Source organism: Neomonachus schauinslandi, chromosome 4, assembly GCF_002201575.2.
Source record: "Neomonachus schauinslandi chromosome 4, ASM220157v2, whole genome shotgun sequence".
Lineage (NCBI taxonomy): Eukaryota > Metazoa > Chordata > Mammalia > Carnivora > Phocidae > Neomonachus > Neomonachus schauinslandi.
The window spans coordinates 68,729,292-68,799,254 of NC_058406.1; the positions used below are offsets into that span (position 1 = coordinate 68,729,292).

At 39.5% G+C, this 69,963-nt stretch overlaps 2 pseudogenes; both read right to left on the reverse strand.

Annotated features, from left to right (window-relative positions):
* Positions 1-8,870: 8,870 nt before the first annotated feature.
* Positions 8,871-58,764, reverse strand: LOC110580651 (annotated as a pseudogene).
* LOC123324601 lies at positions 11,145-11,251 on the reverse strand (annotated as a pseudogene).
* Positions 58,765-69,963: the final 11,199 nt, after the last annotated feature.

The following is a 69,963-nucleotide window of genomic DNA, read 5'->3' on the forward strand; positions in this document are numbered from 1 at the left end:
AGGTATCTTTCAATAGCTGTAAATAGAATCATAAAACTAAAATGTGGGCCAGTGCATGGATCCAGTGAAAAAATGAAAACCCTAAACGATGTGAAAATTTAAAATCAAACATCACCAGAAGTCGCTGACTTTGTATTTTTAAAGAGGTGAGAAAGCGTCTGATTAGAAACCAGATCATTTAAAGCTTCTATGGTATATTTCAGCGAGAGAGGGAGAAGGACAGAGCGCGAGAGCAACATTTGGGAGTGAGGCTGTCGATTCTTTGCCAACTACAATTTTATTATTTAGCCTCTGTGGATTTTTTCCTGTGTCGTACAGATGATAGACTTGACTTAGACATAAATTTTTTATCTTGGTAAAAATTAAATAAGCCTTGAGCAATACCAAAATTCAACTAATGTTTTTTAAAAATATTTTCTCAGGAGTTTCTACAAGTTTACGTCTGAATTATTCGGCCGCAATTTGGACTTTCTGTTATGAAATATCTGCTTTTCCTTGTATTAAAACAATAATCCATGATATTCCCATGCATCATGTGTCATAATTTTTTTAATTGTATATGATTTAAGCAACAGTGGTGTAGAAGCCAAAATGAAGAGAAGGACAAAACACTTATCTAGACGGCTTTAATTCTATGAGCCTCACGTGGACAAAAGCAGGGTCCCAAGCACTATTTTCTCCTTGACCGGATAACGGTCATTAACATCCGGGGAGAGTACATACAAGGGGTGTTTTGAACAGACTGCGATCAGTTTAAGTCCTAATGAACTGAACAATGCAGAAATTGATGAATTCCACACTGGGCTTTTCCACATATTCATCCATATTGTGATTGGAAAACACAAGATGTAATTACAACGTTGGCTGAGCTTAGCTCTCACTATTTCTATCCTGAGTTACCAACCACTTCCACTCCTGGCTACACAGGCCCCCCCCCCAGCCCCCAAAAGGAGGGTATCTTTTCCTAGTTCTAATTTTAACTTGAAAAATCACATCGCAGGAAACCCAATATCCTTTTTAAGAGTAAGAACAATCAAAAAATGTATAATATATTCAGTTCATAGCAGAGTGAATCATTGGGGCAACTTCCAAGATATGAAAATGTATCTGTTAAAGCTTAGACTTGGCTTTGTCGGAAAAGCAGTATTAAAAATAGCAAGGTGATTATATAACTGTGGGAGGGAAAAGTAAGGCATTAGCAAACAATGAATGAAGGAAAAAATAAATCTAAATACCATCTTTATGAAGGAATCAAGAAATGAATTGTCCCAGAACAAGAGTATAAGTTTCCAGCCAATGAGTAATCCATGCAAGAAGACAGATGTATTTTCTTTGGAACTAATGCAGCACAAGTTACTGATAAATACTTGGAATCGCCTTGTACCTTCTCTCAAAGTATGACCCTAGGCTATTTTCTTTCTTGTCATGACTGTGGATTTAGAACAGGTGTCCTTAGCACCATTTTGCAGAGTGACAAAGCTGTGGCCTACATTGAATTCTCCTAATTTTCGTAACATCAACTCAGACCTCTTATCTTTTTCCTTTCTTTTTAAATACCCTAAACCCCATCTAACATAAAAGACACATAAGTGTTTTCTAAGTGTCTATTGAATGAGGAAGCAATTGAATAACTAACTCTGTAGGCAAGGATGTACAAAAAGAAAAAAATATTCTCAAAGCGCAATTCCAAATTTCTGTCTCAATTACTTTTATTACGGACGCTACCTACAGCCAGAAGACATCCCAGATTGGCCACTGCATTCATTTATTCAAGAAATATTAATCAACCACCACTGTGTGACAGGTGCACAGATACAAAGATGAATATAACATGGTTTGTGCTCTCAAGAACCCCAAAGGACTGCGAGACAATGTCCCTATAGTTATAAAATGATATGATAAGTATAATAATAGAGACAGCCACAGGATACTACCATAGTTCCAAGGAAGAATACAAAACACAAAGGAAAGGTGTGGGAGAGATTTGGAAGCAGCTTATCCAGCTAAAGAGGGAAAGGGACGGGCATGGGCAGGGATTTCAAGCAGAAGGGTTGCACTGGGGTCCCCAAGGCTACCCTCAGGTTTTATGGTTCTCTAGGAGGACATATGGACTCAGCATATACTCACAGCTATGATTTCTTACAATGAAAGGATACAAAGAGAAATTGGCAAGGGGAAAATGTGCATGGCGGTCCAGGAGAAACCACAAATAAGCTTCCAAGAGTCTTCTCCCAACCGAGTCACACGGGATCCACTTCATTCTCCCAGCAGAGTTGTGACAACATGTGAGAAATATTGCCAACCAGGGAAGCTTGTTGGAGACATAGAACCCAGGATTTTTACTGGGGGATAGTCATGGAGGCATCCTTTATCTAGAACGTACCAACGTTCCAGACTCTCAGAAGGAAAACAGGTGTTCAGCACAAACCATATTATTTGCATAGTTATGAGCTCCCGGAATGGTTGGAACCCTCCTGAAATCCACATTTCCAGATGCAAGCCAGGGACATCCTTGTCACCAGGCCTTTCAAATGAGAGCCACTAGGCCTCCTGGGTCAACTCTTTTTTACAAAGGGGTTAACATGAATAACTTCAGATAAGCAAAAACTAGCTAAAGGCTTTTGAGTAAAAGGAAGATCAATTAAATGTTAGGCTAGGATGAGAAATGCGCTGGGTATGGACACATGAAGCAATAGTTCTGTGTGGCTAGAGAGAATGAGTCAGGCAAGAGTTGGCTGAGGCTAGATCAGGGAAGGCTTTGAATTTTCAGAAGTTTAGGTTTTATCCATGGGTGGTGGTGAACTAATGAAGACTTCTCAGTAGGAGAGGGACAAGGCCATAGTTGCCTGGAAACTCTAATATTTTTAATTGATGAGAATCACAAAAGAGAAACTGCTCCTCCCTTTCCCTCATGTACCAAGGCAATATAATGTGTGGTGAAGAGCGTAGACCTAAGCCCCACACTCCGACGCTCTAATCCCAATCTGCCACCTACTAGCTGTGACCTTGAACAAGTTAACGCCCCGAGCTTCAATTTACTCACCTCTAAAAATGGATAATAATAGTTGGTCACTTCATGGGCATTTGTGTAGGAATTAAATGAGCTACCTAAAATTTCATCAATTGGAGTCACCATCCACTGTAAGACACATCAGACAAAAGAAAATACTACCAATTAAACCATGGCTCACTGCTTTTTTATCACTTAAAATTTTGTTTTAGTTACAAGTTAGACATAGCTTTTCTCCAATATTACTATTATGCATACATAAAAGGGAAAATACAATGAAATGAATTGGTTGTTGCTTTACAGGAAAATGTCCAAATTATGAGCAGTCCTCCTACAATATTTGCTTCGCTAACACTACATTTTACTGGCTTTTCCTGCTTTTCTGAACACACGCTATCTTTTGGTTTCAGCGCTGAATCATAACGTAATCATTTTTACAGTGTTCACCGCTGAAACTCAACATAGGTACCAAAACTGCATACAGCTCAGCCGAAATGATGACGGTGCGAAACGCCAGCCATCCCCAAAGTCATCACACACATAGGCAACAATGACTGTGCTGTGACTTCTGCCTGGATGACAGCAGTCACAAGGTGCCTCAGCTTATAACACATATTCCATTGCCACAGATGTTAAAACGTGGGGGGTGGGGGTGGGGATGTGCATCTCAAAATAAATGAAAGGCAGTAAAAGAAGAGGTGGATTATTATGAGCCTCAGGAAGCTTCAGCTTCTCAATCATAGGCCCTTTCCAAAGCCCCACAGAGAGCCCTAGGAACGTATTCACACGGTCACATTGTTTTGAAAATTTTGTTTATCTATTAAAAAATTTAAAAATAGTTAAAAATCAGTGATCTAAGCATCTAGTTAAAGAAGCTAGAAAAAGAAGATCATATTAAACCAAAAGTAAATTAAAAAAAAAAACAAAAATGAAAGTAAAGAGAAAACAATACAATAAGTTAGGAAACCAGTGAACAAGAAAACAGGTAAAACCTAGAGAAAAATCAACAAAGTCAAAAGTTGGTTCCTTGGAAGGATTTATAATATTGATAAACCCTTTGTAAGAGTGATCAAGAAAAGAAATGAGAGAAAATGCAGATAGTTAATAGCAGAATAAAAACAGTATATCACTTGACAAATATTTAAAAAGATAGGAGGATATTATGAGTAACCCTATGCCAATAAATTTGACAGTTTAGATGGAATGAAAAATTGCTTGAAAAACACAACTTAACAAAACTGATAGAGGAATAAATGGAAAATCTGAAACGGCCCCATATGTAGTGGGCAGATTCTAATAATTCCCTAACAATTGTCCCCACCTCCTAGTATTCATGCCCTTGTGTAATTCCCTTCCCTTCAGAGTGGGTGGGACCTGACTTGCTTCTAATAATAATGTAAGGCAAAGTAGGGGGGATGTCACTTCCATGATTATGTTACATAAGACCGTGACTCCTATTGTGCTAGCGGACTCTCTACGGACATTCTCCTTTCCTGGCTTAGTGAAATTGCCAGGTAGAGAGGTTCACATGACAAGAAACGGAGAGGAGCCTCCAACCAACAGCCTGTAGGGAATTGAGGCCCCGATTTCGTGAAACGAACTAAATCCCATCAACACCCAGATAAGCTTGGAAGCAGATCTTTCTCCACTTGAGCCACAGATGAGACCTCAGTCCTATCCAACCCCTCAATTGCACCCTTGTGAGAAACTCTGAGGGAGAGAACTCAGCTAAGCCATGCCTACCTCTCTGGCTCTCACAAAGTGTGAGGTAATAAATATCTGATGTTTTTAAGCTGCTAAGTTTGTGGTAATTAGTTATACCCAGAGGACAGGCCTTGATGAGAATAGGGGACATTGTTCCCGAGCTTCCTCATACCTGTCACACCTGCCACCTTTACCCACCTGTCCCTGTTCATTTTATTTATTTATTTATTTATTTATTTATTTTTAAAGATTTATTTATTTCAGAGAGAGAGAAAGAGCAGGAGGGGCAGAGGGAGAGGGAGAGAGGATCTCAAGCAGACGCCATGCTGAGTGCAAAGCCCAACATGGGGCTCGATCTCACAATCCTGAGATGACCACCTGAGCCGAAACCAAGAGTCCCCAGTGCTTAACCGACTGAGCCACCCAGGCGCCCCTCACCTGTCCCTGTTCTAACAGTGAAAACTGTCCTTTCTTAGTGTGATCAATCCATTTCCTCAGGCCACAGGGTGACTTCTCCAGTATGGAGGGGGATGAAAACAGTTCATGAGGGGGACGGGGGTCAGTCAGAGTCAGGGTACCTGGGGGATGTAGGGGGTGTTAAAATTCTCCCTGGAGGCAGCACAGGGCAGGGGAAGCAGAGACATGCCCAGTATGTCCTGTTCCATCCCTTAGAAAGCCATCCCTGCAATAGATAAATACAAAACTCATTTTTTATTGAATGTGCAATAATGTTCTCACTTCAAAATTTCAGGCCCAGAAGACTTCAGTGGTGAATCCTATCAAACAACTAAGGAAGAAATAATACTAATCCTACAGAAACGTATTTCAGCATACAGAAGAGGATTTTACTAGGCCAGTATAACCTTGAAATCAAGATCTAACAAAGTTTTTACAAGAGAAGAAAATTACAGACAAATACATTTCCTAAAGATGGATATAAAAATCTTTAACAAAATTTAAGCAAATTAAATCCAGAAATATATAAAAGAGAAAACAAACCATGACCAAATGAGTTTATTCCAGGAATGGGGACGGCATGGGCAGGGTCAACATTTGAAAATCAATCAATGTAATTCACAGCAGAGGAAATGGGGGGGGAGGGGGAAGATCATCTAAATAGAAGCAGGAAAAAAAAATTGGCAATGCCCATCTATGATAAAAACTCTCAGCAAGCTAAGAATAAAAGGGAATTTCCTCACCCTGATAAAGATATGTAAGAAAAACCTGTAGCTAACGTCATTATTTAATGGTTGAATGTTAAGATTGAAGACAAGGGAAATATGACTGTTCTCACTATTTCTTTTTAACAGTACATTAGAAGCTCTAACTAGTGCAATAAAGGAAGACAAATACATAAAAGATGTAACTATTGAAAAAAATAGTAAAACTGGAATTAGTCATAGACAATATGATCGTGTACATATAGAACCCCATGGAATCCACAAAAAATGACAACTGATAAGTGAATTTAGTAAGGTTACAGAATACAAGGTCAATATTAAAAATCAATGTCATTTCTATATACTAGCAATGAACAATTGGAGCATGAAATTTTAAAAAATGCCATATACAATACTACCAAAAAATATCAAATACCTAGGAAAAAATTTAATGAAAATGTGCAAAAATGCTATACCAAATACTATAAAACAGAGCTGAGAAAAGTTAATAAAGATGTACATAGAGGGAGAGATACATCATATTCATGGATTGGAGGACTCAATAGTGTTTCTATGTCCATTCTTCCCATGTTTACCTATATCGTCTACCCAATGCAATCCCTATCAAAATTCCAGCAAGCTTTTTTGAAGCAATTGACAAGTTAATTCTAAACCTTAGATGGAATATGATAGATCTAGAATAGCAAAATGTATCTTGAAGAATAAGCTAGAGGACCTGTACTACCCGAGTCCAAGAATTATTATGAACCACAATAATCAAGACACTGTGCTACTCACATAGGATATTAAATCAATGGAAAAATCAGTCAAGAAATAGACCCTCATATAGGTCAATCAAGGGGTGCCTGGGTGGCTCAGTTGGATAAGCGACTGCCTTCGGCTCAGGTCATGATCTTGGAGTCCCGGGATCAAGTCCCGCGTCGGGCTCCGTGCTCGGCGGGGAGTCTGCTTCTCCCTCTAACCCTACCCCTTCTTGTGCTCTCTCTCTCTCTCTAAAAATAATTTTTTTTAAAGATTTTATTTATTTATTTGAGAGAGAGAGACAGAGAGAGAGCATGAGAGGGGGGAGGGTCGGGAGGGTCAGAGGGAGAAGCAGACTCCCCGCGGAGCAGGGAGCCCGATGCGGGACTCGATCCAGGGACTCCAGGATCATGACCTGAGCCCAAGGCAGTCGCTTAACCAACTGAGCCACCCAGGCGCCCTCTCTAAAAATAAATTAAAAAAAAAAAAAAAAAGAAGGTCAATCGATTTTTCACCACAGTACCAAGTTAATGGGGAAAAGAAATTTTTTTAGAAAATGGTGCTGGAACAACCAGATAGCTATGTGACAAACTAATAACAAACCTGAGTCCCCATTTCACTCCACACACACAAGTTATTTCTAAATGGATCATAGACCTAAATAACCAAACAAAAAAACCCAGAACCATGAAGCTTCTAAAAGAAAACATAGACACAAGAACATGTTTTTGCAACCTTGAGCTAGGCAAAGAAATCTTGGACAGGACACAAAAAGCAATAACCAAAAAAGAAAAATTTGATAAATTCGACTTCATCAAAATGACGTTTTTCTGCCTATCAAAAGACACCATCAAGCAAAAGAATAGGCAAACCACAAACTGGGTAAAAAATCTTTAAAACATGTATGTATATTGTATGTATATTTAAAGGCCATGTAAATATATACATATATAAAGCATACATAAACAAGTCTTACAAATCAAGAATAAAAAGACAATTAAATTTGAGCACCTGGGTGGCTCAGTCGGTTAAGCATCTGCCTTCGGTTCAGGTCATGATCCCAGGGTCCTGAGATCGAGTCCCCTGTTGGGCTCCCTGCTCAGTAGGGAGCCTGCTTCTCCCTCTCCTCCCTGCTCGTGCTCTCTCTCTCACTATCTGTCTCTCTCTCTCAAATAAATAAATAAAATTTTTAAGAAAAAAGACTACTAAATTTTAAAAGAGCAAAAGACTGGGACACTTTACAAAAGAATATAAACAAATGGTCAAAAGCACCATTCAGTGTTCAATATCACGAAAATGCAAATTAAATCCACAATACGCTACCACTTCACACCCACCATAATGAAGAACATTTAAAATATTAAAAATGCCAAATATGGGTGAGGATGTGGAGCAACTGGAACTCTCACAATGGTGGACATGTATAATGGCATAACCACTTTGAAGAATAGTGTGGCAATTTCCTGTAAAGTTAAATATACATTCATCCTACAAACCTGGAATTCCATCCTAGGTTCTTGCCAAGAGGAAATAAAAATTATCCACACAAACCATTGTACTAGGCTGTCAAAATGTCAAAACCTGGAAACATCTGTTTACTACCCATCAGTAAAACAATGGGTAAACAAATTGCATTATATTCCTAGAACGGAATGCTACTCAGTAATAAAATAGTGAAGTACAAATTCAAGCAACAACACGAATGAATCTCAAAAACATTAAGATGAGGAAAACAATCCCGATGCAGAAATATACTGCATGTTTTCGTTGGTCTGAATTCTAATAATTGGCAATGGAAGTAGGAAGTGGTTGAATTCAAACATGGGCTGGGACTTGATGAAGAGACCTGAGCAAACTTTCAGGGTGGTGAAAATGTTCTGTCTGGGGGGGGAGCAGCGCTTATAGGTTCAGAAGAATTGTCAGAACTCATCAAATGCATAACTGAGATGTGTGCACTTCATTGTATTTTTTTTTTTTTTTTTAAGAAAAGAGTGGAATTGAATCTTTATTTACAGGACACTGCAAGGGAAGAGATTCCACATAGAAATAAGAAACGCACTGAGAGGAGGCGCTTCATACAGGTTGTACAGCTTGGAACTGGTCAAGTAGAGTTTCACTGTAAAAAGTGCTACAATAACAAAACACATTTAAAAAGAGTTCTTAGTAGAGAAACAGTAAGACAAACTTCTACCAAACAGTACACAACCAACAACTTTCTGCCTCAGCTGTACAATCTAAAAGTTAAAGGTCCCGGGAGTGCCATCCTGAACTTGGAACATATAGCCTTCAGAGGTAGCTTCTGGCACAACATTCTGATCTTCCTCTTCCTCTACAGAGAAATACTTCTCAATCAAGTTTAATGAAGCTTTGTACACAGACTCATTTTCATGGTTTTGTAGAGCTTCAATTTTGTCCAAACCTCCACATTCTTCAATCATCATACTAAGTTTCTCAGTTTCACCTAGTTTCTCAGCAGCCTGAAAGATGTTTGAAATGGCATCCAGAATAAACAGAATAATTTTGGTATCTTTTGCAGTTAAGAGGTTCATCAATGGTTCTATTATGCCACAATGAATGAGGTATACAATCTGTTCAACTGTCCCACCACGTGTATAGTTGGTCACAGCCCAGACAGCTTCCTTTTGTGTCTTAAAGTCTGCCTTAGAGAGAACACCAACGAGGAATGGGACTAATCCATGATTCACAACTTGCTGTATCTGGTCCTGGCGACCAGCTGTGATGTTTGACATTGTCCACATAGCTTCCTTCTGAATATTAGTTTTGGGGTTCGTTAGGAGGCTGGGAAAAGCAGCAAGTGCTTCTGCATCTATTACAACCTGAGTCTGTTCATCTGTCCCAGTGACAATATTTCCTATGGCTCTTAGCGCAGGAGTCACAACTGGCAATTCAATAGCTCCTAGAAGCTTCACAAGCTGGGGCGCAACTCCTGTTTTCACAACCATTTCAATCCGTTCATTTGGACCATCAGTGAGGTAGGAAATGGCCCAGCAGGTATATGCCAATACTTCTGGATCATCATGATGCAGGAGACGGACTAAGGTAGGAAGAATCTGCTCAACAGCATCTAATGGGGGTGCAGGATTCTTGTTGCGACAAAGGTTTGAAAGTGTCCAAGTAAGGTTACGTAAGTAACCACATGCTAAAGATGACATATGAGGAACTGCAAGGAGAGCCAATAGCGAGTCAACTGCACCATACTTGATAACCAAGTCTCGAAAAACTGAACCATCACCTGCAATGTTTCCTAGAGCCCATACAGCTTGTTCACTGATGTGAGCATGGGAAGATGCCAAAAGAGAAATGAATGCTGGGATAGCACCTCCATCTACCACAGCCTTGGTCTGTTCTGATGTCCCAGAAGCAATGTTAGTGAGAGCCCAAGCAGATTCAAACTGAATGGGGCTACAATCAGTTCTGCCCAAGAAGGACACAAATTTTGGAATCAAACCAGCCCGGATTTTGTTGTCTATGGGGGGCTGTTTTTCCCTAGAAAGCAGTTTCCTAGCAGCTTGAGTAGCCTGGAGCTGGTTTTCCAAATTGTTGCTATTTATGCCTTTGACAATGTCATCAACAGACCAATTTACAGTGTCCTGGTTGTTACGGTTTCCTGTAGTGGAGAGGTAGCATCATCAGGAAACGAGCTCACATTTCTCCTTTTCAGCATCTGGTCATCCTTCTTAGCTTTCCTCAGCTCCACATTAACTTCTGTTCGGCGCTGCCTCATTTCTGTACTGTCTTTCCCTTTGTTCTTGAATCTGTTAAGGTGGGCAGCTGGTGAATTAGCATTCTCGTTGGTGGACACGGTTATGAGACAAAGGGAGAAAGATCCACAGCCAGCTCAGGCTTCCACAGGAGGCGGTCCGGGGCATGCAGGCTGCGGGTCAGCTGCCCTCAAAACGTCCAACACGGATCACCCCAAAGACGGTGTGGACTTCATTGTATGTTAATTATATGCCAATTAAAATTTTTAAATTCCAAATCAGTAAGCATATATTGAACACCTACTCTTTAGAAAACACTATTGTACTGTGAAAATGGCACATTTTCTGAAATTGAGAGGAAGGTAGATAGATCCACACCCTTAGCCAGGTAGTCCTATCTCAGCCAGCTGGTTAGTTAACAAAAGTTTTATCAAACCTGTATATTCACACCTAATGCACATTTAGGAAATGCTTTTGTTCTTAAAACTCAGAAGAAAAAACAATTAAACTTACTCCTCCAGACTAAATGGAAAAACACCTGCCAAGAAATGAGTTTCCTTGAAATGAAAAATCCAGGGCATTCAGACAGGTAGAAAACATCAGAAGTAAATAAAAGGTCAGCAGGAGAGGGAGGATAAGGTTGATCACCCAAAGGCCCTTTGGCTAAGATACCATGACCTCTCCTAGTCATAAAGTGACTGGCTCTATCATTGTTATCACTCATGGCTCCCACCAAGTTTCTCATCACAAAGACCAAGGCCTTATCCAATTAGCACTCACTTTGCAAGCAAGATGGTGGGAAAACCCATTCCACTTGCTTTCAGGTATTCCACATGTTCAGAGAAACTCCTCTAGTAACAAACTATAGAAATGACCCCTGAAAGTATAGTCTTTCCACTTGCTTTCAAAATGCTGCACTAGGTAATTTCATTTGATTTTTAGTGACTTAGTTATTGCAATAACGGGGTAAGGGGGACTCTTTATGGAAGGATTTGAACTTAAGGTACCCTGATCAGTTTTTATTTGTATTTTTGTGAGTTTTTTTGCTGCTGCTTAACTGAAATATTTTGTTTTAAAATGAAATAAACTAATTTAAATATTTTCTGGGATCAAGCCTTAGAATGATCTACGTTTGCATTTGATTAAACATCTTTGCCACCATTTCTTCATCCTTCTGGAGGCTTTCTGTGGTTGAAGAAATATTGTGCACTATTTTATAAGCCACATAAAAGCCATGGGGACATACCACATGGTACATAATACATAGGTGCCTGATAAATATTTGTTGCCTGAATAAATGAACAAATGTCATGGTCATAACCAACATTTCATAATGCCCTACCCAAATTCAGAACCGAACATGGTTCAAAATACTGTTCGGATTATGGGCTTTGGGGTCAGTCTCCAAAATCTTGATTCCCAGGTTGCAAAATTATGAGATTATGAGATTATGGGTAAGTGTCTTAATTTTTTTTAGTCTCAATTTTATCCTGTGTAAATGGGGATTAAAAACTATTCTCACCTGGGGTGCCTGGGTGGATTAGTCGGCTGAGCATCCGACTTGGATGCTCTTGGTCTCAACTCAAAGACTCAACGGTCATGAGTTCGAGCCCCATGATGGGTGTGGAGCCTACTTTAAAAAAAAAAAAAAAAACTATTCACACTTAATATCATATAATGCTTACAAAGCATTTTATAGCTGGCTTGTAAAAATCTCTCAACAAGTACTTGTTGCTATTATTTTTAAGTTGTTCTCCATCACTGTTTTGTATTATTTTGTTATAGTCTAATAGCAATGGCACAAACTCTGGAGCTCACCCTCTCTGGTCATTAGTTTCCCCATCTATAAAATCACCAGTAATGGTGATGGTACCTACTGCATAGCGTTGTAAGGAGGATCAAGTAAGTTAACAAGTGACATGCCTAGAATTGTAAAAACATCAGTAGAGGTAGTTGTTCCTGTTGGTGGCATTAGTGATATGTCCACCTGGGTAAGTGTGCTTTCAGTGTCACCTAGGTTTGAATCCCAGCTCTTCCCATTACTTTGCTATGTGTTCTTGAGCAAGTTAATTAACCATCCTGTGCCTCATTTTCCTCGTGCACAAAGAGAACATAATAACAGTACCCACCACACGAAATTACAGTTAGGATCAACTGAGAGAATACACGTAAAGCACTTAGATGAGGGCCCCGAGGAAAACAAGCAAGTAACTAGTATTTGCTGGTATTGTGAGGGAGTAGCGATCATCATCCCTGCCAAAGGAATCCACACTTACAGTTGAAAACATCAACAGATAAGAGCTCTGTCTAGAAAGAATGCATAGGCAAGATTCTCATGTAGCATTTCTTTCATACCCAAACCTAACAGTTCATGGTTTAAAGGTCCTAAATCTCTGAGCTGTTTTTTTCATTTTCCTACCCATCTAAATAGTTCAAAACCTCCCACCAACAAAGGCAACCCTTCCACATTAGCTTTGGAGGCCATTTTCACATGAATTCTGTTATTTCTTTAAAACTAAAAATATAATAACTGCAAATCCTGCCCCATAAAAATCAAGACTTGTGAATTCTGTGCCCAAAATTGCCACTAAATTAAATGTCCTTGGCTTACTCATCAGTTCTCTGAGTTGTGTACATTCTTCCTCAGTAAATATGTCCACAAACTAACCTATAAACTTAGGTACACCCAAGGCTGCCTGCGAAAAATAAACCAACTCAGGACACCAAACAAATACTCTACATTGGTTGTAATTACCATCATTAAAATTCCAAGGAACTGCACCAGGGATGTGGTTGTAGTTGACCTTCAGTATTACTGGCCAAAGCTGGCTATTGTAAACCAGCCATGCCTCCTTAACTCTGTCCAGTGGGCAAGCATTATTCAACAGCTACCAGAAAAAAAAAGAAAGAAAGAAAGAAAGAATTAAAAGACCCCAAAGCTGAGCGGGAAGAGCTATTAGAGACCAATCTGCGTAAGGAGAAAATGATAGTAAAAGATATTAAGAAACTTGACCAACACTATAAATTATTTGGGGTAAACTTAGAAGTCAATTACTAGTGATGGTAATAAGAATATCTTATTCAGAAAGCCCTTTACAGTTTTCAGAGCACTTTTAGACTATTGTATTTGATCCTCATGGCAACTTGATGAGGTAGAAAAAATAAAAGAAGTATTATTATCTACATTTTACAGCTACAGAAACAGGCTAAGAGTGGTGACATGATTTAACCAAAGTAACCCAGCAAGTGCATAGCAGAGCAGAGATCAGAAGTCAGTGCACCTGGATTCCTGTCTCCTGCTTTTATCTACTGTCTTAGACTATAGTATCAAGTCATCTAATAAAAGAAAAGCTATACATTATTATGGTCTGACTGTGTACCCTCAAAACTCATGTGTCAAAATCCTAACTCCCAAAGATGATGGTGTTAGGAAGTAGAAGCTTTGGGAAGTACTCAGGTGATACAGGTGAAGCCTTCAGGAATGGGACTGGTGCTTTATAAAAGAGGCTCCGGAGAGAACCCCAGCTCCTCCACCAGGTGAGGACATAGCAGGAAGGCATTGGCTATGAGCTAGGAAGAAGGTCTTGCAGAACATGATCATGTTGGTGCCTTGACCTTAGAGTTCCCAGAACAGTGAGAAATAAATGTCTATTGTTTATAAGCTACCCAGTCTGTAGTATTTTGTTATAGCAGCCTGTAAGATTAAGACTTTATGTTTCAAGTGTGTGGCTTCACTATTTGTTTTGTGGTAGGAAGAATGCAGAATATTTCTTATGTATTTTCCTCATATTGCAGAGACAGAAGGATCTCTGAGACTTTGTTTTATCCTTCTGTATCAAAGCAGGATTTCATACAGGTCATATCTGGCAGACCAGGCATCTATTTGAAGATAACGTGTTTTTCAAAATCCTCAGGGAATGTAGTCTCAAACAACTTCATCCACAATATATTTTTACAAAATAATTTGACCAAATTGGTCTTTTATGCTTTACCTAATATTTTACGGAATTCGTAGAAAACTAAGATTTCTTTTGTATTCTAATTCAGAATAATTCAACTATTCTAAAAGTGAAGAGTACATTTGAGCATCAATATAAAATAGCAAAAATAATTGGTGATTTAAATACTCATAAAGGCCCCGATTAACCGAATCTTACCAGTGAAACGCATCTCTCGGGCTATTGTGATTGGTTCAGTGATGGGCACATAACCCAGTCTGGACCAATGAGTCAACAGAAGATATTTCCTAAGGCTTCTGGGAAAGGAGCGATATTTTCACTTCCTGCTGGATGTGGAAGAAAAGGCCCAGTACCTCAGGAGCTGTTCAAAGCACTTTGATTCAGCAGCCTTGGGCGAAAGCCAACACTGGAAGTTTGGAAAACAGCAACAACAAAACCAGGAGTTTGGTGAAATGGTTGATGCACAATATACAGCCTTGTTTAAAACATATCCTATTTATTCACTTTAAGTGACTTGAGCCACTAAATGCCCTTAACTCTTTAGTCATTCTGATACCAAGTTCCCAGTTCAAATGCAGTGTATGCAGTGTGTGTGTGTGTGTGTGTGTGTGTGTGTGTGTGTGTGTGTGTGCGCGCGCAGCAGGCCGCAGATGCTGGTCCTTCCATGAGGCAGAGGAAACAGAGAGAGGGAAGAGGCCTTTCTCTGGCCACACAGACAAGTGACATGTGGCATTACTAAGCAATGTATCTTGCGGCCTGGCCAGCAGGAGATAGCCGATGATACACTGGCAGGACCCCAGGGGGATGGAAATGCTACCCACTTCCCCGGGGAGTCTTCTTCACTTGCCCAGTGGTCCAGGAACCTAAAAGATGTAGACAACACAAGCTTTGATATCAAGGCCTTTAGGAGCTAGTACATCAGGCTACCAAAAGCTAAATGCTCTAGGAGCTAGTAGATCAGCCATCATGACCTAGAGACAGAAAAACTTTGCTACTCAGTCATACCCCCAACTATTGATGCCTAAGGATAAGAGGTGCCTCCAGGTGAAGCGGCTGATGGGGGAGTGTCCGTCATTTTTTGAGCACTTTTCCTTTTTCATTTCACAAGTATCAGATACCTCAAAATAGTGGATAAAAGCCCTACATCAGAAACAAGATTACAAGAGAAATTTCATCTCCACCAACCTGCTACTTCCACCCTTACTTAATGGAGAGACTGCCAGCTTCTGTGGCCTGTCGTGCTACAGAAAATTCAACTGCAGCTCTTAGAAGTTCTCAAAGCTCGTAAGAGGACTGTTTAAAATTGTCCAAGTTTTAATGGACCCATCCTAAGACTAACAATCAATTATTATAAGTTGGATCCTTGAAGAATAACTCTGCTGCCCACTTCCTGAAGACAGCAAACCCAGCCACATCCTTGGCTTATAGAACTCACCACACTCCTCAAACCACAACACTCCCTTTAATAGTAACTATAGCTTATAGTCGTATGACCCCGCCCTTTCCCCAAATTACATACAGTAGGAAATAACATGTCCTTAGAATGACCCTTAGGAAATCCTTGGGTAAGCCGAGGAATGGGATCATCATTTATCAGAAGTTCTTGGATAGGATGTTTCATGGGAGATAATCTGGCTTTTCCCTAAACCCATACGCACCACTAAGCCACAGAAAGAAGCTGAGGAGGGATATATGTGGTTTTTCATTAATGCTTTTGGTCTTCCAAGCACAATTTCTTTTTTGCTGGACATCCCCCCTCATATTCTGCTTACCATATTCTACTTAATAACAGGAGTACTCAGGAAGGAAGTGCTAGTGTCTTAGTCCATTCAGGCAGCTATAACAAAGCACTAGAGACTGGCTGGTTGATAGACAGTAGAAATTTATGTCTTATAGTTCTGGAGGCTGGAAGTCTGAGATCAGGATGCCAGCATGGTCAAGTTCTAGTGAGAGCCCTCTGTGGGTCACAGACTGCTGACTTCTCATGGTATCCTCACACAGCAGAGAGCAGAGGAATGCAAGATTTCGTGATTGTTATAAAGGCATTAATTCCAATCAGGGAGCTCCACCCTCATGATTTTATCTAATCCTAATTACCTCTCAAAGGTCCCACCTTCAAATACCATCACATACTGTGTGTGTGCGGGGGGTGGGGAGGAAGGGGGTTCAACATATAGATTTGGGGGACACAAACATTCAGTCTATAATACCAAGATACACTGAGATATCTTGGCCAGCTTAAATACTTGATCCTTTGGAAAGTGTGTAGCCCAGATTGCCAGTTGCAGGAATATGACTCCTACTTCATACCTTTTTTCATCAGATGTTAACTCTGAGTAAATCAGGAAAACCCCAGCCCATTTTTACCTTCAAACTAGTCCAGTACTCCCAACAGCTATAATATTTTGCCTCCTGTTTGCCCTAAACATGTCTTATCTTATTTCTATAATATATAAAAGATAGTTTCACCTGTTTTCAATGTGTTCCCTAACACTGAAAATGTAGTCCCAATCTAATTTTTAAGTATACTCACTAGAGTTATGTATTTCATAACTGATAGTGTCTAGTTTAAAAGGTAACTTTCTCTCTATAGGGAACATTTTCTTGATTTGGGGCTTCAGTCAGTCTATCCCTTACCAGTTTGTAAGATCCATGACTCTTTTTCTGGAAAGTAGGTAGACTCTCAGAAGAGCAGAATGAATATCAGACATTGACACATTAATGAAAGGTATATAAATAATTGTATTAATATGTGAACAACAACTTTGAGTGAGTCATAAATTCTTTCTATCACTTAAGCCCAGAACAGACTGGCACTAGGGAAAAAAATCAGAGACTCTTCTTTCCCTTCTTCCTGTAATTTTCTTGCAAAGAGCATATTCACTGATGTTTTTGGAGAGCTCAGTTACTGAAATCTTAGGAGAAGTAGGCTATAAGATTAAAATATCAATTGATAGTTACCATATTTCCTGCAAGAAATAACCTCTTTCTCATGTTCAAAAAAAAAAAAAAAAAAACCTAGAATATCTTCAGATAACCAAATTCAAATAGTTACTAGACAATTATGTATGGCATTTTGTAGGCTATGAAAAGAAGCAACATATCATTTCTGATCTTAAAAGCACACAAACTTGGTCAGAAAGATAGTAAAGATTTATAAATGCTAGGATATAGTAATTTTTCTTTAAAATAGAGAGCCACATTTTTTGAGACCAACAAAAAAGCTTTATGTAGATGAAAACTTCAAATCAGGTCTTGAGAAATTAGGTAAGATTCCAGAAGGAGCACTCTGGGAAAGATTGAAGTAAGTCGGTGAGGAAATAAGTAAACTCATTGATTAATTAAGTTATGTGTTAACAACGGAACTAAGAAGCTCCCAAATGAGAGCATAATAAATTGTTGCATATAATAAATAAGTAAATAGTATATGCACGAGTAATAAATACATGAAACTTTTCAGCTGTTTCATTTGGAAGGATGTGGCCCTCAACAAGAACACTTGATATTACCCTCTGGCAAGATACAGCTGGAACTGTGAAGTTGAGTGCCAGTGGTTTAAATTAAGAAACAGCTTGTGATATTAAAATTAAGACACTTTTGAATAAAGCAACAAGACATATCACAAAATTCACAGAGCTATAGAGCCTTTCATATGGTTCAGCAAATACAGGAGCAGGATTCTCTTTATTTATTAATTTGATATGCATTCATTAGGTACCAATTGTCTACCCCATATTGCACTAATTACTAGGAAGATGTAAAAGAAAGCATGGAAAGAGTCCTCTCCCAACAGGTTGCCTAATATCTAAGAGGTGAAATAAAATGTGTTAAAATAAAGTGGGAGGAAATTTCTAGACAAAATATGAGAAATTGAGAAATGCAAATGCTACCTACAGTTTTTCTCTCTCCCAGGGGGCTCACAGTACATCATAATTACCTGGCAGAGAGTATCATTCTCATAAGCATTTTGCAATGTGATTGGCAGGGATGCAGAGAATCTAAGCGATCTGCATAAAAACCTTGTGAGCTGAGTGGGAGAACTAGAAATTAGTTTTCTATATGGTGTATTGCCAGGAATACTGGTAGGTCCAGGGTCAGAATTCCTCAAGGTTATTTTTCACTCCACTTTTGAGGCATCAGGTGATTCCAGAAAAGTTATTTCATATCTCTGAAATAAGGTTTCTCCATCTGGGGATGATATCCTGGGATATCTACTTTGCTTACCTCACAGGGGTCCTGTGTGAATTGAATGAGTTGAGCGAGGGGGTAGGGAATTTTAAAGAGCTTCATAATCCACAAAACATTTTGTAAGTATATGGTAAAATATCATTATTGATTGATTGATTGTGAGCTTTACACAATGTAGGTGAAAGGGGAAGGATGTGTTCTGTAAAGACTGACCATCTGGAGAAGTCTGCTATTCCAGTTGGTAAGCATGCCAGTAGGCACAGTGTTAAACTTTGGGTGGCAGAAGAAGTGAGAAGAAGAGCTGAAAAATAGATAAAAAAGCCTCAGGTGCCCAGGCTCAAAACTAGAGGATAATAGAGGCAGCTGTGGAAGCATCTAGATTGCAGAGGATCTGGGCAGCCCCACTGCATCTCTCTCAACTCTGAAAAAAAGCACTGAAGTCTTTTCAATCCCACAAGATAGGTTCATAAATTAACTGAAAAAGAGAGAAAGCCAGCTGGCCCAAATGTGACTCCCTGGTTGTCACAGAGAAGTACCACAAGAGAAAGCAGTAAAGACCATAAAATTGGGGACAGTATAGAAACACGGGGATCTGGCTGCTCGGTGAGCACCAGCGTGGAACAATGATCATTCCTGGAGACCTGCTCCAGCACAGACAGACACCACTGAATGGCCGATTAATTTCTAGATGATGCCATCCAGCTATGTCATTCCCTCGGAATGTTGATGCCAGGAAAAGTAAGGTGAAAAGTAAAGACTGGCAAAATCATGACCAATTGAGTTTCAATGTGAAATGACTAAGAAAAACATGAAGTGACTGGGGTCATCTAGAATGAACTAGAAACATTTTCCACCATGAGAGAGTATAGAAAACCTGACATAGAAGTGAGGTATGGAAAAATTTGAAGCAGAAGATCTATGTACCATAAAGAAAGGAGTGGGAAGATGTTGACAGAAGCAAGTGGATGGCGGGAGCACACTATAGGGCAGCCCCTAGTAGTCTAGCTCTGTGATCCTTAAATTGTAATGTGCACACAAATCACCTAGGGGGCTTGTTAAAATGCAAATTCGGATTTTTACTGGTCTTGAGGGTGTCACTGAACTCTCAGTTTCCAGCAAACGCCAGGTGAGGCTGAGGTTCCAGTCCATGGAGCATGTTTTGAGTAGCAAGGGTCTAGGTGACAGGTGACCTAAACCTGAACGAGGCAGTGACAAGGGAAACGCAGAAGACATGGCTGAGAAGCAATCAGGAAGTAGAAATGACAAGACTCAGTGACTGATTAGGGAAAGAGGAAACATTCATGATGACTCCAAGATTTTTAGGCCTGGACAATAGGGCGGTTCATAGTGCTATTAACAGAGTCCTTGGTAAATAAAGGTTTGTGCGGAAACACCGCAAGACCTTTCCACATGTGTGTTTTACGCATACTTATTTCTACCAAGTTACTGAGACACACTCCTACTGTGTGAGGTTGTTTTTGGAGTCGTTTGAGATTGGGATCCATCTCTCTTTGCTTAGTGGGTTTGGGCTACTTTGTTTTCATTGCGCATTGTTCATGGCTTGCCCCTGAATAAACTGAAAATAAACCATTAGGGAGACTGGCAGACATGGAATGTAGAAGTACTCTATGGCAGCATGAGAGCTATAAAGGGAGTCCTTCCTAAGTAAAGAGGAAAACATGGAGAACAGGTGCTTTAAGATTTTCCAAGTAATAGTCCAGAGAGGGCCCTGGACACCAGCAGCCATCTTCACTTGCTTGTGACTTTAGCTATGTGTCCGAGAGAATGATAAAGAGATCAGGAGAGACCTCAGCTTCTGCTGATGCTCAAGAGTCATTATGGGCGCAGCAGAGAGTTAAGAGTGGTCCACGTGGTTGCCAAAAAGCATTCACAGAGATGAATTTTTGGACATGGTCGTGAGATTCTAGTTCTTGTTTCAGATTCTTAGTGAATTCAGAGCAGATTAGACTCAAGCCCCAATCTGTGCTCTGTGTGCGTGCTAGGAGGGAGGGGGGCCCGAGGGACAGAATGACAAGGGGGGCGGGAAGGGTGGTGTTGTGCTTCTGTGGACTGGTTTCCTTAATGCATGGAGGTAGCACTTACAGCAGTTCATGGCTTCCCCAGGAAACCATTCTAAGTGGGCCACGTGCCCAATGGTTTCTATCCCAGTTAAGTAAATAAATGAAATATGCTAATTAGCACCCTATTAGCTCACAGCAGGGAGTAATCCATGGCATTTTGATTGGAAAGAATTCTGTCATCCAAAGACTGGTCTGTAACAGAATGCAAACCGGCCCAATTTCCTCCCTCCCTTCCCCGTGGCAGTTGTCCAAATGTCTGAGAAGCAGACCTCACAAATGTGTGCAATTCCAAGGGTGTCGCGGGGCTCTGTGAGAGCACCTCCTGGCCTCCGCGGAATCTGGCGCTGCGCTGCGCTCTGAGAACAGATTGATACAATCCAGAAATGTGGGCCAGAGCTCAGAAACATCGAGCAGGTTTGGGAGGATCTTTAGGGGGCAGCTCTTATTTCTTTCGTTATGAGAATATCCCCACTTTTATTCTCTGGCCCTCCCTGACTCCAATCCAGAATGCATTTCCTTGACTCAGGTAGGCAGGCATGTGGCCACGGTGCAGTTCCGTGGAAGGAGGCCTTCTTATTAAAATGGTAGAGCTGCAGGGTTTCAGTTGGGGACAGGGCAAGCTTGGGTAGGTTCATATTTTTATTGTTTCGGCTGCAGGGAAATTCCACCTAGTTCCTGTTCTCCTAGCCCTATTTAAATGCTTGGATTCACATCTTGCCTATCTCCTACCAGTTTGCAGAAGGAGGGATTTAGGGGCAGCATGGACCCTGAAGGAAAAAGCTCAGGACAAAGACATGTGTTTTCCAATTTGCTCTTTTAAAACATCCACTTTCCAAGAGCTCTGGGTGTTTACAGGGATTGGACATCATGACACATGTGTCAGGTTGCCTCAGAATCTATCAGAAATCCCCATCAGAGTGGGACTTTGGCAATGAAGCTTACTTATATCACAGTGAGGCTTTGAATACTTTTTCTGTTCTTGATACCAAACATTACAGGGATCACCTTGTATTTGCTGACGGCTGCTTAATAAAAGGGGTGGGGTGGGGAGATAGGGTTTTTAATCATCTGAATGTTATAGAGGTAAGTTGCCAGTATTTTTTTTTTCTTAAGTTTGGTCCTTTGTATGATGACCTACGAGAGCCAAATAGATTATTGAATGCCTATGACAAGCCACATGAAAACACTTTTCTCTGCACGCTCTTGTATCTCCTCCCTGATAAAAAAGTGATGATACTTAAAGTTTAAAACTGTTAATGGAATGTATTGGTTACAAGTACATCACTCTTTTTTCTCCCCCACCCCATAGTAGTTTTTCTTTTACCTAGGAAGAGAATCTATTTATCTTGATTAGATATAAATTCAAATCGAATGCTGAATACCAGCTGTTTTATCAGCAGCACTTTAAAATTCAACTTTAAATGAAATCTTTAAGAAAGCAAGTCCAAGAAAAATCTTATAGTAAAATTTGTGTCTCACTCACTAACATTACTGCACTACATTGATTGCAGTACCTGAAGAAATCGTTAGGCACCATATGACAGTGATGTCTGTTTAGAATGTTTTTTTTTTTTAATCCTGTATTGGAAAATGAAGCACATTACCTAAATGATTCAAATGGCAAAAAAAAAAAAAAAAAAAAAAAGTCATTCCTAAAAGCCATCTGTGAATTAGCATATGGGCTTCTGGAACCCAACATCTTGGTTCTGTATGTGAGTCAGAAGAAAAAAAAAGAAGGAAGAAGGAAAGGAAGAAAATGGCATCCTGTCTTTAAATATGAAACATGGAATGATTTTCTCCAATCAAGGGGACTTCAAAGAGGGAAGACATTTATGACAATGAAGCAGTCAGCTGGACCTCACAGCAGCTTGCGCCAAGACTGGTCCCAAGAGCAGTCACAAAACTCTTAAGTGAGCCAAGACCAGACTCTGCTAATGGAAAAATGTGTTCCTGAACCGGGGCTCTATAAATCTAGGCACGTTCTGTATGGAGTATAGGCTTTGTTGCTTTGGCAAATCTGTCTTGAACTGGAAAGCAGTTGAGTAAGGAATTAAGCGAGAATGGGTGGGTATGAGTTAAAAACAAGAAGCCTAGCAGTGGTAGCAGCCACTGAGATTACTAGGCCAGTGTTAGTGAGCATTAAAAGACCCACATCGGCACCACTCCCTGCCCCCAACCCAGTTGTCAAAGTGTAACTTTTCTGCTTGGTAAAAAGCTGAATGTTCCTCTTGCATTTATCAGACACTGTGTATCTGGCTTGAATATGTAAGTTGTTATAACCTAGCCAAGTCATGCAGATAGAGGGATGACGCCTACATGCTTTTACATATTTTGGGTTTCTGGGGAAAATTTTTCCTTGAAATTCACATGTTCCAAATATCTGTCTTACTTTGAGCCTGAATTCAAAATGGAGAACTCACAACCTGGGAGTGAGAACAAAAGACAGAAAGAAACTCTCTGTTGACACTTTAGACGTGGTTGCGAGGCCACTCAAGATGACAACCACCCCCACCGCAGTCCCAACTGACAGATTACAAGCAAACATGCCCGCTACCTGGTAATTCTACCTGCTAATTACTTGGAAAGATTCAGATACTCAACAACTGACCTGAATGTTTTCGTGAGTTTGAGGACCAATGAGGGAGGGGTGGGGGATGACTATAAAAACCGCACAGTGAAGTTGACCCTCAGTCAAGAGCTGTTAAAATTCTATCAAAAATATTCTTGCAGCATAATGAAGCTTTTCAGGCAGTCAATTTCCCCAGACTTTTGCCTTTGCCAACAGTTACAACAATAAGGAAAACTTTATTAGTGGATATGAGTTAAAAACAAGAAGCCTAGCAGTGGTAGCAGCCACTGAGATTACTAGGCCAGTGTTAGTGAGCATTAAAAGACAATTGTGTGTGTGTGTGCTGACTACAGAAACATCCACTGAGCTGTTCGCAGGCTCTGCCAAGTGGCAAGTGCACAGTGAATTTCAGATAAGAGAAGACTTTGGATTCCAGCCCTAGAGTGATACTTGGGAGGTGCATGTGTGTCTTTCTGCATGGAGGAGAGCAGACAGGTGTGTGTGTGTGTGTGTTAGGGAAGCAAGAAGGATGAAAAGAAGCAGATGAAGAAATGCAGAGACAAGTGGACACTCCTCCTTTTGCTTGTTTTTCTCCTACTTTTTCTCAGTCCTCTCAGTGGGATAGCGTCCAGTGAAATCCTGGGACCTCTCCCATGGTGATGGCCAACATTAGTGCTGTGGCTGGCTCTGGCTGTGAAAAGAACAAACCCCTGAAGGGATTCCTGGCCATGGAGCACTTACTGAGGCAGAGCTGAGAAATTCAGATGGTGAATGATTTGGCAAGGTCACACAAGTTGCCATTCAAGGTAAGAGTAATTAGTTCATTCATTCAGTGGACATTTCCTAAGTGCCCATTATGTGCTAGATGGTAGAAATACATGGTCCCTATGTGTAATTTAAGCACAATCATAGCTGCTATGGAACTCATTTACTAAAAGGAGAAAAAAGCACAGTTCCCTACCTCTAGGAAGCTCATAGTTCTAGAAATAATAACTATCCTTATATCTTTACTTTGTACTGTGACAAAAGCTATTTTATTGTATCCTCACTATACCCCTTATAAGGTAAAGAGTATTATCTCATAAATTTATAATTGAGGAAAATGAGCCTTGACCTTGCTCAACGTCACACAGCTAGGAAGCAGCAGCACCAGAACTTGAACTCAGGTGTCTTGATTCCTGTGTCTGGGACCACCATCCCTGCTGTCTGGACCTTGGCACACTTGTGAGTTTTGATGTAGCAAAACTCAATTGAAATTCATACCTGAGATCTCCAAGCCCCACTGGAAGCTGTCCACACTCAGACCACATGCCAGACTGTTATTACAAAGATGCAAGAAGAGACACAAAAAAGACAAGAAAGATTTCAAATCAATAACTTAAATTTACAACTTAAGGAATTAGAAAAAGAAGAAGAAACTAAACCCAAAGCCAGTGGAAGGAAAGAAATTATGACGATTAGAACAGAGATAAATTAAATAGAAAACCAACAGAGAAAATTAACAAAACCAAAAGTAGGTTCTTCAAAAAGATCAACAAAATTGACAAAACTTTAGCTAGGTGAGCTAGGAAAAAAGAATACTCAAATTATTAAGATCAAAAATGAAAGTGTGAACATTTCTGCTGATTTTACAGAAACAAGAAGGATGATAAGAGAGTGCAATGAGCAACTACATACCAGTAAACTGAATGACCTAGATGAAATGGAAAAGTTCCTGGAAACACAAAACCTACCAAGACTCAACCACAAAACAAATAGAAAATCTGAATAGACTTCTAGCTAGTAGAGAGATTTAACCAGTAGTCAAAAATCTCCCAACAATAACAACAAAAAGCCCTGAGCTGATGACTTCACTGGTGAATTCTACCAACAATTTTAAGAAGAACTAACATCAGACCTTCTCAAATTTTTTTCAAAAAATTGAAGATGAGGGGCCACTCCATAATTCATTTTATGAGACCAGCATTACCCTAATACCAATGGCAGACAAAGGTACTACAAGAAAAGAAAACTATAGATCAATATCCCTTATGAACACTGGTGCAAAAATGCTCGACAAAATATCAGCAAACCAAATTCAGCAGCATATTAAAGGGATTACTACACCAAGAGCAAGTGGAATTTATTCCTGGGTTGCAAGGATTGTTCAACATAGGAAAATTGACCAATATAAAACACCACATTAACAGAATGAAGGAAAAAAAACCCATATGATCGTTTCAATTGATAAAATAATTCAACACCCTTTCATGATAAAAGCATTCAGAAAACCAGTAAGAGAAGGAAACTACCTCAACATAATAAAAGCAATATGTGGAAAAAAAACAGCAAATATATCCAATGATGTAAGACTAGAAGCTTCTCTTCTTAGATCGGGAACAAAGCAAGATGCCTGCTTTCATCACTTCCATTCAACATAGTACTGGAGGTCCTAGCCAGAGTAATTAGGCAGAAAAAGAAGTAAAAGGCATCTAAATTGGAAAAGAAGTAAAATGATTCTCCTCACAGATGACTGATCTTACATATAGAAAATTAAAGATTCCACACACACACACACAAAAAAAAAACCCTGTTGGAACTAAATAACAAATTCAGCAAAGAAGCAGGATACATAGTTGACACAAAAATCAATTGCATTTTTATACACTAGCAATGAACAATCTAGAAAACGAAGTTAAGAAAATAATTTTACTTATAAAAGCATCAAAAAGAATAATACTTAGGAATTAACTTAACCAAGGAGGTGAAAGACTTGCACAATGACAACTATAAAGCATTTCTAAGAGAAATTAAAGAAGACAATTAAATGGAAAGATATCCCACGTTCATGGATTGGGAGACTTAACATTGTTAAGATTTTGATGCTACCCAAAGCAATCTCCAGACATAATGTAATCCTTACCAAGTCCCAGTGATGTTTTTTGTAGAAATAGAAAAATTCATCCTAAAATTCATATGGTATCTCATCATCCTAGAAAGGAAGAAGCTAGAGAACTCACACTTCCTAATTTCAAAACTTACTATAAAGCTACAGCAATCAAAATAGGATGATACTTGCACAAAGACACACATGCAGACCAAAGGAATAGAACAGTCCAGAAATGCACCCTCATATATACGGTCAAATGATGTTCAGGGGCACCTGGGTGGCTCAGTTGGTTAAGTATCTGACCCTTGATTTTGGCTTGGGGTCATGATCTCAGGGCCATGAGAAAGAGCCCCATGACAGGCTCCACGCTCAGCCGGGAGTCCGCTTGAGATTCTTTCCCTCTGTCCCTCTCCCCACTCACGCATGCTCTCTCTCTCTAAAATAAGTAAATAAAATCTTTAAAAAAAATGATGTTCAACAAGGATACCCCAACCATTCAATGGTGAAAAGACAGTCTTTTCAACAAATGGTGCTGGGAAAACTGGCTATCCACATGTAAAAGAATGAAGTTAGACTCTTATATTACACCATACACAAAAAGTGACTCAAACGGGCCATTTGAGTTGGTCCCCAAATGACCTGAAACATAAAATTCTTAGGAGAAAATACAGGGCAAAGGCTTCATGAAATTGGATTTGACAATGATTTTTTGGATATTACCAAAGACAAAAGTAACAAAAGAAAAAATAAACAAATTGGACTTTATGAAAATTAAAAACTGTGCATAAAAAAAACACTAATAAACAGAGTAAAAATACAAATCACCCAGGTCACAGTCAAGCTGTCAGCTAGTACTGCAGCTATCTGAAAGCTTGACTGAGATTCAAGGATCTGCCAAAAAGATTCAATCACATGGCTGGTGGTGGGCGGCCTCAGTTCCTTTTTGTCTCTTGGCAGGAACTGTCAATTCTTCACCATGTGGACCTCTCCATAGGGCTCCCTGAATGTCCTTTCAAAATGGCAGCTGTCTTCCCCCAGAGTAAATGGTTCAAGAGCAAGGAGGAAGCCACATGCTTCCTATGGCCAAGGCTTGGAAGCCCCACATTATTACCACATTCTGTTTGTTAGAATCAAGTCACTAAGTCCAGCCCTCACCTAAAGGGAAGAATTAGCTTATATCTTTTGAAAGGAGGATTATCAAAGAATTTATGGATATATTTTAAAATCACCACAGTAATCATATTAAGGTTATAAGAGTGTCAGTAAGTTTTTCTTTATTAACCAATTTTCTGTATTGTGTTTTTACAGTAAAAAAACTTGAAAAGATAAACTTGTCTTTCATTATAAACATTATCTCTGTATTTCAATGCACTCAGCAAAATTTCGTTCAAAAAAAGATACCTCCAAAGGTCAAATTCAACTCTGTCAATTACTCCTTTGGTCTTTATCACACCCCCTGAAATTAATACACAGACAGTTCATCCTCAAACGGCCACCATACTCCGAGAGGAAGGAAGATTTGGGGAAGCAAACCTAAAGCACAGGCCTCACACCTCTCTACTCCCTGAGGCATTTTTGTGTCTATCCCTCAGTCCAGGCTGACCTCCACATCAGCCTAGCTGCCCTTAGAATTGTCTTAAGTTGTACGAAAGCCCTGTGCCTTTAACTTTTCTCGGTTCTTACAAGAAATAGCCATCTGAAACCTGTTAGTAAAAATTTGGTAAATCTGTTTTCAAGGACACTAAATACTATGCCTCTCAGTACCATTTATAAAAGATCCCATTGGAGAGATCTCTTTTAGAAGGGTCTGCCAGGAAAAAAATTGCTCCCCTGAAGAATAAGTGCGCTTAGACATCTTTTGAGTTATAAAGCTTGACGTTTTCTTTCTTTGTTCTGGCTACAAGGAAACTCACAGTAATGTACTGTCTTTTGCAATCAACATAGGTCTCTTCTTTTACATTATGTTGATTTTACAATACTGTAACCTTATTTTACATCAGCCCTTTATTCAAAGCCATGAAAAGTTTTTTGGTTTTTTTTTAGAAAAAAAGCAGGTAGGAACAACCACTAATATTTTATGCTTATTATATGTTAACCACTAGCTAGATCTGTATATGTGTAGTGAGGTCTGCAGTAAAGGAGGAACTTTTATTTTCTTTTCAAGCAATAGAAGTTCAATGTGGGAGTGGTTTACAGTTTTCCGTTCTCCAGATAGAGACCTTTGGAATATCCTATTGGGAGTAGGAGGTTGAGATTATTACCAGGAAAATGTACTGTTAATAATGCAAAGCAAGTTCCTATCCATAGTTTTTTTGGGAGAAAAAAAACTGGACGTCGCCATAAATTTTAATGATCATGAAACTAAGATAGTGAATGTCTTGTTTATTTCTACAATATAAACTAGATTGAGCTTTAACTATGCTATATCTTGGCAGATGTTGAGAAATGTGTTTCCAAAACATAGATTTAGACTGAATTTAGAGCCCACACATAACATTGCTTAAGTTGGAAAAAGCCTACTTTTTGAACAATATACTCTCAGCTTTTTAGCTTGATTGTCTTGTCAGGACAATGGTGTTCAGAACATACATCTGGGTGGGGTTAGGAGCTTCCCTGAAGGAAATACAAATTTCCACTGTCAGGTGGGAAACAACATGGCCTTGGACAGAGGGAGGGGAGGTGTTTACACCCCAATCTCATGCTGAGGACTGAGACAGGTGGGGGGTCTGAAGTGAAAAGCACTGTGATCTCTAGACAGTCTCATGATGAGTGGGACCTCTCCTGCATGGAAGCCAGTGGGGAGCAAAGCAAAGACCTTCAAATGGGGGTCAGAGCCTATAAACCTCAAAAGTAATTACCATTGGCAGTAGTGTATATCATAATTTTTACGCCTTCACTGAACATTTATTGAGGACTTTCTCTTAATCAAGTAGTGTGATTTTTATATATACTTCTAACCGACTTAATGTTATTGGCCACAATACTGGCTTATATTTGTTTTACTCTAAAATGTTTTCCTCAGGGGCGCCTGGGTGGCTCAGTTGGTTAAGTGTCTGCCTTCAGCTCAGGTCATGATCCCAGGGTCCTGGAATCGAGCCCCACGTCAGGCTCCCTGCTCAGCGGAGAGCGTGCTTCTCCCTCTCCCTCTGCCTGCCGCTCTGCCTACTTGTGCTCTCTCAATCTCTCTGTCAAATAAATAAATAAATAATCTTAAAAGAATTAAATTAAATATTTTCCTCAAAATAAAAAAATTTAGAACATAAGAATTTAATGGGCCATCCACTATAGTCCACATACTTTCGTATGGATAATACATGAGAGCTGGGGGTGCCAAGGAACAAGAGTAGAGCACATTCTGTAATCTTCACTCCTCTGTTGTTTCTCTTCCTGCCATTTATTTTTGGCAAATAGTTTTGATGCATAATAGCTAACAAAGGTAAGCAAATGAAGTGTTCAATTTGCCACAAAGAATGAGAATTATACTCAATCACTCAAATGCAAGTTTTCCCGCCAGTCAAGGATACAGTAGAGCAAACCAAGGGTAAAGATCAGCAAGTAGTAGGGCTTGGTGGGTCTTTTGACATTAAGAAGGACTTCATAAATATCACTGCAGAATGGAAGGGTATGCCAACATTCTTATAAACGGTATCTGTGAGAAACTAACTGCCAGAGGCAGGTCATAGCCTGTCTGCTCTTATATCCCTTAGAATGTTAATTCATATCAACCCTATTTTTTTGCAGATTAGGAAACCAGAATCCCAGAAAGTTTTGGGAAAAGCTACTGAATGTTTCCAGCTAAGAATTATTATACAGCCAGTGTTTGGACACAAGCAATCTGACTCTAGAACCCACTTAATGGGTCACTTTAACTGCCTTCAGCTCTCTGTAGTATTATTTTCTTATTCTTCTCTGTATTCAGTTAGACTTCATCAAATAAGACTCAATGGTTTTGAGCTGGTAGATGGGGTAATGGTAAGGGAGTGACTGGGTCCATGTTTAGAGCGAAGTAGAACTGGGAGAAAAACCTAGTGAGAAATTACCAGTTGCCTACCTCCAACATCCATTTTCCCCTCCTCCTCAATAATAGAATCACCAAATAACCATGTACCCAGTTAATAAGTTACCATTTCTGTTTCCTTTTCAGACACGTGTGTCATATTATTTTTTCGTCAATAAGATTTATGCAAAATGATCCTTATAAGCACATGGGCATGCCCACTTCATCCCCTCCTCCTTCCTACCACTTAGGACTTGGATAAAATAGTGTGAGCTCCACAGCGATCATGGGCCATCAGATGACCCTGACGATGGAAGCCATATACTGAAGATAGTGGAACAGAAAAACAGGAACCTAGTGCTCTCATGACACTACCAAGTGGTCAAATCAGTCCTAGAAGTTCTACTTCATTTGCATGAGCAGGAAATAAGCTATTATTTTGTTTAAGCTAGTATTACTTCGGGATTTTCCATTACATGTAGCGAGGGATTGCCCTGTTGGTCATGGTTGTATTGAGTTTTTTATTGCCCAAAAGTATCTGACAGAATAAGAGGGATGGGGCCTGAAATCCAGCCTGAACCCCTCAACAAACCATAATCTTGAGATGAAGCTGAGTGCATTTGGATAAAGAGGATACCATTTTCTCACTCATCCAAAGGACTAATCTTCTCCTGGAGGCCATGACCCTATCTAGTGGGGACACCTTTTGCACTATATGGGCTAGCTGAGGTTTCATTTTAACTGATTCAAGTTCAGAGAAGTGAGGTATGCAATGGCATGGGGTTATAGGGGGGTATCTGGAGCAGACATCTTTCAGAGAAATAATAACTACCAGGATTAATTTGCAGGACTTGTATTTTTTCTGGTATTCCCAGAAATAACTTGGGGAAAGGGGATCCAATGGAAAACCGGCCTTCCTACAATCACTAAGATGAGGGCCGAGGGTTCATTTTTGGAAGGGAATGTGACTTTACTTTTTAATCATGGGCTATTGTGCATTCATTACCTCATTTAATCCTCAAAACTACTTTAAAGTTGCCATTCTCCCAGTTTTACAGAAGAGAAAACAAACTGAGAGTAAAGAAGTTGTCCAAGAACACAGCTTAATAAAAGGCAAAGCCAGGACTCTAAGCTCGATCTGTCTGCCTCCCAGACCTCTGCACGTAGCCACCACTCTATATGTCAGCCTGGCTGCACCTACGTTGTCGCGTGTCCGAATCAGTGAAGTACTAAATTTGGTTGAGCTTAAGCTTGGTGGAAACGTAAAAACACTTTATGACGGGCCCCGCTGATGTGTGAGAATCCTGTTGTTTAGAAAAAAGAGGTTACCTCCCTTCTGAAGTTATTTCTGTCTCTGAGAAGACGAACACCCCACAGATGTGTGAGGCAGCCAGGATTCCCACTCAGCATGACACAGCCCACCCAGCATGGAGAAGCCAGGCCCGGAACCCTCTGTGGAAAAGGGCGAGTCCTCTTGAATGAAATTTCTCCTCTGGAGCTGCAGCTTCCTTCCCTCCAGTGCTCAACTCTGAGTTCATCTTGGGATCACCCTGCCCTAAGTTATTTTAAGGCAGTATTAATGTTTTATGACTCATTTCCTAGTTTCCTGCTGGGGAAAAAAAAAAAATCACAGCCTAGGCATTCGGTCTCAGACACTGAAAACAGCTGATGTGTAATTTGGAGACGTGTATTTTATTGTGAGTGGGAGGATATGCAAGAAATAGGAAAAGATTTCTGTTGGAGCAATATCTGCTCCTTGTCCCCCCTTTATGCTGGTGCCCCTGCAACCACACACATATACACCTGGGCTTCGGCGGACTTCTGCACGCACATTTCCTCTGACTGTAAACTCTCCCCTGGAGACACGAAGTGTTGATACGCAGCAATTTTTGCCTCAAAAAGTTGACTCAGGATCATCTCAGGGATATGTCCTTGGATCATCTTACTTTTTCATTCTCTCGGCATCTTCTTTAGCCTCAGATGTGTGTGTGTGTGTGTATGCATGTGAGTGGGCATTCGTGTGTGTGTGTGTTTAACCATTTGAAATAATATATATTTCTTCCTCCAAATAAAAGCCAATGCTAAATAAAGAGAATACTAATGTAATTGGCCTAGTACATAGGTGAGGTCAGTAATGCATGCTTTTGCACGTGGTTGAGAAGAAAGGGAATTGTTAGTATCTCCCTCTGAGGGACACAAAAGGCCCTGGGCTGAATCCGTTCCAGGGAGTTCTCCCACAGACCCCATGCACAGGCAATCCAGTCATTCCTGAGGCATGCTCCTGGGACTACTTCACCCACACCACTCAGAGGGGAGAAACAGGTTTCCTATGGGCAATTGGTGCAAATGGTGCTAAAAATAAAAGCAAAAGCAAAGACAAAACAAACAAGGGGGAAAAAACTAGGAAGAATGGCTTACAAAAACAAATTCTGAAGAGTCACTCACTCCACCCCACGGTTGAGACCTGAGGTGCTAGGGTCAGGGAGCTAGCCATAGTCAAAGCTGTGAGGACAAGTGTACGTTAGAGTTAAAAGGCATTTTGGAGAGCAGAGGTCTGCCACCATCTTACATTTGCATACTGGCAAATCTGTATGAATTTCTACAGACTGGTAGGATTTTAAATATACATCCTAGGGGTGCCTGGGTGGCTCAGTCGGTTAAGCATCTGCCTTCAGCTCAGGTCATGGTCCCAGGGTCCTGGGATCGAGGCCCGCATCGGGCTCCCTGCTCTGCGGGGAGCCTGCTTCTCCCTCTCCCTCTGCCTGCCGCTCCCCCTGCTGTGCTCTCTCTCTTCTGTCAAATAAATAAATAAATAAAATCTTTAAAAAATAAATATATATCCTAAAGAAAAGTATTTCTTTGTCTCATGTTAGAAAAGAACTTTGGGGGGGTGGGAAAGAACTGACTTTCTTAATCTCAAATACTTAGGTCCCTTTTTAAAAAAATATTAACAATCGTTGAGGGATGACTTTATGCTAATCACATTATATGTTATCTCATCTACTCATCACGTGTTCATACCTGACATTGGTATTATTTTTCTCCCCTTTTAGGGGATAAGGAACCTGAGGCATAGAGACTAAGTAGCCTATTCAAGGCCATATACATTTGAAACAGACCTGTCCTGTCCTAGCACTCAAGTTTTGGAACCAAACTTATGCTCCCAGATGCTTTGTCTAGATTTGTTCAGCAGGAGATGGGGGGAAGGAGGTATTAGGGCAGACTATTGGAGCATGTGTTAGGGAAAAAGACTAAAATTGTAGGAGGACCTTCTGTGACACAACGTTCTGTGTACATCAGTAAATGAGAGCATAATTTTCATGATGCACTATCTTAGTACAATAGTTTAAAGACTGCACATTTTCTTTGTAATAACCTTACAATAAACTATTGTACATTTTTCCATAGACCAAAGTGATAAAATTATAAGCTCATGAATGATCACAAACAACTTGTAGATTCCTACTGAGCAAGGCATCATAATGCTCAATAAATTGAAACTATTACATTGTTGTTCTTGTTCTTATTATGGAGACATAGTATCTTGATGTCTTTAGAGCAAAAGCATTTCCACAGTCCATCTCTAACCAAACCATGGAACCTATCAGGGCTCATCTTAAATGAATCTTCTCTTCATTCAATCACCAAACATTTATTGAGGGCCTTCTCTAGGCCTGGCACTATTCTAGGCTCTGGAGATACTGCAGTGAAGGAAATAAAATCCCTACATTCTAGGGATCCTACATTCCAGAGGGAAAGACAAGCTTTGAACAAATAACAAATGTACGTTGTATGTATAGAAAAAGTAAGCTGATTAAGGGACAGAAAGGAGTAGTGCTTATCAGCTGGCCCTAATCTAGACAGGGTAGTTGGGGAAGTGCTCCCTGAAGAGGTGATATTGAAGCAGAAACTGGAATGACGTGGCTATGTGGGGGGATGGGCATCCAGGCATGGGAAGCAATGAGAGGGAAAGTCTTAAGGTGGGACCTTCACTTCTGTGTGGTGGGGAAATGGGGAAGAGGCCCGTGGGGTTGGAACACAGTGAATAAGGGAGAAAATGAGGAGATGAGTTGCAGAGTGGACCGAGCCAGGTCTCTTAGGGGCGTCTAGGCCATGCAAGGAAGGCTCTGACTTTTATTCTAGGTAAGATGGGAAGCCCCTGGATGACACTGAGCAGGAGAGTACTTATTATCTGACAATTTTAAAGAATCACTCCACTCTGGCTGCTGTTTCAAAAATAGACCATAATAACTTGTGGTGAGCATGGCATAATGTATAGACGTGTCCAGTCACTGCGTCGTACACCTGAAACTAAGGCAACCCTGTGTGCTAACTATACTTCAGCAAAAAATAATAATAAATAACGAAACAGACCGTAATATCTAATGATACTAGTGATAGGTGACAGCCACTTAGCAGTTTGGAGGTGACCGTGGTACTGAATGTCAACTGCACTGATTACTGGTGTCTCCACCCTCAACACACACAGAAACTGAGCCAAGGCAATTCAAACCTGCCCCCGAGGGAAAATGTTAAGGTGGGGGTATATGAATTGAGCAGGAATGTGAACTTAAATCATAAATATGAACTTAAAAAGTATACATTTTTTTTAAGGTATTTATTTATTTATTTATTTATTTATTTGAGCGAGAGAGCGCATGTATACAAGCCAGGGAGAGGGGAAGAGGGAGAGGAAGAAGCAGCCTTCCAGCTGAGCAGGGAGCCCTGGGGCTCGATTCCAGGACCTGAGATTATGACCTGAGCTGAAGGCAGATGCTTAACCAACTGAGTCATCCAGGCACCCCAGAAAGTTTACATGTTTCTACTGAAGCCATTATGCTACAAAGTAACAGACTTCTGTTCTGGCATAAAGTGAGCGGCGGCACCGCCAGAAATCCCAAACTCTTCCCTCCCCTCTGAGATGGACAAGGAGACACTGATGGAGTAACACAGGAATGGTCCAACTGCAGAGTGAGCTGGTGATTATTTATTCACCTCAGATTAGGGCCAGGCGAGAAGGGGAAGAGGGAAGGACAGGCATGAAAGGAGAAAGCCAGGGTGATGGGAAGCAAAGTGGGTCTGCAGGAAATTTACTAGGAGGAAATTAACACTGCAGGCCTATGAGGCACCAGGCTCCGCACAAATGTGATCTTGCTTAACTGGCACAACAACCCTGTGAGGAAAATGAGGCTCAGATATGTTCAATAGCTAGTCCAAGGTCATGCAATTGGTGAGTGACAGCAGACATTTAAGATCAGGCTTTTTACTTTTTCCCCAAAGTGTGTGCTTTTTTATGCAACATCTAGTTATACTGATGGAGTAGGACAGCAACAGTGAGAAGATTGTCCTAAATAAATGTAAAAATAAATCTTGGGCTATTCATCACCCAGGGTTTATAAACAAGCCATCTCCCTGTGGCAGGACCAAGCTGCAGAGAAATCTCAGTGCACACATAAAGAAGCATCATTTAGTTTACAGTGCCCTCACCTGCTGGATGAGAGGGGTGGGGTGTGGAGGAGGAAATATCCCCAAAACTATTTTACCTGGAACCCAATAAATAAAAAGGAAACAGAATTCCAGCTGATGAAAAAAAGACCTCTCACATCAAGCTCTCCCTTTCATGCAGGAAACATTCATTGTTAGTTTTAACCAATTCTTATTAAATCTCTACCTACTTTGGAATTCTACGGAGAACCTAAATTGCAAAATGTTTTTAAATCATAGTCAGCAGCCTGAGTCCACCTCCATGAATATCATCATCACTGGTTAATACTTTCTTTTATGCCTTCATTCAACGAATGCTTATTGAACATCAATTTTGTGCCAGGCACTGGGATAATTTGACAAAGAAATTTCTAAATCCTGCTGGTGTTCATTCTGAAGCAACCAAGTCTCCCTGACACATCACTAATTCTTAAAAACAAATACTGACCAGAAAGATCCCCAGTTAAATTGTATATAAAATCTACTGCCTTTGGAATTTGGAAATTGACACAATATGAAAAAATATGACATACCATTTATTGCCCTTTATTTTTCAGTAGTCTTGCATCTTGTTCTCATTCTCTTAAGTCTGGTTATTATTAAGTAGAGAGCATTCTCAGCACACTACAGCATATTAATTTCCTTTGGCAAACTGTCAACTGGAATGACTGATTTTTATGTGTGGTTCGCATGTGCGTGGACAGAGGCAGAGGTTGCTAAAGCTTCCTCCCGAGTTATGAAACTCAGGCCTGAGTGTGGGGAGATGAGAATCCCTTCATGGACCAGTGTTGCCCATCTGGCTCGCCACCTTCTGGTTCCACCAGCATCTCCAGAATTAATATCTGGAGGCCCTCCAAGGAAATGTTCTCCGTGGGCAGTACGCAATTGAACCTCAAGTCACGCTGCTGGAATTATTCACGCCAGAAGAGAGTATGGATTTATCTCGAAGGCCATCACTGTACTATTAGACCAGGGTGTGCTCCCTTCCTGGAGATCTGCATGTCAGAGACACTAATCCTCCTGCCTGAGGAGAATGAAATCAGGCCAAGGTGACCAAACTGCCAAACCAGGCAGCCCCACATTAGTCAGAGACCTCCCTGGGATAGCTAGATACAGAGAACGGAGAACTTTAGAACAAAGACCACCACAGAGCCAGTGGTGAGCTATAATACATTAAAAACTGGAATCACCGTGTTGAAGTTGAGAGCTGAAAGGGAGCTCAAGGTGGAATGTCTTTAGAGAGCCATCCAGAGGAAGTAGATGCTTTCTCTAAAGACATTCCACCTTGAATTGCAAAGCCAGGCCTGGACTCCACAACCCCAGAACTCCCACCCCAGCTGTGCATTTGGAGCCATCATGAGCAAATCTCCCTGGTGCTGTGTTTTCCAGAGCTGTGTTCTCGATGCACTGTCCAAAAAGCCCCCAATAACATGGTAGCTGAAAACAGGTGTAGGCCTCTCCATAGGTGCTTCTCTCCCCAACTCTTTTTTTAAATAATCTCAAACTCATAGAAAATTTGCACATAGAGTACAAAGAGTTGTTTTCCCTAAACCATTTGAAAACAAGTTGCTAACAGGATATCCTGAATCCCTAAGTACTAGAGTTTATACGTCCAATAAACACAGATAAATCTCCTATATCGTTTTTCAAATTCTCAATATATTTCTCTTATATTATCAAATACAATCATCAAAATTAGGAAATCAACACTGATACATTACTACCATCTAATCCACAGATCCCATTCAAGTTTCCTGTTTCCAAAAAACATCCTTTAGAGCAGAAGAGTCCAGTCAGAATCATGAAATATACATGTAGTTGTTACAGCCTTCTTCAACATGGAATGGTTCCTGGGTGTGTTCTTGACTTCCATGACCTCAACACTTTCAAAGATTCCAGGACAGTTTTGAGGAATGAACTCCCTTTATCTTTGTCTGGTAAGAGTCAAGTTTTTACACTTTGGGCCAGAATATCAGAGAAATGATATATAATCAGGCCGCACATGATTTGGGCTTTTCTTACTCCTGATGATGTTACCATTGATTACTTAATTAAAGTGGTTTCTGCCAGGCTTCTCCACTGAAAAGTGATTTTTCTTCCTTTTCTAATTAGTAAGTATTTTGTGAGGAATGATTCAACCTACACAGTTGTCCCATTCCTCATCAAACTTCCAATGTATTCATTCAGTTACATATATCAGCATGAGTACACAGATTGCTAGTTTATTCAAAAGGTTGTATATAATCTGTTATCAGTGTTATTTGTTTTGATACTCACGTTGTCCCACGATTGGCCAGTGAGAGCCCCAATCAAGCTGGATCCTGTGTCCTTTTGGCATGTTCTCATCATTCTTTGAACTCAGTGCTTCCAAAACAACCAGAATTTGCAGACTCATCTTGTTCTTTTCCTGCCCAGCTACTGAATCAGCCAAAGATCTGGGTGTTTGGTATGTTTGTTGCTATAGGTCTGTGACCCTCGGTGTACAGGACTGGGAAGTATATATATACACACACCAAAAACAAAAACAAAAATAAAACAAAACAAACAAAAACAAGGCATACTCTTATATTTGTTCCTGAATCTCTCTCCACATATTGAAAATCATGAGTTCACACTGAAACCCCAATTCTAATACAACACTGTAGTGTTCAATTTCATTTTCCCAATCCCATGTGTGGAATTCCCTTTTCTAGCAGTGGAAAATCTGCTTCACATTATACTGAATATATTTACTTATCTGATCAAGCTCTACTGAGGCCACTGCAGTCTTCTCCTGCAGACACCTGCCTCCTGTGCTTGAACTCTGACATCACATGGAGACACTTCTGTGGGCAGCCCTGCTTGCCTCGCTTTAACCCTAACACCCCAAACTGGGCTGTGACCAGCTGTGTGGACACTTTTCTCCGTCTGTTTGGAAGGCCCACAGAAGCTTCCTCTCACCTCCTAGAGACAACTGGTAGGGGGTGCCTGGGCGGCTCGGTCAGTTAAGCATCTGACTCTTGATTTCGCTCAGGTCATGATCTCAGGGTCATGAGATCAAGCCCTGTGTCAGGCTCCCTGTGGCTCCATGCTGGGTGTGGAGGCTGCTTAAGATTCTCTCTCTCCCTCTCCCTCTGACCCACCACTCCGCTCTCTCTCTCTCTCTCAAAAAAAAAAAGACAACTTCGTAGATTCAGCCCTCCCCAAGGGCTTTGTGGAGAATTGTTCAGGGGGGAAAATGAAAAAAAAAGAAGAAACCCTGCTCCCCTTTTTTTTCCACACGACCAACTCTGATCCCCAGCTCCAGCCTCACACTACTCCATGGTCTCCCGAATCCCCCATCACTCTTTTCTAATGTGTAAAATGGCATGAATCCCATTGTATGGTAATCATTCATACACGTATCTGTCCTTCTCACTGACTCTGACCTACTTGAGGCAGGAATTATATATAGCCTACTCATTTTTATACCCATGATCCAGAATAATACTTGACATAGAGTAGGGACACAATATATACTTGTCGAATAAATTAAATATTACATAAAAGAATGGCTGAACACTTAAGTTATAACCATCTATTCACTCCTCAGAAGCATTTTCCTTTTAATTAATGTCTCTTAAAGATTAAATGTTTTCTAGAGCCAAATGAACAAAATAGTTTGGTTTGGTAGGAGTAGATAGACCTTAGTCCATGAGTCCATTTGGGCTGCCATAACAAAAATACCATATACTAGGTAGCTCTTAAACAACAGAAACTTATTTCTCACAATTCTAGAGGCTTGAAAATTCAAGATCAAGTTATTAACAGAGTCAGTGTCTGCTGAGAGTCCACTTCCTGGTTCATAGACGGCTGTTTCCTTGCTTTGTCCCCACATGGTATAAGGGGAAAGGTTGCTCTCAGGAGTCTCTTTTGTAAGGACACAAATTTCACTCATGCGGGCCTTATCCTTGCAATCTAATCACCTCACAAAGGCCGAAATTCCTAATACCATCACGATGGGAGTTAGGATTTCAACATATGAATTTGGGGAGAACACAGATACTCAGCCTATAGCAGTGGGAATGATATTTTTATACAGGAACTGGGGCATTTTGGATCTTTCAAGTCAACTATTCTGTAGGATCTCCTTGCTTTGCCATCTTGAGGAGCTAGCCATGTAATAATAAATGTAATAAATGCTGTGTTTACAATGCTTGAGGCACTTAACAAAAAGGTGCTCTACCTGATGCCTTACGTTTCTTCTTTTCTACCTTTCCATAAGTTACTTGACCTTCCAGGCCTAGGTCACCCTTATGCCATCCAGCTGTGACTCTTTCCTCAATGACTGTAATCCATATGAACTCCTATTGCCTGAATTTCTATTGCACTTATAGTCAGTACAACAAAGCCAGCACTATATTTTTATTTAAATTATCTCTCAAAATAGGCTATAAATACCTTGGAAGTAGTGACCATCCTTCTACTTTTTTGTTATTTCCTGCAGTGTCTAAAAAAAATATTAGGTGCCTAATAAATATTTCACTGATTGATTGGTTGATTGATCAACATCTGGTAAGTGACAAGAGTGGTGTTAGTAGTCAATATCCTTTAACCTATTGTTTTAATACATACCTACTACTTTGAATAATTTCAGCTGGCTCTGGGACATAGGGGCTCTCCGTGGTTGTCTGGTACCTGGTCCAGAGTGTGAGAGCCTAATAAGTGAGATGACTAGGGATTTAATCAACTGCTCAATAATGGGAACAGAATGGTCTCTCTAGCCATGGGCTCAAAATTGGGTCAAGACAGTATTTTTTAGAAATGTATTATATTAAAACTTATTGTGCCAAAAAGAAATGAGCTATCAAGCCATGAAAAGATATGGGGGAATCGTAAGTACACACTGCTAAATGAAAGAAGCTAATCTAAAAAGTCTACATACTATACAATTCTGATTATATGACATTGTGGAAAAGGTAAAACAATGGAGACAGTAAAAGGATCAATCAGTGGTTGCCAAGGGTTAAGGAGGAGGGTAGCATGATCAGGCAGAATGCAGAGGAGTTTTAGGGCAGGGAAACTCTTTTGTATGATGTTATAATACATTTGTCCAAATTCCACAGAATGTACACCACCAAGAGTGAACCCTAATGTCAACTGTGGACTTTGGGTGATAATGGTGTGTCAGTGTAGATTTGTCAACTGTAACAAATATACTACTCTGGTGCAGGATACTGAGAGTGGGGGAGGTTGTGTGTGTCAGGAGTATATGGGAACTCTCTGTACTTCCCACACAATTTTTCCGTGAACCCAAAACTGTTCTGAAAAATAAAAGCTATTAATTTTTTTTTTTTTTAGATTTTATTTATTTTTTTGACAGAGAGAGACATACCAGAGCAGGAACACAAGCAGGGGGAGCGGGAGAGGGAGAAGCAGGCTTCCCGCAGAGCAGGGAGCCCGATGTGAGACTCGATCCCAGGACCCTGGGATCATGACCTGAGCCGAAGGCAGACGCTTAACGACTGAGCCAACCAGGCGCCCAAAAGCTATTAATTTTTTAAAAAGAGGGAACATAATGAAAGTCATCTAGAAAAAAATACTAAATGAGCGATTTCCTCTAAAGATCAAGAAAGAAAGAATGGGGACAATTATGACACCATTATGCAATGAAAAGAAGAATGACAGAACCCTGTTATTACTAAAAGACAATCTAGAAAACAAAACCGGAGTCATAGGATATTTATGGGAGGCAGGCTACATCCAACCACCACAAGAAGTATTCAAACAATGAGACATTATCTCATGTAATCTCATTTAATCCTTATTTATTCCTCACGTAAATGTGTTATTAACCCATTTTAAGATGAGGAAACTGGGGATCAAAGTTGGTAGGTGGCTTGTCCAATTTGATTAATTCAAGAAAGCAGGGTTGTCTCTAGTGGACCAAGGAGTGTGTTACACTGAGAAGATCCTACAATAAGTAAGGACCATCTTCTGTAGACCTGACAATTTTAAGAGAAGGCAGCCATCCAACCCACTAACCATATAGCATTCAGGGCATAGGAAATGGAGAAATGCATGAAACAACAGACTTCACTCGGAAGGCATAAGAAGGCTCCATAAACAAGATAGCATTAGAGCTGGGACCTGGAAGATGAGTACAATTTCTAATAAGCATGAAATGTAGGACAAAGTATTTCTGATGGGAATAATGGCAAAGGCAAAGAGGTGTAAAGAGCAGGAGGCCCAGAGTAGATGAAGTATGACCCCAAAGAGAAATAGAGAGCCACTGCATCCCTTGAGGAGGAAGGTTACACAGTTCAATATATAGTTTTGGAATATTATTTGTGGCAAATAGCAAAGGTCCTTTGGAATATCACTGTGACAGTGTGGGACTGCCAATCAGAGAGAACCAACGCTGGGGACAAGGAGACCAGAAGGAGGCAAGGGTGCTCCAATGACATCCAACTAAGGCAAAGGCAGAGCAGGGTTTATGGGAGGATAAAGCAATCAAGTCAGAAGTACTGAGGTTTGGGGCACCTGGGTTGCTCAATCCATTAAGCATCTGACTCTTGATTTTGGTTCAGGTCATGATCTCAGAGTCATAGGATGGAGTCTCAAGTTGGGTTCTGCACTCACCGCAGAGTCCGCTTCTCTCCCTCTCCCTCTTTCCCTGTTTGCTCACTCCTTCTCTCTCAAAAATAAATAAATATAAATTTTTTTTTTTAAGTACTGAGGTTTTACTCAGAAAAAGTATAGTACACTCTTCAAATTGCTTCTGAGTAACTTTTATCTCAAATGTTTGTCTAAATATCATCTCAGTGAGGTCACTTCTAACCACTCTATTTAAAATTGCAACTTCACCTCAGAGTCCCAATCCCCTTCATGTGCCTTACTCTTTTTTTCATAAAACTTATCAATATAACTGCTAACATTCTATATAATTTACATTTATAATTATTTATTGTTTTTTTTCTGTTTGTCTTCCCTCACTGGAATAGAAGTTTCATAAAGAAGGACATGTCTGGGAGCACCTAGGTGGCTCAGACAGTCAAGCATCCAAATCTTGGTTTTGGCTCAGGGCATAATCTTGAGTTTGTGGGATCCAGCCCTATGTCCATCTCTGTGTTCTCTCTGCCCCTCGCTGCTCCTGTGCGTGCTCTCCTACTCTCTCTCTCAGATGAATAAATAAAACCTTTCTTTAAAAAAAGAAAAATATGTTTGTTTAGTTTATTGATTATTCCAAACACCTAGAGCACAGCCTAAGGCGTAGTAGATGTACAACGAATATTGCTGAATGAGTGAATGAATGCGAGTGTGCGTTGACTCATGCCCAGCAGTGCTTTAACGTAAGCAACTGAGATAGCATAAGCTCTCTAGGGTACTAAGAGATAAAATATTCTTTATTAAAACATTTATACATGTAACTAGGGAGAAGTAACTAGAAAAAGGATCCATGATTAATAAAGGAATATAACACCAGTCAAGAAGACCGTATTTTTACATCTACTAAAACCTTCTTTGGTACTAATATTCTTGTAGATGGTAGTGATTGATGACAAGGAGGGATGCTTTAGGTGTGGGGATTGAGTCAAGGCAGAAATCCATGACAAGATTTGAGAAGCCATATTTATCACTTTAGCATGCCAGATTTATTTTTTTATATATTTTATCTCAATTAATTTTTGTAAAAGCATGTCATCACTGTAAGGTATTGCTATTTCTATTTAACGGAGGAGGAAACTGAGACCCAAAAAGGCAGCCAGCTTGTCCAGTGACATAGTTCGAACAAGTGCATCCAGTTTCAATGCCTGCGTGCTTATCGCTATGCCAAGAAAATTGTAACAATAATCAGGAAAAAAAATTTTATTGAACATTTATTCTGGACCAGACACTGTGCTCCTCACATTACAATAGCCCTATAAGATGGTTAACTTTAGTTTAGTGTTTTACATATGGAAAGCCTAGCAAAGAGAGTTGAAATAAATTGTTCATGAGTGCATGTCTAGAAGGTTCTAGAACTAGGACTCAAACCCAGACCTCATGGACTCTAATGCCCATGCTCATAACCACTACACCATATTGCCAAGTGGAAAACAATGATAATGCCAGATGGAACAGGCTGAGGTTTTGCTGATGTAGGGGAAAGAGAACTAGTAAAAGATCGGTTTCCACAAGGCAAGTGCAAAGAGATAAACATTTAGCAAATTAATGCAGTAATTTGAAGGGTAGTTTGAGCAGATGCCATGTGGAAGTTACCAGAGAAAACATCAGTTCTTTAAGCCAAATGGTATTTTGAGAGTATGAAAAGAATGTAATTATAAGATTTTTTACCATAAAAACAAATCCATATACATAAACACTTAGCTAGAAGGAGGACGGGGCATATTGCTGAGAATATTACGTTAAACAAGTCTTTTACTAATTAATAAGATATTGGTCATGTGAAATTACAAGTGCTCAAATGCAGTGATCTTGGCATTTGATGTACGATTACTGATGTTAATGTTTGTACAGGAATATGAATCTTTCCACTCACTTCTCCCAGCAGAGAGTCCTGTGAGGCCATGACAGAAGCTGAGAATGTCTCATCCGTGACAGTTTGGGGCCCGCCAACTCAGAGAACAGAGACAGGAGCTGTGCAAGAAAAAAAAGTCTGAAGGGAGCTGAAATCAGTCCCAAAACAAGGATGCCATGGCAGAGACCAGCAACTGCCTACAACAGATGCTGTGCTTTTCATGTGAGCCATCTTGCCTCTTGCTTTTATCTGCACATTGAGATGTACGAGATCTAAAGGGCCAGGTGGTAAAGGGAAGGAACTTAAGAGTTGACAAAGAAGGCTGACATATATGAACTATCTTACTGGATGATGAATAATTCAAAGGCCATAAGTAAAGCTAATCCATCTTTGTTACCCCAGCTCCGGGTGTGGGCCTAACAAGTTGTTCAGCAAAAGTCTGTTGACTAAAGAAGGACTGGTCTCATTGATCAACACACCTGTGATGATTCTTTGACTTTAATGTGCAGCTTGGACACACCAAGGGATAAAAACCAACTACTGAAATAATCAAACATCCCTAACTGCCTATATATAGCTCAGTTCTCTCCTGCCATGTTAGGAGATGATAACCAGAAGCAAAATTCACTAGTCTGACGCGAAGGTTGGCCTAAGTACGTTGGGTCTCAGTGCCTCATGTCAGGTACTCAGCAGGTATTAAGCGTAGGTGTGCACAGGACAATGTGGAAAGAAGAGGACACATTCACACTGACCATTATGGGAACTAGATGCACACACACACAGAGGAGAGCTCTCTAATGAAGAGCCATCTTCGCGTTAAACAGTGAGGAACACTCACATCTCTTCCCACACAGTCCAGCCTCCTCACTTTGAGGAATGGAAAAAACAAATGCTTTTCTCATTCAATCGCATTTATTCTGCAAGCAGGCACCATCTCTGCCGTTGCCCTTCTGAATGCCATGCTCAGATGGAAGTCCCTGTCTTTTTTTGCACTGTGTAAAAAAATAGTAAGTTAGAAGTGGAAATAAAGGCAAAACAACGATGGGGCAAAAGCAAAATAGCAGAGAAATACTTGACGGAGTGGAATCTAACAAACCGATTTGGTAGCTTATATTCTGCTGGTCATTTGCAAGTCCATCTTAGGAAAGTTAGAAGTTAAAAATACCGTAAAAGATCACGTGCACAACACATAATTGGTACTCGGTGAGTATTTGTTGAATTACTAAATTTCTCCCAGCTTTCACAGGACCATGCCAGATGGGAAGATTCAGCATCATTGTGACAACATGGCCAACTCTGCTCCCCTGGCTTCTGTCACACCACGCGTAGCTGATTCTCATTCTTCTCCTCACCCAGTCTCCTTCATTGGCATTCTCTTCCTCTGTCCACTCAAAGATGCTGTATCCCCCAGGGGACTGAGCTTAGCTTCTTGTTCTTCCTACTGCACACACTCCGTGTGTGTGCTGAATCTGCCCTTAGCCCCAGCCTACATGGGAACGATCCCCACGTCTCCATGTCCAGCCTGGACTCTCCCCTGAGCTTCCTGTGTCCTCGCATTCCCTGTCCTCTCCTGCTGTCCTTCCCCACGTCCTCATCAGCTCTCTCCTGGACCACTGCAGTGTCGCTCATCCTCTCCCTCAGTCTTTCTTCTCAGATCCATTCCACCCAAGCTGCTAAACGCAAACTAAACCATACTAGTCACTCGCCTCAGTTTGAATCCCCCACCCCCAACTACTACCTATGGCAGACCACTTCACCTCCCTAGTGCGGCAACCATGTGTCTCTGCTGCCTTTTCTACCCTCTGCTACATTCTTTTTTTTTTTTTTTAAGATTTTATTTATTTGTCAGAGAGAGAGAGACAGAGCACAAGCAGTGGGGGAGCGTCAGGCAGAGGGAGAAGCAGGCTCCCCGCTGAGCAAGGAGCCCGATGTGGGACTCGATTCCAGGACCCTGGGATCATGACCCGAGCCAAAGGCAGACATCCCTGCTCCACTCTTTATCTCACTCTCTAATCACTAGCAATTCAGGCTGCTTGGGACTCCATGCTGTTTCATGCCTCCCAGTCTTTGCCTTCATTGTTTCCCTAAACCCTACTCCCTTTCAAAGATCCAGTTCCAGCAGCTCCTCCTGCCCTGAGGCCTTCCTGACTTCCCCGACCCCCTGTGGACAGGGCAGGCACCCCTGATCCCGCGTTACCCTGTGTCATACCCCGGGCTATCACTGAGTTTGCCACACTGCCTTCACATGATCTGTGAGCAGCCCTTCCTCCTCCCACAGAATCTGCAGAGACAGGAGTAAGCCCGGACTTCCTTCAGCTTTGGGTATTCAGCCCATAACGTTGGTCTCTGATACAGAGGATAAAAAAAACTCAGCAAGTATCTGTTGAATACAACTGAACTGATGGTTGCAGATGTGTGCATTAATTAGCATCTCAACAGTCTCTGAGCACATGACAACTAGAGCACAATCAATTATTCCATTTCCTAAATTCCCCTGAGGAAGGAACTTGCCCCACTCAATGCCATTCAGAGGCACAATTGCTTAACTGATACGGCCAAACAGGGCCTCAAGTACTGAGAAAAGTTCCATTTCCCTCAGCCGGGAAGGTTCTGAGCCACACAACATGACGCTAGAATCCTCGTCACCTGGCCTGCCACTTTGGCGATTGGGGCCTCTGTTGTTATGACGTGATGCCTAATTAAGCATACTTCGAGTAACAGCGTCACAGCCCAGAAGAACAATTCTGCCACAGGTAGACTTCCCGTTAACTTCACCGGAATTCCCATTTCTCTGTCTCTGCCCTGTGTGCAGAAATAAATTGCTGATTTTGTTGATGCAAGCACATTCTCAAACAACTTGCAACTACTCCAAATACCAACGACCACGTGAGAGGGGGAGGAGATGAAATGCAGTTTGTTGGAAGTAAATTCTTGATTATGTTGGAATTAAAGGGTATGTGCTTTGCTGCATTCTCAAGAGTTCCAGAGAAGAGGCACAGCAGTGTTTTACCCCTCTGCCAAACACAGGGCTGGCAATTTGCTGTGCAAAATAAACAGATGGAGAAACATAGAAAGGTTACCACCATCCCTGCTTTTTAACTACATTCCTCAAGGGTCATCACAAAGAGAGAAGTCATAATTATAGCAACAGAGCGGGGCTTCTCTTGCCTCTTGGAAAGCTTTATAGGCCAGTTGTTTACTGCTAACTTTTGGTGAAAGACTAGTTTAAGTATATCAAAATTTTATGGCCCGAGCGGGAGCCATTACATATGGAAACTGACCTGACTGTTAGTTACCAGGGGGGCCAGAGACTGGTATTCAAAAAATAATAATATGACTATTGCAAAGAGAGATCAAGATTGTCCTAAGAGATCGTTTTGAGGAATCAAGGCACTAGTTTTCTGCCAGCTCGATGTGCAGGGACAATATGTGTGTTGACCCCACTGAAAGAGAGAAAAAAAGGAAAGAAGCTCTACCCTGAGAATTGGTGAGTTGGCATACATTTATAGAGTTGGAAACAAGTCACAGCTAGCATCCAGGGCTCACCTTGAGGTTACTGAATAGATATGAAATAAAACTCCAAACAGCCCGATGTGTACTAAAGACTGGCTGACATTCAGCTCTTTGCTGAGCTGTTACAGATACACAAATGGTGGTGAATGCTGTGATGTCCAAGTGTTCTTAATCCCCTCTGTTGCTTCGTGGCTTTTCCCATGGTCAAGAGCTTCATCCAATGGGGCGCCTGGGTGGCTCAGTTGGTTAAGCAACTGCCTTCAGCTCAGGTCATAATCCTGGAGTCCCAGGATGGAGTCCCGCATTGGGCTCCCTGCTCAGCGGGGAGTCTGCTTCTCCCTCTGACCCTCCCCCCCCATGTGCTCTCTCTCGTTCTCATTCTCTCTCTCTCTCAAATAAATAAATAAATCTTAAAAAAAAAAGAGCTTCATCCAAGGCATTATCCTTTCAGACCTGTTTAACTGGGCTCCTACCTGAAGACTTTCCCTTTTCCAATCCCTTCATTCCAACCTGACCTTGGTTGTGTAGACCTTAAATACTATTTGGGTAGCGCAAATATCCACCCACTTCCACTCTTTTAGGGAGCTGTTGGGTCCCTCTTAAACCCTATGTTTCAGGCTGAGGGGAAGATGCTCCTAATCATAAATACTCCCTCCTAGACACAGGGGTAAGCGCTTCACCTGGAGGGGACTAATCATGGCACTCCATTGCCTTTGCCACAGTCGGGGTACATGCTCAAAATTTTTACTGGTATGGAATCAGCAAAATTTGAGACTTCTGCACAGATGGATTTACTGTGAAGCTAAAGAGGTTCAATCCTTCGGGTGCATTACTAGAACAGGCTCCTGGGGGTCTTGGACATGCTGGGAGTTATAGAGTGTCCTAGTGCGGAAGGAGTGAAGGTTGCAATCATGAGCATTTTGATGTAGGCACTGCTGGTAACTCACCTAAAAAAAAAAAATCTCAGAGGATGGAGACCTGAATCTTCAAGGCTCCAATACTTTGGTGAGGTTTTTTTTATTCTAAATAATTTCTAATTTATATATGTAAGTTTACGTCCACAATTTTCTATTCTTTTTCTTAAAGAGGGCCCCTCAAATTATATAAATGGCAGGCTACTATTCCAAAGCACAGCTCTATGTGTATCACTCTTCGAAATCTCCTCTGAGATATGTCTCATCCCCAGCCACCTTCCTCACGACCCTCCTGCCCACGTGCATCCCGGGTTCCATCCTCCCCACTTCTTCACTCCTCCAAGGTCCTGCACTTTCCAGCTTAGTCTATGCATACCCTTTCCACCTGGGAATGCCCACTGGGTCAGCCAAAGACCGATCCTTCAGGCCCTGAGAAAACCCCACCTCCTCCATGAGGTCATCCCGAATTTTACTTCTACTGTCTCTCCATGCTCCTTGTAGAAAATGAATGAATCTTTGCTTAATGAAATTGGATTAGGTTAGGATACTCATTGCAATGGACCTTGCATTAGTTACCTGCGTGTCCATTTTTTCGTCTTTATGAACTTCTGGAGGGCAAGACTCTATTTGCTTCAAGTTTACATCTCTATAGCTCCTATCATGGCTGTGCACAAAATGAGAGCTCAACAAATAACTGAACTGAATTGAAGAGATGTGCTCATTAAATGGTTGCCGATTGACTAGAGGATTTCTATTTTGGCACATACATCCTGAGCTCAGAGACCTGGTGTGCTGCCATGGAGGCAACCATTTCTTTCCATTTTTCAGGTTTTCCTCCTTCAGCACAAGGAAGCGCACGGTGGGAAAACAGGTACAGCAGTCTTTACTATCCGGAGTGGAAACCGAAGTCCTGTTTAAACGATTTCCCTTCGCCTCACAATCCCAGCCCCCAATTATAACTCATTATGCTCCTGCGAGTCCCTGCCTAGCACGGGTTATTGGTTTGTAATATCCCCTGGCAATCAATATCTTACCTTCTTACAACTTTCACTAAACAAACCTCGCTGGAGGGTATTTGAAGAAAGGCATAGCCAGGGAACCTGACAGGTAGACCAGCAAAGCAAAACCACTTTTCCAAACCCTCTGTTGAGGGAATAAAAGCCATCTATGTAAATAAATAGCAAGGCCAACCACTTTTCATAGTGGTTAATCTGCTTCTACTCAGGGTATGTGAGGAGAAAACAATGAAGATTGTAAATTGCACACTGGCCTGGATTGCTCAGTACAGATTCAAGGCATATCACTTGGGGTTAGCTGGGGGTGATTTGTTAACCATCTGTTAGTTTTTGTTCAAAGAAAAAAATTGTTCTTCATGCAATTTTTAGGTCCAGATCTACCTGGCAGGGCCTTTGCTGTATTGTATGGACTTGTTACAAGGATGCTGTTTGCCCCAGAATATTTCCTTTGTAAGGCTGGAATTTGAAGCTCATTCCTTTCGCAAGCTCAGGCTGCCAGGATGAGGAAGGCATCTTTCTTTCCTACTAGCCCCAGGTATGTATCTCACTTACAATGCAGAGAGAGTAGCTCAGACAATCAGCGGAGTAGCTAGAATCCACACGCAGACACGGCAAAAAAAAAAAAAAAAGGATTCCATTTGGGCTCAACCTCTGCCTGGTCCAGGAAGATTGAGTTTGCTATCGGTGTCTGAACAAGCTCCCAGGGGTTAGTGAGCTCTCCCATTCGAGGCTCCCCTTTGTCACAGGGTAAAGAATTTATTAGTGAAAAATTTCAATTTCAGACTTTAAAATTGTCTTGCTTGGCCTCAAGTTCTGTCCATACCATGTATTTATAATACACTTCCTATCATTGTTTGAACATCTTTTTTCACCCTGTAATCCCTTCCATGTTTGTTTATAAAGGGATTTTGCTTTAAAACAGAGGAATTATTACTTCATTTGAGCGGTTTTATCCAGTGTCCCAAAGGATTCTTAACAGGCTCATGGCAGTTCTTAATGGATTTAGCGGGGAAGGAAAGCTGCGCATGCGCAGTGCCCAGGCGCTGGTCAGTCATCAGAGCTCAGAGGGCGCTGCGCCGGCCAGCCCACGTGGGGATGGCGTATGTGCATCACTACCTTCACTTGCTAGAGCTGCCACAGGAAAGAGCCACAGCCTGGGTGGCTTGAAACAACAGAAACTTATTGTCTCACCATTCTGGAGGCTGGAACACTGAGACCAATCCATCGGCAGGGTGTCTTCTGACAGTGGTAAGGACGGGTGGATTCGGTTCCAGGCCTCTCCTCTCTGCCTTCATCTTCACATGGCATTCTTCCTGTGTGAGTGCCTCTGTGTCCAAATTTCTCCTTTTTATAATGATACCAGTTATATTGGCTTAAAGCCCACACTAATGATCTCATCTTAACTAGTTACATTTGTAATGAACCTATTTGGAAAAAAAAAAAAAAAAGGCCACCTTCTGAGGTACTTGGGGTTTGGACTTCAACACAACGATTTGGGGATGGAGACACGATTCAACCTATAACAATCACTAAGGAGACACCGGGAGGCCCTTGGAAAAATCCCACTCCATGGGTCAAGACTTTATGTCATTTATCAATGACAATCTAGACTAGGATATGCTTTGGTAAAAATAACTCATGGCTTAACATACTAAAGGTTTGTTTCTCATTCATGTCAAAGTCTGATGTGGGTCTGGTAGCCTTTTTAGGGATAGAGGAGAGAGACAACTTTCCTTTAACAGTGAGTCAGGGATCCTCCAGGCTGCTTTCACCTTGCATCTCCAACATCTCAAACTTCTTCCTTTCCAGCCTTGCAAATAGACAAGAAGAGCATGGAGAACTCACCCTTGTTCTCAACTGCTTTAGATTAGAAGTAACACATATCATTTCTACTGCAAGTGAATAGACCAGAATTCGTCATGTGATCTCAACTCAACTGCAAAACAGGCTGGAAAATATAGAACAGCATATGGGTGTTTGGTGAGCACAAACTACCCTTGCTAAATCTTCCTTCACCTAGAACATGATAGGTTTGATAAGCAATTCTAGGAGGTAGAATAGAAAAGCATTAGTTTAAAACCCGGACTTTGAAGCAAGACTGGGTTTGAATGCTAGCTCACCACGTAGTAGCTAAGTATATTGACCAAGTCACTTCATCTCTTTGTTCCTCGTTCTCCTCCTTATAAAAGGGGGATAATAATACTTCATATCTAATAAGCTTTTTCTGAGAATTCAGTGTTAAGAGTTTTGAATATAAGTGTTTCTAGGGCATGATACCACAAGAATTGAGCCATTTCATTTGCAGAAGATAATTTACAGATCTTAAAACAAACAAAAATGTGGGGGAGGGTCATATATGAAATATTTTGAAAATTTTATTGATCTCAGTCCTGAGTAATTATGTGTCTTGGTGCTTAGTAAAGTTTGGCAGCGCGAATGAGAAAGAACAGTCATAATTGATGTCATCACTGTCAATCATTTCACTTATAAAAGTAAGTTAGGTCGTGTTTCTCCTATAAAGCTGGGAGCAGTTGTTTCTGTAGAACATTGTTCACCCCTTACACAGATGAGAGAGCCTCCATATTAGTGGCAAAATTACACCAGAAAAGTTACAAGAAAGAGTGCAAGTAATAATCTGATTCTTTTTTTTTAAGATTTTATTTATTTGAGAGAGAGAAAGAGAGGGGGAAAGCACAGAGGGAGAGTGAGAGGGAGAAGCAGACTCCCAGCTGAGCAGAGAACCTGACGTGGGGCTCAATCCCAGGACCCTGAGATCATGACCTGAGCCATAGGCAGACGCTTAACCAACTGAGCCACCCAGGTGCCCCAATAATCTGATTCTCAGTATCATCCTTAGTAGAGATAAAAAATAGGACTTCGTTGAAAAAACCTTTTTTATATTTTTAAACTTTTTAAATTGAGGTAAAATGCACATAACATAGAATTAATCATTTTAATATGTACAATTCAATGGCATTTCATATATTCAAAATGTTGTGCAACCTACTTCCAAAACATCTTCATAGCCCTAATGGACATCCTGTAACTATTAAGTAGCAGTCACTTCCCATCCCTTATGGCCTCTGAGCCCTTGAAAACCAATCTCCTGTTTTCTGTCCCTATGGATTTATCAACTGGGGATATTTCATATAAATAGAATCATGCTATATGTCACCTCTGTGCCTGGCTTCTTTTGCTTGCATAATGTTTTCAAGGTTTATCCATGTTGTAGCATGGATCCTTTTAATGAGTAAATAATACTCCATTGTATGGATTTACCATGTTTTGTTTATCTGTTCATTAGTAAATGGACTTTTGAGTTGTTCCCATCTTTTGGATATTGTAAATAAGTGCTGCCATGAACATTCATGTGTAAGTTAGGTTTTTTAAAATATCTGTTTTCACTTCTTTTAGGTATATATCTAGGAGTGGAATTTCTAGGTCATATGGTAATTCTATATTTAACTTTTTGAGAACTGCCAAACTCTTCTCCACAGTGACTGCACCATTTTGTATTTCCACTAGCAACATGCCACTGTTCAATTTCTCTACGCCCTCATCAACATGTCATTTTCTGTATTTTTTTTTTAATTGTAGCCATCCTTAGTGGGTAGGAAGTGGTAACTCATTGTGGTTTTGATTTACATTTCTTTAATGTTAATGATGTTTAGCGTCTTCTCATGTGCTTGTTGGACATTTGTATATCATCTTTGGAGAAATATCTATTCAAATCCTATGCCCATTTTTAATTGGGTTTTTGTCTTTTTGTTGTGGGGTTGTAAGAGGTCTTTATGTATTCTGGATACTAAGCCCCTTATTATATGTGATTTATAAATATTTTCTTCCACTCTGCAGTTTGTATTTTCACTTTCTTGATAGTGTCCTTTGATCAACAGAAGTTTTTAATTTTGATGAAATCCAATTTATCTTTATTTTTTTTGTTGCTTGTGCTTTTGGTATATCTGAAAAAGCCTCTTGGAAGATATTTATTTTTTTAAAGTTTGACTCACAAACCAATTAGAAAGAAAAACTAATTTATTAATCAAGACCTGGAAAGAGGAAAGCAGTCTTCTGTGATCCTCGCCACTTATCTTTGATCAAGAATTTACTAAAATTAGTTTCCAATTTGTAATATATTTCCTCAAAACATGTGTCTGTCAGTACTATGTCTTTGTAGTTATATGGAGAATCAGACAGGTATGAGAAATATGCAGAATACAATTAGATGTCATTAAGTGCTATGGCCCAGAGAAGCAAAGAGAATATGAAAAAGATCCAGAATTTAATCAGGAAATTTAGAAAATAAAGAGCAAACTGTTGGCAATTCATTATATCCTGGTTGGGGGCAGAGACTGGCACCTAACCAAATTACCTGAAGCAATTAGATAAAAACATATCTTGAACCCAGAAGATAAGCGTTGCTACACGAACCTCATCTAAAGGATGTAACTCAAAGTCTTCGTTTTCATAGAGAGTACTAAAAAGAGCTCCAGGTGTCCATATTTGAGATAAAAAGAATAAACCTGAACATGCAAAGCCTCAGATTTCACATCTGAGATGAAAACACTATTCCCTTCATGAGTGTCTTTCCAAATCCAGGATGGTTTAGTATTAATTATACAGATGATGAAGTATTAATACTTTTGTGTCAAGTTCAAGAATAGGTTTTTTTTTTTTTTAAGATTTTATTTATTTATTTGAGAGAGAGAGAATGAGAGAGAGCACATGAGAGGGGGGAGGGTCAGAGGGAGAAGCAGACTCCCTGCCGAGCAGGGAGCCCGATGCGGGACTCGATCCAGGGACTCCAGGATCATGACCTGAGCTGAAGGCAGTCGCTTAACCAACTGAGCCACCCAGGCGCCCAAGAATAGGTTTTTAATCATTGGGACAATCTGTTTATATTCAGTATTTAAAGTGTTTGTAATGATTTAGAATTGGCATAATAGAGATTCTGACAGATTAGCCTTGTGATTCCAATTTAAAATATGTAATTAACTTGTGATTCAAGTTGAAGGTGTAAGATTTTTGACTAAGTTTGTAAACAGAATAAGAATGCTTAAGAGAACTAGATTTACTATATTTATATGTTTAATAATTTATTAGACTGGAAGACAGTTTTGTTCATTAGAGATATAAACTTGTCTTGTCTGGTCAAGTACCTAAAGTGCTTAAAAAGAAGACTGAATATTACATTTACAGCTGCGGTTTAAAATGCCCACGCTTGTAAATGAGACTGATTGTTTAAAGAGATATTGGTTTGTTAAATCGATCAGACACATAATCAATTCCTTAAAGTCATGGTTCTTAGTTATTAAAAAATTTATACTTTTAATAACAACCATATTTGTAAGTTGAACTTCAAAATTTAGGAAAAACTACAGGGCCTTAATTTTAAGAATTCAATACTAATCGAAATTATAGGTAAGCCTGATTGTACAATATACTGGATTTTGAAATTCTCAAATTTTATAAATAATGAGGGTGGTTTCCAATATAGAGAATCTCTAGTAATGGACTAATGGATATTATAAAGTAATTTCTCATTGATCTATTTTTGTTTGGATTGCATTATTTAGAAAGAGCCAGAGAACTTTCTGGCTAGCAAACTAGATATGGTAAGCTGAAGATGGTTCTAGCCCTAAGTTACAGTTAATATGACTCCTAGGACTTGAGTGGTTTTTGGTCACAAAAAAATCAAACAGAAAATGAAAGAGAAATGGTCAAAATCCTTAGATAGACAATATATTTGAAGCATCCCCATCTATAAGTCATCTAACAGACTGCAGTTATGTGAGATGCTCTTCTGTCATCATGCCCACTCGAGTTGTTTAATCAAGGAGCAGTCCTTCTGAGATAAGAGAAATGCAATTAATGAGCAAAGGTCAACACGAGACAGACTGGGTGTAGGCAATTCCACATAAACTAGGGAAAGGCTTAGCTTTTTTTTTTTTTTAGTAAGTGGAAAAGTCAGTCTCCTTCCAAGCAATTAAAAAAAGAGAAAAAACAGCTTTAGAATAAGGTATTGTTCTCTGAATTCTGCTAATGAAGAAATATAATTGCTGCAACTAATACGTGTCTCTGAAACACTGGTGGGGACTAAATCTCCCAAGAAAGACAAGGTCTTGACATTCAGGATGGCTGAGCTCAACATCCTTTTAAACTGCTTGCATATGACTTTGTGGTTTTAAAATGGAAAACCTTTAAAGACCTGAAGGAGTGAATAACTGATATATTTCTCTAGTGGAAAATGAAGTGCCATCAGATGGCTTAAAAGTATGTCTTTGGAGTCAGATACCTTGGGTTCAAATCTTAGCTCAGCCACTTATTAAATGAATGACCTTGGACAAATCACTAATCCTCTGGAAGTTCAGTTATTTAGTAGAGTCATAAGTAGAGAAGGTAATAACTATCTCTTCGGGTCATGAAATATTGGAAAGAGCTTAGCACCATGATCAACACGTAAGAACCACTCAATAATTTATATCGCTGCTTTCACTTGCATTGTTAGATGTAGGAAATTTCTGTAAAAGGACACGAATCCCCCATTTACATGGTTTCAGTCTTTTTCTGTCTCCAGCCTCTGGCCAAGAAATATACTTTAGTGTTTTACATTAAGTTTGTGTTTTTCATACTGCTTAAAGCAAGTTATCTTTAAGAATCAAGAGTGATACACTGTCATCTGTTAAACATTTGAAGAAAGGACATAAATGCTGAAGGCTTTTATTAAAATGTCTCTAGATATGAAATAACATTATTCTCATTGAATGGTCATAAATTGAGAAATATGAGGAAAGCCAGTTGGCACAGCTGTGAACATCTACTTATTGTAAAGCAAAAGTTGACTTTTAAATACTTTATCTATGTACAAAACTACAAAATTATTAAAATGTGTGATAGTTTAGGAATGTTAGACACAATTTGGTTGTTCTCTTAATTGGTGTTTCAGTACTTCACTGTTATTTAAATTAATTCTCACAGATCAGCCTTGACCAGTTAAAAGCATTAATAAAACAACCAGGGTCATACCTTGTATGTTGTTGAGTAAATTTGGGAGCCTGGGGATGAATATAGGGAACAGTGTCATCTAAGGTCTCTGAGGACTCCCTGGAAAATAAGGCTTCTGAAAACCACCCCATGGCTCACATCCAATTACCTGAATTTCCATAAAGACAGTCTTCTTGTAAGAAAACTGCTCTACTTGATAAATATTTATTACAATGGGACTTGAAACTGGATTTAGTGGCAAATGGCATTTTTCAAAACAATGTGTTTCCTATGGTTTCAATAAGTAGCAATTTTTACTGAACTTATAAGAAACTGGGATTTCATTTTTTTCATTAAGGAGTATTTCAAATAAATCAGGATTTCATTTTTTAATCATTTTTTTATCATGAATAAAGGAATTGTATACAGATATGGACCAGCTGTCCTTGATCTTCATTAGAAGGGGGAAAATTAAATTAGGAAAGGAAGCCCTCGAATGCACAGGACATTTAAAGGATGAGAATAACCAAAGAAGGTTTTGGAACCTCCATGCTTGGAGGTCTTCCAAAGGACAGTCCACAACCCACCCGGGGTGACGAGGTCCTCCTGGGTCAGATGCCATTGCAAAGACCCAATTAATCTAAATATTCCATTTTTGACAGATATACTCTTGGGGTTTCTATGACAGGAAACTGAAATTTATAGTTGAGGAGTGCATCTATGATTGTTAAGCACTGAAATATCTGCCCAAATTAGCCTGACCCAGGATGTGGACTTTGATCTCAAAATGGTTGAATCCTGAAAATACTGTCATTGTCTTTAAAAGCCCCAAGAACTGGAGACAGCTTTTTAAGTAGTATAATTAGTATGGAAGCATAACCTAAAAGAAGACTTCATCACACCCAGCAACTGGGATGGTCCTTCCTAAGACCCCCATGTACCAAGTTAAGAGAAAAAATCTTAAAACTAACTAAGGCACACTTAGGGCTCAAAAAATTGGAGCACTTAAGAGGATTTATTTAAATCTCCCAAATAACAGCTTGAAAACAAATCCTATTAAATGCTCCATTTCCCTATTCTTGTCACAAATTTTTGCTTGGCCCTTTCTCTTTTATTAAACTCTGTAACTATTCATTATATTGCAACATAACTTGAATGGTTGTTAGCAATCACCTGCAGCTACTGGCGTTTTTGAAAGCAAAGCCTTAAGATTGCCCACGTGGTAATGTTGGATTATGAAGATATGATTCATCAGAGAAAATAAACGGAGGCAAATTTTTGAAATGCTGTGAACACACACCCTCTTCTTCAGATCTTTTCCCCCGTTAGCATCACCTGCAAGAACTGTTTGCTCTAAAAAGGATTGCCAAAACCAAGTTTTCAACTGAATATATACTACTGTAAAAATCCAATGGGCTTTGGTTGTCCCAGAGGCTGGTAAGGAAGACCAGCCAGGTCTTATATGCAAGAAGACTCAAGGAGTTGAGAAAGCCTTAGAGATACGGGGGCTGACACATGACTGCCAGGGCTAAGATCCTTGCACTGTCTAGGAGGGAGGCTTCCCACAAGCACAAGCAGTGCACCTGATAGACACTGTGAAGGGATGAAGAAGATGATGCTGATGGTCCACTGGGGGAAAGAAGCCATCCTAAGAAGAGAAAGTGGAAGTCCAACACTTGACCAAGGGACATGATTGGGGGGCGGGGTATGGGTGGTCACAGGGGAGGAATGACTTTGAATATCTCTCAGTTTGGTGACACTCATTATCTTCAAAGGAAAATGCATATAATAAATACTGAATCACATGGAAGAGGCAAGCTGTCAGATATGAGAAATGAATAAAGCAAGAGAGAGAAGAGTGTTTTCCCCCTTCCATGTGGAGACCACTGGAGCAGGACCAAACAACAACTGGAACTAAGCTACTTGAAAATAGCAGAAGAGAATACCATAAATACCTGGGAGCCTCACAGCCATTGCTGAGCATCAGGGCAGAAATAACAAGATGAGACATGTAGGTGTCAGCTGTATGAAAAGACTTGATAAGAGACCACAGGACACTTCTTTCATTGCTAGGAAGGATTTGCAAGAAGTAGGGTTCCAGGGATTTCACCGGTGGGGGCTAAGCCAGAGATTATTGTTTTCCACCATTATTGTGATCCTGTTGGGGTGCAGATAAGAATCCCATAGAAAGCAAGTATAAATGGTATACTGAGCAATCTGAACCCTAAAAGGCTCAGTCCTGTTGCATACTTCTTATAGGAGAGATACACCCTGACATGATTTCTTCCAATCGCCTCTCTTTATCTGCACCTCCTTGCTGCTGGTGCCCCTTCATCTGGCACTTGGTCGGCATCCTGGCCAGATGGTACAAGCCCAACTAGCTCCTACAGAGTCCTAAAGGTCCAAAAGGAACTCATAGACCTCTACTAAGATAAACAGTAGTATGACTGTGGGCAATATTTCCATTCCCTCTCTTCCTGATAATATTTCATTCCCATCTCTCACCAGCTCCTTTACCCTTTATTCAAATCAGCAAATCCATTTTATATGCAGGTGTCCGCCTGTAGAAAAGAAACCAGTCTCCTTTTTTTTTTTTCTTATTAAAGTCCCCCTTACAAATTTAAGAGGTTCTCTTAGATCTCCCCCTCACTTTATTCGGTGGGTGGAGGAGGTAGATGTTCCAAGAATGTAATACCCACTAAGCAGACAAATTCTCTGATTATTCTTCTTGACTCCTTTATAAAATGGAGAGGATGATAAAAGAGCTAGTTTGACCATTTTTTAAGTAGGTTCTGCAAGATTTGGGGAGGCTGCATTTAGAATGGGAGGCCTACTGTTCTCCTTTTAGGGGATTTAGCTGCATATTTGAGGCACAGAAACAGTTCAGTTTGACATCCTGTTACATCAAGTAGACACCTTAGTAGAGAGACTTCAAATGAGGCAGCAGAAATGCTGCTACTCAAAGGAGCAGTCTCAAATCTTTCTTAAGGTTATGCCACTGTCATTCTGTTGATACAAAATATGACAGCAATTATTATTTTTTCTCTCTGTTCTATGGACAATGAAAGTGGAACTCAAAGATTAAGCAGCTTGACCAAGATCACACAACTAATAAATAAGGGGTGAAGACAAGACTCTCAGTTCTGTCTTGAACTGAACTTTACCATTTGACTTCTTTTTTGTCATACTGTCACTAGTATCTCATACTTTGTCCTCTTAATCGTGAATCTCTTATCTGATTAAATCAGTATCCATGGGTTTATGTGCCTGAATACTTGTTACTAAAAACATAGCATCTCAAGTAGATGTTATTTGGACATTAGCCTAAACTTACAGCTAGATCCTCTATATGCAAGGGAGTAATCATTTGTAAGTTGATTCTTCATATTCTAACTCTAATTGTTTTGGTACAGTTGAGAATTTATTCTCTAGTCATGTGAGGAGAGCCCGGATTCGATACGTATGATAGTTCTTATGTAAATATTCTCAACTCAAGACTATCTCATAATGTACATCCTCTAATAAACAACAGGCCAATTACAGGACAAATAGGGGAAAAATCATTAGTGAGACTAGATCTAGCATATCTGGCTTCCCAGGCAAATACTTCTGCAAGAGAAAAAAAATTCATCGAACTCAGCTTGACCCTAAAGAAACTGCAATTATATTTAATCATTTTATCATGTCCAATACAGCATATCAACAGTACTGGTGAATTTTAACATTGTGTCTAGAAATATTGCTAAATAATGACACATAGATTTGGTTACTTTGTATAGGGTAGCCAACTTTTAATTTTTTTTCAGATTTTTAGAGACGGGTTTTTTTTTAAAGATTTTATTTACCTATTTATTTTTTAGACAGGGAGGAGGAGAGAGAGAGAGAGAGCATGAGCAGGGGGAAGGGCAGAGGGAGAGAATCTCAAGCAGACCTGCCGCTCAGCATGGATCCCGGCTCAGGGCTCTATCCCACAACCCTGAGATCATGACCTGAGCTGAAATCAAGAGTCAGATGCTTAACCGACTGAGCCACCCAGACACCCTGGCATTGGGGTTTTTTAGAGAGGTTTTAGGTTCACAAAAAAATTGAGAGGAATGTACAGAGATTTCCCATATACCTCCTACCCCCACATATACATAGCCTCCTGCATTATCAGCATCACTCATTAGAGTGATGCATTTGTTACAACTGATGAACCTACTACACTGACACATCATAATCACCCAAACTTCATAGTTTACATTAGGGTTCACCCTTGGTGTTCTACATCCTGTAAGTTTGGACAAATGTATAATGACATGTATCCACCATTACAGTATCACACAGAGTAGTTTCACTGCCCTAAAAATCCTCTGTGCTCCACATAATTCATCCCTTTCCCCCACCTCAAGCCTGGTTTCAAACCACTGATATTTTTCTGTCTCCATGGTTTTGTCTTTTCCAGAAAGTCACATAGTTGGAATAATACAGTATATAGTCTTTCAGATTGACTTCTTTTTTTTGTTTGTTTTCATTTACATTCCAGTTAGTTAACATACAGTGTAATATTTGTTTCGAGTGTAGAATTTAGTGATTCATCCCTTACATACAACACCCAGGGCTCACTTGGTAATATGCATTTAAGTTTCCTCCATGTCTTTCCATGGCTTGATATCTCATTTCTTTTTATCCCTGAATAGTATTCCATTATCTGGATATACCACGGTTTATTTAAACATCTGTGTGGACAGGTTTTTGTGTGGACATAAGTTTTCAGGTCCTTTGGGTGAATACCAGGAAAGCAATTGCTGGATCATATAGTATGTTTAGTTTTGTAATTAACCCCAAACTGTTCTATAATGGCTGTTGCATTTTGTATTCTCATCAGCAATGAATGAGAATCCTTGTTGCTCTACATCCTCTCTAGCATTTAGTGTTGTCAGTGCTCCAGATTTATGCCATTTTAATAGGTGTGTAGTGGTATCTCATTTTAATTTGCATTTCTTTGATGACATAAGATGTGAAACATCTTTTCATATACTTATTAACAATTTGAGTATCTTCTTTGGTGAGGTTTCTGTTACAGTCTTTGGCTCATTTTTTAATCCAGTTGCTTGCTTTCTAATTGTTGAGTTTCAAGAGATCTTTATATATTTTGGATAACAGTCCTTTATCAAATGGGTTTTCTGCAAATATTTTCTCCAAGTCTGTGGGTTTTCTACTCATTTTTTTGACCAACTTTTAATTTTGTCCTGAGTTTTTCTAACATGACTCAGGACATCTAAGACAAAGACCAATTTAAGTTCTTAAGACTGCAAGGGTAAGGGCCAGGGCCCAAGCCAAAGTGAATTCAAAAGACAAATGCCACTTTATGAGTTTGGGAATGAAGAGGCTTTATAGATAATCCAGTCTAACTCCATCTTGACCTCCCTATCAATTATTGGTATCCTATTACATATCATATCTGAAAAAGATTGTTTGACCTGGTGGTTTCCAAACTTGGTTTTATATCAAAATTATCAAAGAAGTTTAAAAACAATACAACTCCTAGACTCCCAGTCCTGGAAAGAATTCTCAAGTGGGCTTGGCAATCTATATATTTATGCACCCTCTCTAGGTCCCTCTGATACAATCCAGCCCACCTTCAGACTATTCTGACTATTAGAAAGTTCTTCCTTCTATTGCCTCAAAATGTACTGAACTGTAGATTTATATTCATTGGTACAAATTTTAGTTCTTGAAGCAAAATGAATAATGATTCTTCCCTCTTCTCCCCAGCAGCTTTCAGATACGTGAAGGCAACTACTTTGTCCTATATGTCCTTCTCCACTTTCAAACTATCTTGAGGCCTGTGATCTCCAGCTTTTCTAACCTTTCCCATCATGCCAAGATTTAAGTCCCTTTATCTTCCAGGTTGTCTTTCTCTGATGCTCCTCGAGTTATTTTATTAGTTTTAGATCTTTGATCCATTCAGACAGTGTACCCATTTTTGCAAACAGAGATCACATTAGTTTATAGGTGGTCATATCACACATGGTCCATTGACTAAGATCTCCAAATCATTTTTTTAACAGAAGTTGTTGCCAAGCTAGTTCCCTCCCTCTTTCCCTAATTCTGTATCATTGTAGTTTGTTGACTTTTTATTTAGACCCACATGCATGACCTTACAGTTAAATCCTTTAAAAACTTGTCTTCTTAGATTCTGCTTATTCCTTCAGCTTGTCAATATCTTCATTCATACTAGTCATTTTTTCCTCCAAAGTGACTTGGTTCTTCAAAAAGTTAAAAATAGAACTACCCTATGATCCAGTAACTGTACTACTGGGTATTTACCAAAAAAAAAAAAAAAAAAAAAAAAAACACTAATTCAAAGAGAAATATGCACCCTTAAGTTTATTGCAGAATTATTTACAATGCCAAATTATGGAAGCAGCCCAAGTGTCCATCCATAGATGAATGGAAAGGAGATATGGTATATGAGTACAATGTGTACAATTCAGCCACAAAAAATAATGAAATCTTGCCATTTGCAACAACTTGGATGGAGCTAGAGACTATAAAGCCAAATGAAATATGTCAGTCAAAGAAAGACCAATACCATATGATTTCACTCCTATGTGGAATTTAAGAAACAAATGAGCAAAGCAAAGAGAGAGAGAGACAAACCAAGAAACAGACTCTTAACTATGAGAACAAACTGATAGTTACCAGAGGGGAGGTGGGATGGATGAAATAGGTGATAGGTGATGGGGATTAAAGTGTACATTTATGATGATGAGCATTGAGTAATATATAGAATTGCTGAATCACTATATTATACACCTCAAACTAATATAACACTATATGTTAACTATACTGGAATTAACACAAAAAACTTAATAATAAAAAAAGGAGTAGCTCTTTTGTAAGTTCTTACATAGTTTTTTAAAAGATTTTATTTATTTGAAAGAGAGAGTGAGAGAGAGAATGAGCAGGAAGAGTGGCAGAGGGAGAAGAAGAAGCAGACTCCCCTCTGAGCAGGAACCTGATGCTGGGCTCGATCCCAGGACGCTGAGATCATGACCTGAGCAGAAGGCAGATGCTTAACCAACTGGGCCACCGAGGCACCGCAGTTTTTATGTATTCTCCTTAGTTTCCTTAACTCCCAGTCACCAAATCTCTGGGTTCCTAACATGTTCCGTTGTCATGGGAGTAATGACATTTAGAGTACAACCTTCTGTGCTAGGAGACTCAACATCATGTAGAATATCTTGGTTTTCTTAAAATTTCTTTGTCCCCTTGGCTCTGTTTTCCCTGTATAATTTCAGTTCTGTCATATTTAGTTTCAAGATTAGTTCCCTTCACAAACAACAAGCAAAAACAATTAAGGGGTTGTGGAGTATTTTTTTTCTTTTCTTTCAATATTATGCCATCAGTCCTTAACAATTAAATAAATTTTGTGTTTTAATCTGGTTGATATTATTAGTATAGGTTGAGTCCATTTTCTTTTAATTGTGATTAAATATCCTTATTTCAATAATTTATCCATGTCCTTTTAATTTACTTATTCCAAAAAATATTTCTGGGGGCCTTCTATTTGCCAGATCCTTTTCTAAGCTGATGATACATTTATGAACAAAACAAGGACAAAGGTCTATTCTTTGGAGCCTACATTCTAGTCTGAGGAGAAAAAAATCAGCAAACAAGTATAAATATAACATCAGGTGGTGAAAGTGCTATAATGAAAAATAAGGCCATGTAAGAAAGAGAGCAAATAAGGGTGATGAAGGAAGGCCTCTCAGGGTCACATTTGAGCAGTGTGGAAGTGAGGGAATGAGTTGTATGGATTTCTGGGCGTAGAACTTAATAGGCAGATAAAATAAAATAAAGCCTTGAGGTGGGACTGTTTGGTTTGCTCACTGCAGTGGATAAAGTAAAGTGAGAAAGTGGGGAGGTGAGTAAAATAAAATGGAATACTGAAAAATAGAAAAGGAATACAGGGAAAAAATTAAAATAAAAGTAAACAGATGGAACAAATAGAAAACAAATAGCAAGATGGAAGATGTAATCCAACCATATCAATAATTACATTAAATACATATGGTCTAAACCAATTAAAAATCAGAATTGTCAGTCTGGTTTAAAAGCAAGATTCAACTATATGCTATCTGTAAGAAACAGCTGTGTATAAGAATCTTTAAATATAATGATTCAGTAAGATTGGAAGTAACAGGATGAAAAAATATATATAATCACTAACCATAAGAAACCTAGTATAGGTATAATAATGTCAGAAAAGAGACTTTAAGACAAGAAGCATCATCAGTATATAAAGAAGGACATTTTATAATATTAAAAGGGTATATTCATCAGAAAGACATAACAATCATTTTTTATTATGATAAAATGTATATAACATAAAATTTACTATTTAACAACTTTAAGGTATACAGTTCAGTGGCATTAAGTACATTCACATTGTTATACAACCAGGACCATCATTCATCTCCAGAACTTTTTTATCTCCCCAAACTAAAAATTTATACACATTAAACAATAACTTCTAATTTCCCCCCTGCCACCACCCCACTCCTCCAGTAACCACCCTTTTACTTTCCATCCCTATGATGTTGACTGCTCTAGATACCTCGTATAAGTGGAATCATTCAATATTTTTCCTTTGGTGTCTCGCTTATTTCACTTAGGAAAATATCTTCAGATTTCATTCATTTTGTAGCATGCATCAAAATCTCATTTCTTTTTAAAGCTGAATACCATTCCATTGTATGTATACACCACATTTTGTTTATCTATTAATCTGTCAATAGACACTTGGGTTGCTTCCACTTTTTGGCTATTATAAATAACACTGCTATGAACGTAGGTGTACAGATATCTGTTCAATTACCTAATGTCAATTCTTTTAGGTATGTACCCAGAATTGGAAATGCTGGATCATGTAGTAATTCTGTATTTAATTCTTTGAGAAATAGCCATACTCTTTTCCACAGTGGCTATAGCACTTTACATTTCTACCAGCTCTGCACAGGGGTTCCAATTTCTCCTCATCAACACTTATTTTCCCTTCCTTCCTTCCTCCCTTCCTTCCTCTCTTTTGTAACAACTGTCCTTAATGGGTATGAAGTAGTATCTCACTGTGGTTTTGATTTACATTTCTCTAAAGGTTAGGGGTGTTGAGCATCTTTTCATGTGCTTATTGACCATCTGTGTCTTCTTTGGAGAGATGTTTTTATTCAATTCCTTTGTCCATTTTTCAGTTGGGTTGTTTGTTTTTTCTTATGAGCTGTAGGTGTTCCTTATATATTCTGGATGTTAGTCCCTTATCAGACATATGAATTGCAAATATTTTCTCCCATTCTATTGGTTGCTTTTTCACTCTACTGATCTTGTCCTTCAACGCACATATAACAATCTTAATGAAGTTCAAAATACATGAAAAAAAATTAACCAAACTAAAAGGATAAATAGACAAATCCATGATCACAGTTGGTTCTTTTAACATCCCTCTCTTAGGAATTGATGGAATAACTAAACAAAAATACCTGTCAGGATAATGAAGATTTGAATAACAAAGCTGACCTAATTGACATTTAAAAACAAAAGTTAATAACTGCAGACTAAAATTTTATAGACTATGTTATCTGAGCATAATAGAAGTAAATCAGAAATCAAAAACAGAAAGAGATCTACAAAATGCCAAAATATTCCTAAATAACTCATGAGCCAAAAATAAATAAGTTTTAGTTCAATTAAAATAGATTTTAATTAAATATGTCATTGAATGGCAACAAAAATACAACATATCAAAATTTGTATAATGCAACTAAAGCAGTGCCTATAGGGAGATTTATAGGTTCAAATACATATATTAGAAAGAAAAAAAATGTGTAAAAATAGTGATCTAAACTTCTACCTTACGAAGCTAGAAAAGAAAGTGCAAGTGAAAACCAAAGCAAGTAGAGGGAAGGGAATAATAAATATCAGAGCAGAAATCAGTAAAATAGAAGACAAACAACAGAGAAAGTTAATAAAATTAAAAGATGGTTGTTTGAAAAACTAAAATAATTGATAAAGTTCTAGTGGACTGAACAAGAAATCAAGACAGAAGAACAAATCAGTAAGAGGAGCTATGACTCCAGATCCTACAGAACTGAAAACTATATTAGGGCCATTCTACTCCTAGGTTAGACATAGAAAGTTGCAAGAGACCATCATTCTCACTCTACCAACCAAAACAAGGTAAATCAGATGAACTATAAAATCACAGTATTATAAAACCAATTAAAATACTGAGGATAGAAAGAACCACAAATGAATTAAATGCAAGAAATTGAGGAGCCATATTATGTAAGAAAGGAAATACTCTCAAGGGCTCTCATCCCAGGCAGAAATGTGAAGGATGAAGAGTATACCCTATAAAATTAGGATACAAGATAATAAACGCCATGTATGTCTGTATCCTGGTAGTAAAAAATTGGAAAGTAAGAGGTTTTTTTTTTTTTTAAGATTTCATTTATTTATTCATGAGAGACAGAGAGAGAGAGTGAGAGAGAGAAAGGCAGAGGGAGAAGCAGGCTCCCCAAGAAGCAGGGAGCTTGATGCAGGACTCGATCCCAGGACCCCAGGATCATGACCCAAGCTGAAGGCAGACGTTTAACCATCTGAGCCACCCAGACGCCCTGGAAAGTAAGAGTTTTTAGCAAAAGATTGGAAAGTACGAGTTTTCCATTTAAAAAGCCCTGAAATTTATAATGCTTAGCAGTACATTTAACAAAAACCAAGTGAAACATGTATATTAGAAATTCAAATTATTCTGAGAAATATTAAATATTAAAGAAATCCTCAACAAATGGATGAAAAAACCATGTTTATAGAGTAGAAGACTCACTAATGTTAAGATGTTAACTTTATTTAAATTGATGTATAGATTCAATGTAATCCTATTCAAAACCCCCGAAGAATTTTATTAAAATTGACATACATATCCTCAAATTTCTATTTTAATATAAAGGGAATTAAAACAGCAAACAACATCAAAAAAGAAGGCAAAATAAAGCTGGATTTTAAGATTTCATTATAAAGTTACAGTAATTAGGTGATATGTATGTGCTTTAGTGTAAAGATAGACCAAAAAAATCTATGAAAAAGATTTGTGAAGATATATATATATGATCAAGAGATTTTTGACTGAAGTACAAAGATGATTCAATGGGGAGAAACAAAATCTTTTCAACAAATGGTACTGAAACAATAGGATACACCTAGGGAAAAATAAATAAACTTCAGCCTCTATTTCACTCAGTACACAAATTTCTGATAGATTGTAGACCTAACTATAAAGGCTAAATCCATAAAACTTGGAGAAGAAAATATAAAAGAACATCATCACCTTGCAGTATGTAAAGGTTTCTTAAATTGGACACAAAAAGGAACACTGGCCATAAAGAAAATGTTGATAAAGTAGGCAGCATGAATATTAAAGACTTGTTCTTAAAAATATATACCATGTAAGCAAATACAAAGGCAGGCAATGCACTGCAAGAAATTACTACAATACATACATCTAAGAAAAGATTTGTAAACAGAATATAAAAAAAGCTACTATAATCCATAATAAAAAGAAAAACAGCCCCATTTTTAAAAGTGGGCGAAAGATTTGAACAGTTTATAAAAAGAGATGTGCAAATGGCCAATAAGCACATGAAAGGTGTTCATCAGGGAAGTGCAAATTTAAACCAAAATGTCCTACCACTTCACACACACTAGACTGGCCAACATTTAAATACTGACAACAACATATGTTCGTGAGAATGTGCAGCAAGTGGGACTCTCATACACTTCTGGCAGGAGTATAAAAATACTACAACCACTGTCAAAATTAGCAGTTTCTTCTACAGTTAAACAAATATACTACCCAATTATCTAACAGCTCCTCTCCTAGATATTTATCCAAGGGAAATAAAAACATATGCCAACAAAAATATTTTTACGAGAAATACTCATAGTTGCCTTATTCATAATAGCCAAAAAGTGGAAACAACACAAATATCCATCAACAGAAGGATAGAGTACAAACCAAAAAAACAATACAACCATGGCATAGCCATACTGTTAAGCAATAACGAGAAGAATGGGTTATTGATACAAGCAACAACTGGATGAATCCCAAAAAACATTATGTCGGGCAAAAAAACTAAACACATACTTTATTATTCCATTTATACAAAATTTAGAACCAGGCAGAACAAATCTAGGCATGAAAATCAGAACACTGCCTATGGGGATGGGGAACATTCAGATTCATCTCAATGAGAGACGAGGCTGGAAAAGGAGAGAGAAGCAGGGATAGGGAATGAGAGAGAGAGAATAGGAAAAGAGACAGTGCAGATGACAAGTAGGGAGAACCCTTTGGGGAAGTTCTGCCCTAAAGAGATTTAGAAAAATGGCACATGAAGGAAATGTGGACTCAAGATAAGGTTTTTGGGGGGATGCCTGGGTGGTTCAGTCGGTTAAGTGTCTGACTTCAGCTCAGGTCATGATCTTGGGGTCTTGGGATTGAACCTGGTGTTGGGCTCCCCACTCAGCGGGGAGTCTGCTAGTCTCTCTCCTGCTGCCCCTCCCCCCACTTGTGCACACTTTTTTCTCTTTCTCAAGTAAATATATAAAATTGTTTAAAAAAAAAAGATAAGGTTGTTTTTATAAAGTTGGGTGATATTCCAGAATTTCTGCACCATGATTTGGAAAAGAGGGAGCATATGAAGATGCAGGGGAAGAGGACACAAATGTAGAAGTGATGTTTCTGAGAAGGCGAAATGGGGGAGGATCCAGCGTATGAGTAGAGGGGCTTTTCAGAAAGGGCTTTGAACAACCATCCTGGTTTCTTTAAACATCCCAAATTAAAAGAGATGGTGCACTTAAAATGTTTATTGCCGTTATATTCAGTTGTCAAACAAACAAACAAACTCCTGTTGCTGTTCCTTTTTCTCTTCTGTGATGACACAGAATCACACACCATGGGTGAGATTTCACAACAATGTGATCTTTCTTCCAGCATGCAAAGAAAGCAAATTTTGTTAACTAATGAAGGAGGATGAATTTGGGTTAATGGATGGTGACAAAGGTTTTGGAAACTGATAACTTCAATAGCTATTCTCAAAAGATAAGCACAGCAAAAAGGGGAAATATAAAAACTTTTTGGTCCAATTCAGGTTCAAGAGCTGAATTAAGGTTACAGGAGAACAAATGCTAATCATGCTTTTCTCATTCTGAACAGATTACAAGCTCCGGCTCTTCCATAAATGCCGCACATATCCTTAACAGCCTGTGATTTCTGCAAGCCTCACTGGTTTAGAATTAATATCAACACTCCATTCTCACCACATACAGGTCTCTCTCTCTCTCTCTCTCTCTCTCTCTCTCTCTCTCTCTCTCTCTCACACACACACACACACACACACACACACACACAACACACACACACAAAGCCTGCGCTCAACATCGACAAATACCCACAGTTTGAGATTAATAGTCAGGAATTAGGAGGGCAGGAACCTTCGATAAAAGCCACATGTAA